The sequence below is a fragment of the Trachinotus anak genome, unplaced genomic scaffold (assembly GCF_046630095.1).
Source record: "Trachinotus anak isolate AG129_WGS33_773 ecotype Australia unplaced genomic scaffold, CSIRO_AGI_Tana_v1 ptg000010l, whole genome shotgun sequence".
Lineage (NCBI taxonomy): Eukaryota > Metazoa > Chordata > Actinopteri > Carangiformes > Carangidae > Trachinotus > Trachinotus anak.
This window is the reverse complement of record NW_027273861.1, coordinates 10,631,282-10,692,229: the sequence shown is the minus strand read 5'-3', so window position 1 is coordinate 10,692,229 and position 60,948 is coordinate 10,631,282. Positions and strand designations below refer to the sequence as shown.

At 44.0% G+C, this 60,948-nt stretch overlaps 1 protein-coding gene across 1 annotated transcript; it reads left to right on the top strand.

Annotated features, from left to right (window-relative positions):
- The first annotated feature begins 2,476 nt into the window (after nucleotides 1-2,476).
- midn (midnolin) lies at nucleotides 2,477-29,408 on the top strand. The gene is made up of 8 exons (XM_071487476.1): nucleotides 2,477-2,771; nucleotides 5,191-5,419; nucleotides 7,172-7,259; nucleotides 7,432-7,494; nucleotides 17,712-18,266; nucleotides 19,545-19,668; nucleotides 19,911-20,234; nucleotides 27,410-29,408. Exons 1-8 carry the CDS (start codon nucleotides 2,696-2,698, stop codon nucleotides 27,670-27,672), a joined length of 1,722 nt encoding a protein of 573 aa, XP_071343577.1. The 5' UTR covers nucleotides 2,477-2,695; the 3' UTR covers nucleotides 27,673-29,408.
- Nucleotides 29,409-60,948: the final 31,540 nt, after the last annotated feature.

Genomic DNA, 60,948 nt, shown 5'->3' with positions numbered 1-60,948 from the left:
ACCCACACACACACACACGCCCACACATGTCCCACACACTCAGTCTCTCACACAACAACTTGCGCGCTGTTGCTCGTGCATCGACACACATGCGCAAACTCGCAGATGGGTACATGCACAATCACACACAGGCTGCTCTGTCCCACCAGATCTGATATCCAACGTGAAATGTTTACGACCCGCCCACACGGCCTTCCTCCCTTGTCAATAAGCTCTTCCCAGAAGTATGTGTGATGCATTATCATGTAGACGGCTGCATATGGGGGGTTGCGCTTGCATCCTCCATCACAGGATTATCCATGTGCATCCTACTGCACCATGCAGCACATGGGGAAAAACATTTGGCTTTTAAGCTGCGTGATGATAAATTTGTGCATTAACACAATTCTTTTGCTTAATCACATTGTGATTTGTCACATTAGCACAGATACAGTGAGGGGACACACTGTACCAGCTACTGGGGATTAAAATAAACGACATACTGAAAGAAGGTCTTAACCCTGAAATACTAAAAAAAAAAACAAAACACATGTCCACTACTTCACTGAAGAATGGAAAAGAGCCAATTTCAAGACAATGTCAAGATCAGAATTACATGCGGTGAGGGTTGCACCTTTGTCACAAAACATATCAGCCTGTCAGCTCAACTACAAGGTCTAATTCAGGCAAACGAGGTCAGAGTGTTCTGCACGACCAGGGCTGTGTTGACAGCTAGACCTGCTGACGAGCACAGCCAAGCCGTTTCACAGCTGAAAGAAGAACTTGACTCTCAAGCGGCCAGAGTGACACACATCAAGGCACATTAGCTTCCTCTGTGTAAGGCCGTCTCGTACACACAGATCCCGTAATGTGCTCCTGCCAGCGCGACAAGCGTCAAAACAGGCTATGGAGCGAGCTAATTCAAAAGCGCAGCATTTGACTCGAACAAAGGGTTGGGTTTCAAGTAGAGGAGGGCGTTTAACCAACTCCTTTCACTTTGTTCCACTGAATCAGCATCTCCCAGAGAGGAATAAAGAGATGAAGACAGATAAAGAGCAAGAGAGGGAGCTGTTGGGGCTAGGCAAAGACAGGCACCTTTGTCTGATTGTGGAGTCTCTGGGAGATAACGCCAATGTTTCTTTTGAACACACACTGCTTTGTCTCTCTCCCTAAAACACACAAACACACACACACACACACTGATTCAGGATGATTCATTTCTCAGACAATGTGATGATATGCTGGTGGGGCACAACGTCCCCTGCACAGCAGGGAGGAGTGTGTCTCTGTAATCAGACAGACAGTCTGTGCTGGTCCTGAGGCTGGAAGGAAGGACAGTTCTTGGCTGGTGAATGTTAGCTGACTTTGGGGCAGAGCTAGGTCTCTTTTTTTGCCTTTGACACATTGCACAACATCTCCCTTGTCCTTCACGTGAACCTTATTTTTGATGATTATCACACATGTGAGCTACATGGACGCAATCAGCGCACAGGCATAGTACAAAAGCCTGCCCTTACCTACAATATGTTTACATTTGGTGTTGGAGAGTACATTTACTCAAGTACTGCAGTTAAGTACAAATTTAGGGTACTTGTACTTGAGTAGGTCTATTTTGTGCAACTGCTTCTGCTCGACTGCACTTCAGAGGAAAAGACTGTACATTTAACACCGCTGCAGTTATTCAACAACTACACTTACTACAGATTTCACAATATGATAAACTTATAAAAACTTTAAAGTATGGGGTATTTTTATAGATTAAACAATACGCTTACATGTTAATGCATAATAATAATATTACTATTACTGCTATCTATAATATAGCGTTATGAAAGTAGCACTTTTACATCATCATACTCTACATTCAACTGGCAAAACACAGTATAAACGTTAACGTATACTTTTACTTGTGTGTTTCATATTGTGATATTTCCACTTTGACTTAAGTATCTTAAATAGGCTACTTCTTCCACTGCCTTTTACTTACATTTTACTTTTTTTTTTTTTTTTTTACTTATTTGACAAATATCCATAAAATTCCCCAACACACGCGTGTCTCCTCAGACTCAGAAGTGAATCGTGCCGGTGAAGTTTTTGTTTATCAGTGTACGTGCTCTCGTATCCAGGCAGCCTGTTTACCTGCTCTGTTGCCCGGTGACATATTTCTCTATGTCGTCAAAGACTGGTAACACCCCTGATATCGCCGAAGCGCTCATTTCATTGACTCTTTGTTAAGGTGGTAGTCCACCGGCGGGTGGTGTTTCGTTTCTATTTAGATATCTGCTTCCATTAAAACCCTCGGAGAGCCGCCGCATTGACACGGTTGGATATCTTTATCTGTGGCCGATTTGCGTAGGCACATTCTTTCCCACCGGCGAGAACGCGTTGAACGGGGAAGCGAGGCCACCTTAAATCACATGCTGACATACCAAGAACACAACTCTCCACCCATCTCCGAGAAGGAGTCTGTAAAGAGGTGTCTCACCTTCCCAGCTACGCGTTTATTATCAGGAAAGACACCGGTGCAGCGACAGCCCTCGGTGGCATCTGTGGACTGAACCGCGGCTCCTCATTGGCGGACCCGGGGTGTCGTGCGTAACGTCGGACGCGCACGGAGATTTTACCGAGGGGGGGGAAAAAAAAAACTCGTGTGGATATTCAGGAGTTTGGATTTATTTTATCTCAGAGTTTTATCACTGTCTGGGTTTTACTTTATATGCCAAAGCTGGGGGAACAGACTGGAACACGACAGACTTCTGCGCGAAGCTTCACGGTTTTCGCCACAATAATCGGTAAGTAGCCTCCACTTTGATCTCACGTCCGAGTAGAAACTCTGTTCTGTATTTTATTTTTATTGCATGTTAACTGGCACGCTCAGTGCCCCTACAGGAATTTGACATAGGCCATATTGCGTTGGTGGGTGAGAAATTGATTGGAGAGAAGGAGTCAATCACGGATCGATAAAAGCATGTTGTCAAGTGATTGGATGAGCCTCCTTCCATGTAAATTCAGTGGGCATGATTAACTTAATAAGGCCAGTATTGACAACAGGAGAATGTCACTGTTAGTGTGAATTATAATTGGTAGCTGACAGTAAGTCGCTGCTGATACCGTCCTCTCAGAAGCACAATAACAACCTCATTAAATGGTACTGGAGTAGTGACGGTCATGCTAAAAGTATAATAAGCTCATTTTATGATGGACCCCAACGCATGAACGAGTGAATTCATATTTTTACTCGCAAAACTGAATCATCTTCCACTGTAAGACACAAGTAAACTATGACTCACTTGCAAGTTTTGATTTTCCCGAGTGGCCAAGTTTCCTCCTTGGCCACTGGGGGGCGACCGAGTATCTGCTTTCAAGTGTTAAAGACCCTGCTTACTTATGTTGGAGGAAAATGTAGGGCTGGACTTTCTGTTGGCTGTAGACGCCTGTATATTCTCAGTCTGTCTCTCTTTGTGTGTAAGCTTCTCCGGTTAGTTTTGTTGGGGGGGGGGGGGGGGTTTGATCATGTCATTTTTTGGTTACCTCAGACTGGAAAACATGAACTTATGCAGCACCAGTTACAGCTGCACCTCCATGCATGTAGGAAACGATCATTCGCCTTCACATACACTGTGTTCTCCATCATACACGGTCACATGTCAGTGCTGCATGGACTGTGAGTTACTCGGTATATGTCTTCCTGAAGAGTATATCCCCTCCGGGGCTGATTTGCATAGGCTACTGTTCGCGATCACTTATTGGTTTGTGTATGTTGCTGAGGTCAGGGGAAAGAGAAATGGCGTCAGCGCTGTTCATGCCATTACAATCCATCTGATAACTTAGACTTACCAGTGCAAAGTGTAACAACTGCGCTTTATATGAAGTCCATAAAACTGCTGCATCCACCGGAGTGCTGCCGATCTGTAGTCTGCTGTGAAGGAAGAGAGCGAAACCTGATCGAAACACTGATACTCTCTTTGATATGGTTAAAAGTTTATTTTCAGTAACAGACGTCAGATCAAAGCTTTCATTAATTACAGTGATTCCTTCCTTTTGAATCACCAATCAAAGATCGTCTATATCTCTTCAGACGTTCTTTTGTAGTTGTGTAGCTTTTAAGGATGGATGCTATTTTGAGCCTGTTGCACACTTCAGAACAAGATGGCCTTCAAATACACAGAATTACAAATTAAAAGATTAACAGTAAGCACGATTGTAATAGGAAGAAGTTAAAAAAAAAAAATCTCAATTTTAATTGGGTCCTTCTCAAACCATCCAGAGACCTCTAAAGCAACCTCGGTCTAGGAACCGCGGCTGAAGGCTACTGTGGTAAGGACACATATTTTGTTCTGTGCTGTAATTTATTATGAATGGCCTAAACTCGCCTGCCCTCCACGTGGGTGTGGATCTCGTCCTCCTATTGGCCGAGAGCAGCAACGTCCTGAAGGAGCTCTCCTGTGATTGGTCGGGCCGCCCCAGGGGCTGTGGGCGTATTTCATCGATGGTGGAAGTGGGATACTTTGTGACAATGTTCATTGTCGATATTTCACCGGAGCTGCCGCGGGTATGAGTGCGCAGCGGAGAGCCGCTCACTACTAGCCGTATGAGGCTTTGCCGTGTAGTTCCTCCTCTAAAGCTTGCAAAAGCTTTCCAAAACAACAAGAGGAATTTATGTTATTTTTTTTTTTTTAATTAGAACTCGCAGGTTTTGTTTTAAAGGTAACCGCTTACGTAAATGACTGTCCGTGGCGTTTTTTTTTTTGTTTGTTTTTTTTTTTTGCTGACTGCATACTTGCGTTGCTGCCTGGCATTTGCACATCTATGTAGCATTTAGGAGGACTCTCGGTGGCACGCTGGAAAGGGCAACGTTAAACAGAGAGATCAAACGAAGAAAAGAAAAAAAAAAAGAGCTTTATGTAGTTTACTTTCCTTGGGGAATATTCTCATGATATCGACCGGAGAGAAGACGGATTGGGTTTTATTCTGACTCTCGGAGAGCGAGAGAAAGGAGGCACCAAGAGCTAGAGCGAGAGAGAGAGAGAGAGAGAGAGAGAGAGAGAGAGAGAGAGAGAGAGACAGAGAGAAAGCTCTCTGAATGCTGCATTTGATTTGCAAGAAGAAGAAGAAGGAGAAGGGACGGTAGCGACGGATCTGCTCCACCATCCTCCTCACCCTGTTCATCCCCGGCTCTGCTCGCCTTGTCTCCCCCTTCTCTGACCACAGGTTACCGGATGGACCAGCATCCCAGCGCCCGGAGCTGCACCAGTCGCGGTGCTTCGTCCTGCGAGGCCGTCCCGACTGAGCCCTCCATGAATCTGTACATCCACTCCACCACCGGCACACGCTTCGAGCTCTCGCTGCCCCTGGAGGAGACCGTGGAGGGACTGAAGAGGAGGCTGTCGCAAAGACTCAAAGTACCGAAAGAGAGACTCGCTCTGCTTCACAAAGAAACGTGAGTAAACCCGAATTGAGCGTGATTGAATTGTGGTTGCTGCGAGTGCTGTAGCCTTTTCTGTGCACGGAAAAGAATCGTAAACATGACTTGATGCTTTTGTCTCACGAAGCCAGCCTGTGTTTGAGACTCGTGGCTACAGTGAGCTGTAATGTCCGGGCTATTCCGCAGTCCAACATGTGAATAAACCCGGTTTAGGTGCGTTCACCCTCCGGCCCTGCACTGTTTTAATCTATACTGTGTATTTATTCGTGCTCCGGGAGCATCAGACACAACCTTGGCTGCTTTGGTCATCAATACATTCAAGGAAACTACTGGCCACGGTATTGGAATTACGCATAGGGGACGCACCGGTCACTGGAACAGTATTGACAAGGCGATCTGCAGACTTACATTGATCCATCCCCCCTTCATTATAAATACCGAAGCCTGACTGCATTGCTAATGCTGTGTGAATCATACGCGTGAAACATTGATGAGTACAGTCACACAAACTTGGTAGCCTGTAATTTATTTACTGTGCTACTGCAAGCATGCGTATGGCTCATCTTGGACTGTATAATGGAAAATGGATATATCCTGTGCTTGGATTGGGATGCAAGTGTTTAGTTACAAGGCAATAGGCAGCATCTTTGGAAGCAACTCCTTAATGGGTTCAGTGAATGTCTGGGTGTGAGGTGTTGGCTGGCCAGTTTTCTGGAGTAAATGCTCCTGTAATAACACATTAGGACAGAGCTGCAGGAGCGGGGGATAGCTAAACCTTTATTAAGCCTTTATTATTTAAACCGAAACCTACAGTATTAGGCGGTTCCCAAATGAATCATGCCCAGGTTAAATGAGCTAACAATAGTGCAGGTGGTGTTATGCAAAATAAAAAAGCAGGGGGAGGGGTGGGGTGGGGGGGCACACTTTAGTGTATGCAAACAGTCAGCATTGTTTTTCAACCCCCATCCCCTCCCACCCATTGTTATCACCAAATAAATCACATCATCCTTTAAAACCTGAAACCCCCTTTTAATCCCCCCCCCCCCTGCTCCTCAAACTGTAGACCCACAGCAAGTAAGTGTGGAGGGCCTTTGTTCAACTGCATAGGGTGAGATTTGGGTCATGCTTGTGCAGCAGGTTGTCCTAAACATTCTCCATGAGACTATCGGAGGTACTACACCTGGACGTGAGTGGTGTCAGTGTGTCGTGACCTGCAAGATAAAAGCTTTTCCTCATTGTGGAACCGATACTCCTGCTCTGCACCTCACATTAAATAGGAAATCTCTGTAAATCTATTATATATCATTTGGCTTAACTTTCTTTGGCCTTGCAGAAACATCTGTCATATTGTTCTGTATTTCAACTGAGAACAATAGATTAGCAATGTCAGTAATAGGTCATTGCTGTAGTGTTTTTCTTTTCTCATAATCATTAAAAGGACTGTGGTTTTGGTTTCACGTTGGAGTTTCTGCTCTTCATTTGTCCAACTCGAAATGCCAAAAGAAAATGCTTACCTCCACTTAGGCAAGTGGCAGTGGTGCCAAATATCCACTGCGAGCAATTGTCAAGCTCCACTATACTCGGAATTGAAATATGACAGCCCAATCAATACTTCTCTTTCATGGAGCTTTTCACCCACGGCTCTTTTCGAAACTAGTTTTGAAGTCTGTCTGCCCCCCCCCCCCCTGGCTCAAGGGTGTTTGTGTGTCTGAAGAGAGAAGATATTGTCAGCACAGTCTAATTATCTTGTTCTCTCTAACCCTGCAGGCGACTAAGTTCAGGCAAACTCCAGGATCTAGGCATCTCTGATGGTAGCAAGTTAACACTTGTACCAACAGTTGAAGCAGGATTAATGGTAAGGCTCACCTGACTGTAATTTCATATATGTTTTGGCTCCTACTATTAATTACTGTTATTAGCATTTTGAATAGATATTTTTGCATAGAAGTTACTTCACATAATAGATGTCTGCTCCCTTTACTCTATTAAAACAAATTATTTGGTGTCCTTTTTTTCTTTCTGTGCAGTCTCAAGCATCAAGACCAGAACAGTCAGTAATGCAAGCCTTGGAGAGCTTAACAGAAACTCAGGTAAGAAACTGTTTCTCTGTGTTGACTCTGAAATAATATGGTCGTAGCAAAGACAGTATCCTACCACGGCTGCAATCTGAACTGAGCTTTGGACCTTTTGTGTGTGTGTTTGCATGGGGGCTATGGGAGGTTGTAGCTTTACAGAGCAACACCCAGCTATAGCAGAGACAGAGAGAGAGATGAGATGAGATGAGCAGGCTGCACAAGCACAAGCCTCTTTGCTTGTCTAATCTCAGCCTCTTAAGCAAGCCAAGCCAAGCTAGACATCCAGCGTGAGCTGTTAGGATATAATAAGCAGCAACACCCTCCTGTATCCTAGTAACATCTGTGATAGTGTTTGTGTGCGTGCATGACCACTGCGGGAAGCCAGAGTGAACACCGCACAAGAAAGGCTTATTTGTGAGATGCTGAGAGGACAAGCACACAACACTTACTTTCACGTTTCTGTTTATACCGTTATCTGTGATCTCTATCCACTCCCTCTGTATTTCATGCTCTAACACACACACACACACACACACACACACACACACACACGTTCACACACGCACAGGCAAGTTTCCAGGAAGTGTGCTGTGGCTACATGGAGATTGAGTGTAGTCTCACTAAGTCATAAACAGAGTGCTGGATCATCAGATGACAACCTTCTCACTGACTATTAGCATAGGGTTCCTGGAAGCCTGGCTTGTATAGACACCCTGACTTACAGTGAAACAGCTCTGTAGGCCTAGTGAAGTACAGTATGCATTTGACTCAGTGTGGCATGACTCACTGAAATGATCAATAGTGAGAGTAAAGCAAAAAAAGGCAAATAGTTCTCCGTGCTGGCCGCAGAGAGAGCGCGAGCGAGAAGACAGGCGATAAGGCTGAATGCACACAGACAACACTGTGACGTATGAAACACTTTGCAGCTGACTGACTGACTCACATCAACTTCCTTTTGTAGCGTTTGGTAACACTGTGATGTACGTAACTGCATCTGCGATGCGCCACTGAATGATGTCAAAACAGTACAAGATGGTGAAATTGGACGCTGACGTAAGCAGCTCAGTGTGTCAGTGATGCAGCAGTTACGTCCAGATGAGTTTGTCCAAAGAACGATTCTCTAAATTTAGTGCAAATTTCTTTTTTATCAGAGGATGTGGGCTGTTCGGAGATAGTGGAGTGTGGTTTGGTATGGCTTCATTCCCTGCTGATAATTTTATGGTGGAAATCCTGGTCTTGTTGTGTGTGTGTGAACTCAGCATGCTTCTTGTAGCACTGACAGCAGATGACTGCATGTGTGTAGGTGGGTGTAAGTGGACGTGTGTGTGTGTGTGTGTGTGTGTGTGTGTGTATATGTCACAGTGATAGTGGGCTGGAAGGAAGCCTTGCCCATCATGTGTTACGCCTTTGCTGGGCAGCCATGAGTGACTGTCATTTTCACCAGAGGCAGATGATAATTCACCCGCCGACCCAGAAGAGCAGATTTCTCACTCTGTCCTCCTCCCCGCATCTCTCTCTGGCCACATAACCCTGTAACTCTCAGGTTCATTATGAGTCACATGCTTACGCTTTTCTTGAGAACATTGTACACTGTACGTTACTGTTGCATGCATATTTATTATGATGTTAATCATAATCCTGCAGTGGGGACAGAACGAAGAAAGGGCACAGCAAGAATGATATCAGGGTAAAAGGTCATAATAAAGGTATAAAGATGCTTTCGTGTGTTTTTCATCCAGAGAAATTGATTCCTCTTTATAATTCATGAAGCAGAAGGGAATGATATAGATTGCGGAGAGATTACGGATCTGAGTAAGATTAGAAAATAGGAACACAAAAGCTTTCCCTCATTTCCTCCCCTCACCCCCCTCAACTCTGGGGCTATCAAAAATCAATCAATGCACTTAGCTCTTAAAAGTGTCTGACACGATAACTGATATGCCCATACACCCAAAAATAGCCTAGGGGGGATGTGGGGTGGCCGTTAGCTGTGGTAGCCTTAGAAGAAGGGGGCATGAACACCTGGACCTCTTATTACTCCTCACCCCGTCGTATATTTTGGTCACGTCAGGTCTGATTTCCAGCCTGGATGTTTTCCCAGGAAGTGTGTGTATTCATGGAAGCCTGGGCTGAGTGTATCACCTTATGTCCTCTCCTCTATCAGAGTCTGCAGCTAGCAGCTAGCTAGCCAACCAGCCAGACGGAACATGACAGCTTCCAGTGGCTGTTTCAGACTTTAGGGGAGCAAGTTAGATGGGAAATATTTTATGGAAATTGAGCCCCAGCAATTATCAAAATGAGATTTTTTTTTTTCCTTTGCGCCGTCTCCCACTTTCCCTCCTTCTCCCTCTCTTGTTTCTGCTTAACAGCTCTCCCAGGGCCCTATAATTTAAATGTGCTGTGGTTTGCAAGTCCAGCTAGCTGCCTCAGTTTGACCGTGATGGCTGGCTTCTTCAGCAAGGACAATCCTGGCTGCCTTAATTCTTCCTCTGGCATCTCACTAGACTTTTTTGCACGACATGTAAGCTGTATTAAGCCACTGCCTCCTGACAGCCCATCAAAATACAGTTGCCTGTGCCACTCTCTTCTCATTCTGTCTGCTAAATAAAGGTTGTGTGTACAGATTACTTATGCAGTCATGCACAGGCACACACACACACACACACACACACATACAAACACACCAGAATTGAAAGGATATATTTAAGAGGATTTCTGATCCTGCTCAGTGAATGAGAAAATGTCTGATCCTAGTAGTAAAATGAATGTATACTTCCAAGACGAGCAGTGAAAGGGAAATGAAAGCAATATTCACTATTTCTGGGCATATGTAGGCAGTGACATCAGCCCCTCATCTATTGATCTTGGTGTTTGACAGAAAGAGAAGGATTATATGTCCCTCTCAGCACACAGGGACTATTTGCTCATTGATGCACATTGATGTTAGAATAAAAGCCAACCAGGCAGGCAGGCTTCACCCTTACCATCCCCCCATTGCCCTTCCCCCACGCAGCCCCCTCTTTGTTCCTATCTTAAAGCATGAGCACCAAACCTGCCCAGCTGACAAACACACAACAATGATCGAGGGTCACTCCTTAAGTTTGGCCCCCCTAACCCCCATGATCCCCTTTCATCTACCATCCATCCATAGGCATCAGCTATACCCAACTGAGTGCAGCTACAGTGGTGCATACCGGTTTCAAAATCAATGCACGGCCCAGCTGGAGCGAGGCTCAGTGGGCTGCAGATTGACAAATTTTGCCTTGAACACTAACACAGATTGCTTTGGTAGGAGGACGTGTGTTGCCATTCCATATGTCCCCGCGGAATACGCTGTTACGTATCTGCTCTACTTTTCTCACTCCTGCCAACAGGCACCTCCTGTCCTCATCCACTCTTCTCCTCCTCCTCCTCCTCCTCCTCCTCTTCTAGAACGACAGACTCGGATATGGCACAGTTTTGTCATTGTGTCTAGAAGCAGACAGATGGAAACTAGTAGGATCTAACAATCTGTGGGGAGTCACCTCTGGGTCACCCTCACCTCATTTCCTCCGCTCTGCCTCCCTCAGGGGGTGGCACAGTGGGCCAGAATAGGTGGAGGAGAAAAAATAAGGAGTGCTTAGCAAGAGTCGTTCTGTAAGATGTCAAGTTGATGTGTGTGCAAGTTCTGGAGGCTGGAGGTAATGGGGAGGATGAGTGCACATGCTAGGGTAACTCACAGATGTAGAAATACTGGCGGGGGGGGGGGGTCTGATGAAATGGAGGAAATCAAGACAAAAGAGTTCGAAGGCTTTGGCTTAGTACTAGAAAAGGCAGATCCTGGAGAATAGTGTGCCTATATGGACAATGATCTGTGTACCTGTGCACATCTGTGTATGACTGCATGTAAAACACCTGAGTGCAGATGGTCAATATGTTTTTTTTTCCAGCTCTGCACCCTGTACACCCCCTTGTCTGGATGCTAGTTAATCAGCAGGATTGGCACTACTGGAAATCATTGATGAGTAATAGCACTGAGGAATTGAAAAATGACTGAGTCAGCCTGTTGGTCAATATGAGAGGATCCTCCCGTTTTTTATAGCATGCAGCTCCCTCTGTCCTTCTCACTGCCATTGAAATGAAGGCTTTTTATATGCATGCAGCTTAAGAGAGGGAGTCCATGTTCTTTAGAATGGTAATTTGCTTTTTTGTTACTTAAATGAAAGCTACAGAAATTAATTTGTTGCTCAATGTGTAAATCAAATTGTTTATGGAATAAAAGACAATGCTGATCTAAAGGCCCATTCAGTCCCTGCTCATGTAAATCCTGGCCTTGAAAATTGCATTATTAAGCTGATCACGCAGTATTTATTTATTTATTTTTTTGCACCTGTGTAATCCCCTTTGTGATGCTTAAAACGCACAGTGGGAGGGGGACGCTGGGATGGGTGGAGGGAATCAAGGTGTGTTGTGGGGCAATCAAGGGAGAGATGGATTTTGCAGGGGATTTCATTGTCCTATTGTGTATATGCATCAGCTTGCATGTATGTGTGTGTGCATGTGCCAACCCCCCCCCCCCCCCTTCAGCGGCCAGGGGAATCTTATTTCTCCATATTTGAGTCATGACCATCCTTGTTTTCCATTCCCTGGCGACACTGAGCTTTTGTGATTCAAGCAGCAGGCGTCGTGACTAGTGGGGCTACCGCGTGGGAGGATGGAGGCCGGGAATATCATGTCTGATGGCCACCACCAAGTCTAATGAAGTCAATTAGGTGTATGCTGCTGTCGAAACAGAGAAGCAGGGTCAAAAGACCCAGGTCATAAACAAAAAAAACGATACTGAAGAAAGAGGAAGTTTTATGAGGGAAGACAGCGCTCTTTGTATCTTCAATGCAGCCATTTCTTGCCATCACACAAACCCCCCTCCTCTCTTGCCCTCTCTCCATTTACCTGTACCCACTTACTTTATCTCAAACAGACGAGATGCTAGTTCCTCAGTCTTCTTTTGCTGGTGTTTTGTATAGCTGCTCGTCGTTCAGCGATGTTCTTCTCCACCAACATAAATAGCATTAATCGGCAGGTATAAAAGGCGTTCAGTGGAGTGAGATCAGTGTAAGCGGCAGTAAGAGCATGGATTTTTTTTTTTTTTTTTGCTGTTGCTTACCTTGAATTAGATTGAACACATGCAGGCTGAAGGTCCAGAGGACTGCATGTGCATGTGAGTTGGGTCAGTGTAGCTGGTCAGTTGTTGGCACAGTTGGCGTGTGAGAAGTGGCTTTAGCAGGAACCTGATCATCCTGAACTTTGCCATTCTGATCTCTCTTTTCACTCAGCCGATCAGATTCAGTGGTGGCCAGCTGGTCCTCCCATGCTCCTTTCAGCCCCCTTTGTTTCTTATCAGGCAGTATTACAGACACCTATCTTTCTAATGGGGCCTTTTGAAAAGCCCCCCGGCTGCTTTTAGGATTTGGGGCATGATCCAAGTCATTGATTTTTTTCCTCCTCTCTTTTGAGAGCCTGTTATTGCATCTTTAGCCGGTGTGTGTCTGCACAGAGACTATCAATAGTGTCCTGGTGCGATCAAAACATCTAGGTCGATGGGCGGGTTAATAAGCAGCTTTTTGAACCGTACGTTTCACCTAGTGGTTCGACAGGTGAGCAGCATTGGAACCGAAACATGGCTGCAGGAGACAGCTTCCTCCTCTCATGGCTTCCCTCTCTCCACCCTTCTGTCCCGCCCTCCAATCCTCTATCCTCTTTTCTCTGGCACAAAGCTGCTCAGTTGTTCATGAATGTCAGCTCAGTGCTGCCTGCACCCTCTATCTTTCCCTCCCTGTCTCTCTCACCCTCCCTCAGTCTCTCAGCCTCTCTCTTCCTCCCTCACTCCTTATCTCCCTCCCTTAGTTCGCTTAGTGTGCAAAGGAAGAACGACTGCAAATGAGTTCCTTGAACCACAGGGACCCCAATAAATAAAACTGTCAGCCAGAGATGTCGAAAGAAAAAAAAAAAAAAAGGAGGAAGGAGCCAGAGGCACACTCTCACTGAATATTTCATCACCCACCACCACCACCACTCTGACACCCTACCCCCATCGCCCGCATCCCCCATCCCCCTTCACCATCTTTGCTCCCTCCCTCTCTCATGCCATCCTCCCCCCTTTTCCTCCATCTTTTCTCCTACCCCTCCTCCCCCTGGCCGCCCCCTTATCATATTCTCCCCCCTCACTGCATAGCAACCGAAGCCTCCTGTCTGTTAAACAAAATACCACCTCCTGGACCCCGACAACTAAAACAAAATGGTTGGTTCGCGCCGGCTGTGGGGTCAGTTGCTAGAGAGGAGTGGCGAACGCCGTTAAGCGCCAGGGCTCTTTATCAGCACCTGTATGTCTCTGAATAGACTCTGTTATGACATCGTGCCCATGCGGTTTTCTGTTGAGTATAATCACCTACGTGTGTTGTTTTCAGCAAACACACACCTTGTTCCTCAGGCATGAGCTCCTCCTCTCTTTGCATACCATCAGAAAGAGAACAATGAAGGGCTGGTTTCTCTCTGTCTGCCTTAACACAACAAAAGTGGGGCCCTCCACTCTCCTTCTCTTGGCGTCTCTCATAACAAACCACCGCGGACAGCCGTAAGTTGGTTTTTGTAAAGGATTGGAATTTGTCAAGTGCGCTCCGAGGAGCAAGGTGGAAAAACTGGAGGAAGAGGAGGAGGGTTGCAGACTTAAAGACAAGCCTAGGAGCTCTCCTTTTGTTTGCCTGTGATGTTCCAGAAAGCTCTATCTGGTGTTTGTCCTGACGTCAGTGGTAGCCAGCCACATTGGCTGTCTTGGCTGTGCTCCTGAGAGCAGACAGGCATGTTTGGACTGGAGCTGAGCTGCTAGCTGAGACCTCTGGGAATCATTTGCTAGCCAGCTCTCCAGCACTAGAGAACCCCTTCCCCCCCCTACACACACATACACGTCCTCTCTAACACACTCCCTCCCCTTGTTTCTCTCACAGTCTCTGTCCGTCTGGAAGAGGCTTGTTGTTACACGATCACTCTCGCCAATCTAGCCTCTGGCAGGCAGGCAGGCCGCACGGTATCACCCTCCGCCTCCTCCCCTCCCTCAGGAAACGGGCCCTATTTCAGGTGTTCCACTCCACAGCTCCCGGCTCGCAGCTACACAAGCTGTTCACTCTCCTTTTCTGGGTTCTCAGGAGCGTCAGGAAAACTAGCATGTCAGTTGAAAAGGATGCAGCTTTTCATTTGGTGGAGCTGAATTCCACACCTGAAGGTTTACTTTGGCTCCTATCGTTTATCTTCTGAGGGAAAAGAAAGTGACCAATCGGATTATAGTAGTTGAGATGTCCCCTGTCATTTTCCCTGCAAATTAGATGTCTGTGTTTATGTGGGTTTGTGGCCTTTTAATTTCTTGCCTAAAGATGAAGTTGTGGTGGGCGGTGTGTGTATGTACGGAGACCCCATATGAGTCACACGCATGGTTACAGAGGAGGAGATCTCCACGCATTTTTAGCTCTCATGTATGTGAGACTAAGCGGGGCCTGTGTGAGCAACCTCCAAATTGACTTTATGAGTCAACGACTGAGACTCTGAGACCAGGAGTGACAAAAATCGACTGGAGGAGGGAAAAGAAGAAAAAAAAAACCCCAAAAAAACAGAAAGCGTGAGGGAGAAAGCTCGCCTCTCGTGCCGGCTAATTTGAAGCCTGCCATGTGGTGTTGGAAGCTCAGTAGGAGTACATGAATTTCATCTCGGTGGTTTTGAATAATCCACACTAGTCATTATAAGGGTAATCAAGCCTCCTCTCTGTTTCTCCTGCTGTCACTCACTGTCGTCCTTTTTCTCTCACTTTCTCTCGCATTTGCTTGCACACACACGCACACACACACACACACACACATGCACTCACAAAAACAGAGAGGCCCTCCCTGTAAATACATGACATTATACTGCATCTGGGATGAACAGAGCTTCAACTGCTCTCAGAATGCACAGTTGAACACACAACATTTAAAGACTGTGCATAATTAACAAATGATTTGCCCTCAAACGACTATGACAATCTGATCACAAGCATTCACTCCAGGCAGACTCTGATGCTTGGTGTGAAGTGTAACCTGTCACGGCTTTACGTTGACACACTCTGGGTATATCTGGGTGTAGGAGAGGAGGGCTGAACTGTACCATAGACAAACAGACACTCGCTTCCTGGGGCTGCCCTTCCCCCTCCCATCCTCTTCCCTCCCTCTAACTAAACACTGAATTGATGGTCTCCCTCGGGGCCTCTGACTTTTGTGTGCGTGTCCGTTGGTGTGTGTGTGTGTTGTGGGTTGGCAAACTGTCGACTCATTCTCTTGACAGCTGTCAGTCACAGGCACAGTCGGCACCTCCTCCCCCTCCTTTTCTCTTTTTTCTCTCTCTCACTCCCCCCACCCTCTTTGGGATCCTGCCTCCCCCCGAAGCCTCAAACAGACACACACACACTCACATCTTGTCTATCAGGTGACCTTTTGTACGTGGAGTTTCCTACAGCAGTCTCACGCAACACCCTGCCCCTGCTCCCCTTCTCGCTTCACACCCTGCCTTGGGCCTGCTGAGTTTATTGTCTTACCACGATGGGGTAATCATGGCGGGTGTGGACTGTATCAACAAGCCATTAGTGACGGAGTTTGCACTCTGAAAAGGCTGAGTTTCTGTTTATCCTGCAGCCGCCTGTATGCTGATTTTTTGCTGTCTTAGCTGTTGATTATTTACATGTTGAAATGCAGCCATCAGATCATCCCAGCCCCCTCGTCCTTTCACCTGCCTCTCTTCTCCCTCCATCCGCATTTCCACACCATGTCAATATCAATGTGCAAAGGTCACCCTGGCAACAGAGAGGCAGCGGTCGATAGAGAAATAAATAAGCAGAAGAAAAGGGAGAGAAGTGATGGAGGGCAGAGCCTGGTGATTCACAGGGTTAACTGCAGGCCACCATCTCAGAAGCACACTCCAAAGGCTGCAGGGTCTGCAGGGAGTGAGGCCTCTGCTCTCTTTTGCTGTCTTTGTATGTATGTCTCTATTACTTGTTTTCTTTGCTTTGTCATTAGTCTTTCTATCCATCTCCCATCCTCTTTGTGCTCTCTCTTCCCCTTGAGTAGCTTCTTGTTGCTCCCTCCGTCTTCCTGTTTCCCCCCCACCCTCCCTCCCTCTCTGTCTCTCCCGGGACTGAAAACACACAGGCAGCTTGGGGTTGCTGAAACCTTTTTGGACAGAGGCGTCACTTTGTATTTGCCAGTGCTGTTTGTTTCTGTTTGCTTCTATTTGGAGAGAACCTGAGACGTCATTACTGCTGAGTCTTCATGGCCCAGAGAAGCTATCTGACCCTTGAATGACTCTCCCATGAAGACACACACACACACACACACACACACACACACGAACCTACACGCATGCGCAGACTTTAGCAGTGAGTGGCAATACACAACAAGAGCGATGCAGGCTTGCAGAAGGGGGACAAGAGAACTTTTGTTGTTTAGTGTGAATCCCCCAGCCAAGTCGTGACAACTCCGCTATCCTGTGCGTATTTGTGTGTCCATCCGGGCCATGGGTGGGTCAGTCGAGGCCTCCACACTTGGCTTCTGTCAGCCATTGCCAGAGCTCCAAAAATGGGCAGCCCTTCCAGATCCGCCTTGGACCCACGGACAATCGGCCATTCTGTGTTTGAGAGGCAGGCGGGGTGTATTTCCTGGACGTGGGACTGATTTTTCAGGCCCCGGGCCAGACAGAAGGGTGGCCTTTGTCTCTGCATTAAATGACACTGCTGACTAAGAACGGACTGAGGGGCAGTGGGAAGCCAGCGAGAGTGGGCTCTATTTGTGTGTGTGTCCTCCAATAGGTCTCCACATCCAGCGCTCCCCAGCAGAAGTAAATAGGCCAGTGTTACGGAATAGTGATTGATTGCATGATGGGCTAATGTGGTGTGTCCGTGTCTATGAGCACTGTTGTGTGTGTTTTAACTGCTGTCTGTGGTGCAGCCTGTTCATACACAAAGGAGGAAGTCAATATTCATGGGGCAGTCTTTCTCTTTTTGGGAGGGTTTGATGCCGACTCGGTTTTCATGCATGATCGCACCAATAAATCATGAATGTTTTTCTTGTTTTGGTGATTTTATCATTTGGCAAAGCCGTGTTGGTGACTTTTTTTTATTATCTTAAAATGGTTTTTATTGATCAAATAACTCAAACTTGTTTAACTTTTTCTGCCTGCAGGTCAGTGACTTCCTGTCCGGCCGCTCCCCCCTCACCCTGGCACTGCGTGTAGGTGATCACATGATGTTCGTCCAGCTCCAGTTGGCGGCGCAGCAGTCCGGCGGTCCCCAGCTCCAGCACAGACACCTCATCACCCGGGGCAACGCAGAGACCGCAATGGGACAGCCCACAGGGCAGCCCCGTGTTCCCCACCCTCACCCGCACTCCCACCACCACCCCCATCATCCACACAGTCACCCCAACCCCCACTTGACCCAGCCGCATACGGTCCCTTCCTCCCCCTCTTCCCCGGGCTCCCCTTCCTTCCCCCTGCCCTCCACGCACCACCAACCGCTCCCTCCCATGTACCACCAGTCGCCCTCCTCCGCTCATTGTAGCCCCCCTACTCCTCCTCCTCAACCACACTCTCCTCGCCCATCCCACATCCCTGGAGGTCTTTTCCGCTCTCCATCTCACCACCATCATCATCATCACCACTACCACCAGCCTTCCTCAGGCCAACCCAGCCACGACATCAGCCAGGCCAGCCCTGTAGCTCCGGTCCTCTGCCCTGAGGTAAGCCTCAAAAATATTTTTAAAAACTATTCACAATAATTTATGTTCTTCATCATCAGTCCTAGCTAACTTTTGCATAAGTAACTGACGTCATCATCTTCCTCATCAGCTCTCTCATGAATGAAAAATGGAAGACATGGGTTGTGACTGTTTGACACGAGTGCAGTGTTCACAGCTAAATCATCCTCAATTAAATTAGATTAGTGGGATATCCCAGCAGCATGGGCGTAGAGGGCGAACCCGTGGTTTAGCTGGGTCTGGAGAAGATTTGCTCATGATGTGTGTGCATGCTTACAAAGTGCACATTGCAGTTAGTCATCACTGGAGTGCAGTCTGTTTCCCAAATACACACAAACAGGCCAACACACACAATAAGAGAGGAGGACACGACATTCATATGACCTCATCCCGCCCAATGAGATGTATGGGGTTAAGGGGGGGGAGATAAAGAGCACGAGAAAAAGAGAGGCAGATTTAATGAATTAGAGCTGGTTATTCATGTGAAGACTGATCATTAACCTCTCTGTTTTCAGTCATTTATCATTAACCTTTACAACCATTTATTTAACTTTGCTTAACTCTACGAACAGCTGCACACACATGCACAAAGACACTTACCCGTCTCCACCAACCAAATGTGCTGTTTATACTTTGCCTATCTCCCTGAGCTCCAGCCTATGGAAAGAGAATAAGAACCAGATGTCAGCGGACTATGTGGGAGGCATGGTTCACAACAAGAAAAACAGAAAGACAGGCCAGTTTAGTAATGAGAAAACGGAAATGGCTATTCCTCATCACGCTTTCACATGGGTGATACACACAAACACAGCGACCTTAGCATGGGTTTCACTTTCAGATGTCAGTTGAGTGATCCAAGTTAAGCTAAGGTGAAATAGCAGTTGGTTGCCATGTTTGGTCCGACCTCAGGTTTGAGGTAAGAAGATATCCTGGGTGTTTTGGGCCATCAATCGGCAGATAGCTCAGGTTTCCTGCTCGCTGTAGTTTCATATAACGTCAGTCTTTACTGCGTGGGTTACTTACATAGAGCAAATAGTAGTTACAACTCCCTCAAGTAAAGGTCACTTACAGAACTCTGGAATGTATCATCATGGCATGTTCTCAACACATCACGGCTCACAACATGTATGAATGTCCTGTGATGTATAACACAGTATGTGATGTGACTGCTCTTCCACACGCAGATGTGCAGATGTTGTGTTCTTCCACGACAGCGTTGTATGCCTTCAAGCCTCACTGTGTGTCAAATCTTTCCTCCAGGCTAACTGCAGCACCAACAGCCCTAACAGTGGCACCAGTCCCTCGCCACGCTCCCGTAAACCTGGCGCCATCATTGAGAGCTTCGTCAACCACGCTCCCGGAGTCTTCTCAGGGACCTTTTCAGGTGAGGGGACATTGAGCTGCCATTAAAATATATTGCTGCTCTAAGCAATAGCCATTCACACAGTGAGAGCCACCTATTTTATGAGAAATTATAAATAAATACATAGAAAATTAAAACACAGGCGAGTCTGCTGTGGGCATTTAAGTCTATGAACTTATAATTTGGACTTTTTGTGCTTTCTAGTAAAAACTAAATGGACATCTGTTGTAATTCTTTTTCATCTTTCTTGTTCCCCCTCTCAGGCACTTTGCACCCTAACTGCCAGGACAGCAATGGGCGTCCCAGGCGAGACATTGGTACCATCCTGCAGATCCTCAATGACCTCCTGAGCGCCACACGCCACTACCAGGGCATGCCCCCCTCCCTCACCCAGCTCCGCTACCAGACCCAGTGTGGTTCGTCCACTTCCCCATCTCCCTCCCCACCTCCCTCGCCCCCAGTCACTGGCATGACGGGCCTCTCTGCCAAAGCTACCTCTGTGCCTGCCGGCAGCCCGAGCAGCCCTCCGCCGACTCTTCATCCGCTGGTGCAGTGCCAGAGCCAGATCCGCATGTGCAAACCCCCTGGTGAGTGACTCTGCTCCACACTCCCTCAGCTCATGCAGGCAGGTCATGAACACAAACACACTCACATACACACATTAAGTCAGTGTGCGTCCCCCGAGGCCCTTGTGAAGCAGATGTTGCGGCAGTTTCCACAGCTTTGGAGAAGTGTGTGTGCCTGCGTGTGTGTGTTTGTGAAATGACTGCAGTCTAGAGCCAGTCATTTTACTGAGCTCTTCTCTTCCATTGCAACCTGCAAAAGAATTCATTGTCATCTTTGTCTTTCTGTTTCTATTCTCATAGCACATCGGGGTTAGCTATCAGTTCTGTTGGGATGATTTTGCATCATTGTCTTGCTGACACACTTATTTTTCATCTTTAAAAATTCTGACAAAGCAGGAATAGAAAAGTCAGATTAAAGAACAAAAAGAGTCCTACATATATCTCTCTTGGGTTTTGAGGCAGAGGAGAAGAGGATGAGATGGGATGGGGCTGGGGGGATGGGGGGCGGTCTCCTTAGTAAATGCAATTCAAGCTTCTTCAGACCTGTTCAGTCAGGCTTCACCAGTCAGGCAGCAGAGTTGGCTTTGTTTTTGTGCACCAAGGATATAGGTTTACCCCTTCAAGCCTGGGCTGGGCTATGTTTAGATTAGATTGGGCTTCGGGTGGTTTAACCTACCTCTTAAAGAAGGGCTGCAGCTGGGGCATGTATGGGCCGAGGCTCGGTGGGGCCGGACAAACCCCCGACATACCAGTGCCCAAGGGCTGGGTCAGGGCAGGTGCTGGAGTTCAGATGATACCATTTAGGGGCTGGGTTGGGGTGTTTTTAAAAACCTCCTTTTCCTTGCAGAGACACAGGATGTTGAGTGTCAGACAGATGTCCACAACTGATAACATTCAGTCAGTGTTGTAAGGTTACACTGGCTGTGCCGAGAGAAACAGCATTGTCCTCTGCTGTCTCCTTATCTCCTGCTGAGGAAATCGAGCCAGTCCTTGGTGAGCTGCTGGTCAGTTTTGTTGAATAGTCTGGCGCAGAGGGTCCTGGAATACAGTGATTAATGTTTAATGTTTTCTTTTGTTTGAAAAAAGCAAGAGCGTACATTTCCATTGTCATAGTCAGGCTTTGTCCGCTGCTTTACGGCCCTCTGTTGCGAGGCGAACAGCGTCTTTTAGCTGCAGCGACTCACCACAGGTTGACCAGGAATGTCCAGTATTCCTCTGCATCAGCCGGGGTGCCCTTACAAGTGCTCAGTGAACAGTTGGAATAACACAGCCTTATTTTCCTAACTCAGGGAACACCTTTCCCTCACTGCCCCCCACCATCACCCTCCCCCGTGCTCTTCTCCCCCACTTGTAATCTCTCTTAGTCTGTACAACCCACGCTGCTGTTTCCCCCCATTTGCTGTCCAAAAACAGCCATGTCTGTAAAATCCATCTCTCTCTCTCTCTCTCTCTCTCTCTCTTTCTCTTTCTCTTTCTCTCTTTCTCTCTAATAACCCCCCCCACCCCCCCGTCTCTTTCCATGTCTGTGTTGTGCATCAGTACATTGTCTGTGTTCATTTGGCCTTTAAATAGATAGTTTTATTCCGAAATGCAGCTCAGAAGAATTTGCTTTGTGAAGTAGAAAGAGGAGGGTGCGGAAGAGGGAGGCCGTTAAAACCACAATACTAAGCCTCCATTCATCATATGGGTGTTTATATCCTGTCCGTCAGTCTAGTAACTGCCCACTCACTAATTAACCAAGAGCAAAGTAAAAAAGAAAAAAGAACGGGTGAAAGAATAGCCTGTCTAATGTCCTTTTCCGACTTTACTGCCCCCGGCCAACTTCCTGCCGACGATGTACACTTCCAGAAAGTGATGTGAATGGGTAACCTGCCCAACCAAGCACAGTTGAGTTCACTGAGACACTGAATGCGCTGGTGTGTTTGTGCGGACGGAGGCTGCGTGCCTATTTGTATCCTGTTCCACATGGTGTCCTAAAGAAGCCGATGACTAAGCGCTCTCAGGCAGTCTTATCAGCCGACACCTGATGGAAGTCTTACTGGACTTAACACCGCGGCTTAACTCTGCTTCACAGAAACCTGCCTTCATTCAGCTACAGGAATAACCTGAGCTCCCCATCTGCCTGAACGTGTGTGTGTGTGTGTATGTGTGTATGTCTGTTTGTGTGCGCACAGTCAAACTCAGGTTGAGACAGCCTCTTGAAAATGTCACATAGCTTGGCTGTCTCCTGAGAGCCTTTACCCTTTCCACTGCAAGTTCATGTGTGAGGGGGAGAAGACAAGCGTAAATAAAAAACATGAATATACACACATGCGTGCACACACACACACACACACACACACACACACACACATACACTCAGTTAAGGCTAGGGTGACTATCTTGGTTTCATGGCTTTGCTGTATAGTTTTGCTGAGTGTAGAGATTTGTCAGCCCAGGACTGCTGTTTGATTTGAACAGGAAGGCTTTGGGATGGCCTGGCAGGCTGATTGTTAGCTAAATTCCTTTACTGAGTAGGGTGGACCTCCCCGGCACCCCCCTCCAGCCCTCTAGCCCCCTGCCCAGCCAAGCCCATTGTGCAGGGGCCAGGGACAGGGGCTACATACAGGGCACCAGGCTGAGCCATTGTCGGGTAGATGAGGGGAGGGCTATGGGATTATAGGGCTGCCTTTTAGTCCCACTCCCACAGCTGCCTTAGTTCAACACAGGCACACAGAGAGGAGCAAAACAGGGGCAAAGTTAGCTCTGAAAGCTTCTCCAGCACCCCCTTCCTCTGCCGCGTCCCTTCCGCATCCCTTCACCCCCTCCTGCCCCCTTTCGATTTGTCAGGTCATGTTAGCTTCGTGCTGGCTGGAACTGGGCAAGCCGAAGGAGGAGGGAGGGTGAGGGAGACAGGGAGAGAGATACAGAGAGAAAGATCCTGCACACTTAACCCCACCGAGCCCTGTGTTTAAGCCCTGACCCGCTTGGCCGAGGCACCGCACATTATCCAGCGGTAGGCCTCACGCCTCTGTCGTCATTAAGCGTGACGCACGAACACTGGTAACTCAACAAATGCCCCAGCGATGCAGCACAGCACAGCGCAGCGCGGAGCTATCTAGCAAAGCCAGTCAAGCACGTCAGGTGCCCTTTCATTGTCGACAAGGAGAGCGAGAGGGCGAGGGAGAGAGAGAGAGAGAGAGAGAATGCAAATGAAGTCTAAAAGTCATTGAGGAGCTTGTGTCCCTGCAGGGCTGTCAATGCCCTTTCACTGGCTGTCAAATGCTCATATTAGCTCTGATTTGATTGGCTGCTTCAGTTTGTGTCTGATAAACTGGTTTATTTATTTTTTTAAGAGTTGGACTGGAGCTTTTTTTTTCTCCGGATAGGTCAGGCCTCCAGCCAGCCAGTTAAAGACATAATTATCACACGTTTCAAGTTCAGTGGTTACTTAGTGGCAAATGTGTAAAATATCATAACACTACAGGGAAATTTTGAACCTGTTCACTTGTTGACAGTGTGAATAAACAAATTATTCGGTGTTATCATGCATAATCTTCCCATACTTCCCATATTTTAAAAACTATACAAGGACATTTAGATTTTTTTGACTCACTGTTATGGTCACAATTTCATATTTTATCATCTGATTTTAAATCCTCCAGTAGTTATTGTCACATATTAATTTTGCCCATATTATTTACACCCAGAATGGAGACAGGGCTTTCAGAAAGGACAGACAGAAATATTGGAGGAAACCAAGCCTGACATTGCTGCAATGTGATTTTCTTTCCTCCTCTTCTTCTTTCTTTCCTTCTCTCTCTCTCTCTCTCTCTCTGTCCACCCCTCCCTCTTTCCCCTGGTTCCCTGGATGCTGAGCAAACACAATGTTCTCTCTGCAAGATCACAAGACTTATCAAGGCAAACAAACAAACAACAGCACTAAGACAACTGCAAATGAAGGCCAATCTTTATACAATCAATAAAGGGAGAAGCTCCTTTAATCTCCCCCTGCGTCCTGCACACTGCAGCCCTCCTCCCCTTTTTCTCTACCTCCATCCTCTGCCTCTCCTCTTCCACCCACTCCTCCCACCCTTCCTCCCCGTGCACTCCCTATCTCAGTCCTTGCTGTGTTGCTGGGCTGGGCTCAAAGGCAAGGAAAACTGACTGACGCATCGATTATTCATAGATCACCCCTTCTTTCTCTCTCTCCCTCTCTCTGTTTTTCTCTGGCTTTCTCTGCAGTGCTCTGTGTATTTACAGGGTCTGTGTCAAAGTCTTCACAGAGGAGAGCTTGGAGATGGAAAAATGTGCTGCTCTGGATTGAGGGCTGGTGTGACTGGCAGGCAGGGGAGTAGTTAGAGGAGAGAGAAGGAAAAAGGAGACTGGCGTTTCCTTCCTCTGTGCCCTTGACCCGTCTTCTGTTTGATATCTTCCACTGCGTTTCTAAGAAAAGAACCATTGTTGCTTAATCATCTGTCTTTTCTGTGTCAAGCAGGGTTGTATATGAGCATGGTTTTTCTCTCTCTCTCATTCATTTCCTATGTCTCTTACCCACCTCTCTCTGGGTCCTCCAAGGTTATTGTGCTCACGTCAAAACCTAGTCTCTGCAGCCAGGCTCTGGGCCAGCCTGTGTGTATCTGACTGTGTGTGTGTGTGTGCACGTGTTTGTGTGTGTGTGTGTTGTGTATATAGTCGGTTCTTCTTAGCCAGCCCTAATAATAGCCCTACTGTCATAAACATAGTCTGGAGATCCCTGCGGCCAGCTGTGTCCGGCCCAGTCGCCCAGGGCTCCGGTAGTGACGCTGATGGATGGCACACACACACACACACACACACACACCAATTTTGGTGTAGCTCCAAGCACATTCCCAGAGCTCTTGCCAAGCCAAAGGCCAAGACCTCCTACAGCACCACCAAACTGCCCTTTATGCTGTGTGTGCATGTGTGTGTGTGTGTGTGTGTGTGTGTGTGTATGCATTTGTTCTTATATAATGCCGAATCGTCGGAAATCGGAAAACAGGCTCACTACTGAGGGACTACACTGATGAAATAAAGGAAGAATTTAAACTGAAACACTCCAAAGACAAATTGCACCAGACCAAACAGATTTTGTATGTAGGCATGTGTTGGCTTCATGCCATTTCATTGTGTACAGCCATATTTCGACACAGCTGAGGGGCGGTTTCGCTTTTGGCTCGTCAGAACAGGGGAATAAGGGGAAGAGGGAGGACTGGAGGGGGAACAAAGCCTTACGGCAGCGTATATGGATGTCACATGGAGCTGAGGCAGTGGAACAATGGCTCTAATGTAGGAGAACCCCCCCTCTGGTATACCCCCTGTTCTCTACAGATGACATGCTGCCCTCACACACAGCACACACAGCATCTGGATGCACACACATACATTTGTATCAGGACAGAGCATATTGGCAGGAAGTGGAAAAACCCCAGTCTGTCTTTGTGGCTGAATGTAATGTGAAGAAGTATTCTTTTCTGGTAACTCTGTGCCAGCGTTCACATCCTTTCTGTTCTCAAAAAGAAGCAGCAAGGCTGCTCAATGGCAGTTTAGTTCTTTAGTATGCACTGCCAGACAGGGGTGAATATTTATAGCGGGAGAAAAGGCTCTGTGCTGCTCGATCCGATAAGCAAATGAGGGAAAGAGGTAAATTAAGCCCACACAGAGTCCGGAATTCATTCCGATGGGGGGAAGAGCAAAGGAGGGCACGATCGATTCGTAAAACTGCCACCTACGGCTGATCCTTTACCCTCCACCCTATTCCTCCGTCCTTTTCTCTATCCCCACTTGCCCCTGGGGGAGGAATTCCTTAACCCACACCACCACCCCCCTCCTCTTCCCTCCTGCTTCCCCTTCTTCACACTGCCCCACCTAGCTGTCTCTGGGGAGGCATGGGGCAAGAGCTAGAGGAGGGAGGAGGAGGAGGAGGGTCCTCTGTGTGTGTGAGCGGTGGAATAGAGTGGGGCGGGGGTTGTTGGGTCAATGAGCTGAGAGTAGGAAGCTACAGCCATAATAAAGAAAAAAAAATAGAAGAAAAAAAACCCAATCTCTCCCTGTCTCCCTCTCTGCTTACAATTTCCATTCGCTTGCATTTTCTATTGAAAGCCAATAGCGTTGTCCTGGGCCCGAGATGGATGGCTGCACTAGAGCTAAGGTTTAATCAATAGGTCTTTTTAATTTGCCATCGATCCACGTTAAAAGCTACTGCGGTTGTTGCTGTGTGTGTGCGTGCATGCACCTGCGAGTGCATGCTTATGTGCAGCAGTGTGTTGTGTGGTGTGTGTGTGTGTGTGTGTATATATACGTACGTGTGCACATTGTGTATGTGTTTTTGTGTGAATACATGATGCACTCGAACGTGGATTTGAGCCTCTGTGTGTGTTTGTGTGTGTTTGTGTGTGTTGGTGTGCACTGTGCTGTGCAGCAGAGGCAGAGATGGCCACTGTGCTTCGGTTTATTGACATTCTAGCCCATTATTTAATTATTTAATTCCCAGACAGATACTAATGGAGCTGGCTAATAGATTGCGGTTGCTCTCCCTTCCTTCCAAGCTCCCGAATATACGTATAAATGGAATTAGGCTTGACTCGGTCACTGGAGGAAAGCATTCACAGTGCGATGCAAGGCCTCTCCCTCGAGACTGGATTCTCCTATAGGCACATCAACAGCTAGAAATGCACTTAGTAGCACACGCAGTCACCGAGGCATGTCATCTGCAATTATATGTGCAGATACCATAGGCAGCTGACAAACAGTGTCGTCTCTGGCCTGTGTTTGTGTGTTTCTGGCCTTGCCATTGGAGCTCAAGGAGATTCAGGTTGAAGAAGGTCTCCCCACTCGGCGATAAGGGGATGAAATAGCACTGAGGGGGCTAATGATGCTCAGTGGGGGAGGTTAAGCACCAGATTGCAGTGTTACATTGTGTGTACGGCGTGTGTGTATGTGTGTGTGTGTGTGTGTCGGAGCCAAGGGAATGATCCTAGCATGTCTTGGCATTATCATCAAGGCTGTGGGGCTTTATCTGCTGCCTGCTCAACACACACACACACACACACACACACACACACACACACACACAAGCATATTGACATCCTTCTCAAACCGGTTAGTGTAAATTGTGTTAACTGTAAGTAAACTAGTCCTCATGAAAAAAGAATCACCTGACTGACCATCTCTCCCCTCCCTTGTCCCTTGCCCAGGTGACCGTGTGCGTCAGACCGAGAACCGTGCAACTCGCTGTAAGGTGGAACGCCTGCAGCTGCTGATGCAGCAGAAGCGTCTGCGCAGGAAGGCTAGGAGGGACCAGCGCGCCCCTTACCAGTGGCTGCCCAACCGCAAGGCCGGACGCAGCAACAGCAACAGCAGCATGTCCAGCGAGGGCTCCCTGGACCTGGACTTTGACGATTCCGTGTGGAAACCCGACGTCAAGGCTGATTTGAAGTCTGAGTTCGTCATGGCCTGAGCCGCCTGATCCCTCATGCTGGGGCATAGATTCAAAGATGTGCAAAGCATCGCTTGGGATTTACTTAAAGATACATTTTGAGGGAGCGGATTGGCAGGAGCTGACACAGAACTGTGCAAAGATGTGTTGTGCTAAGAGGAAATCAAAGTTGTCCTAGTGACTGGCGTCACATGAAAAAAAAAAGGCTCCCTGCAGACTTCAATCCCATTCTGTCCTTCACAGTTGACCTTGTGAAAAACAGCAACAATAGCAACAGAACTTTCTTGTTGTGCTTGGATTTGGACAGGCAACAACCGGACTTAACAGTGTACAAGACTTTTTTAAAGGTGTGATCACAGAGATCATACCTGAACTTGAGCATAGCAGAATTCAGTGGGTGGTGGTGGTGGTGGTATTTTAAGATTTTTTTTTTCTAGTTTTTTTTTTTTAAGCACACTCTGGACAGCAATGAAGAGATCCACACTGGACTTATTAAGAGGACAGGAGCACCAGAGGCCTCAGTGTTTCCTAATCACAATAAAGGCAGAACTGCTGAACTATGGATTATTCCAACGGGCATTCTTATCGATCTCAAAACTCACCAACCAGAGTCCAGTTTTTACCTGTTACGGGGTGGTTAAACTTGTTTTCTTTTTTTCCATTTTGAAACATATTATTATATTTTATAAACAAAAAATATGTAGCATTGTTCACAAAGCATTCAGGTTTTCATAAAAACAGTTCAAAGTAGTTGATTTGCACATTTCCTTGATTTATAACAGCTGGTCAAAATGTGCAAGGAGGAGGCTGGGCCTGAAATAGAATAAAAAATGAATATGGAAGTATTGATATCAACCTCAGTGGCATAGGGTATCGATAGGAATGATTAATGAATAAACAAAATGAATTAATATTAACAGAAAGTGCTTTAGAGGATTTTAAAATCTTTAAAATGTATATGGAAAAAAAAATCTATTTTTATTTCTCTTCCTATCTGCTGTTTTCAAAAAACAGCAGCCCTCTGTGGCTTTAGTCAAGTCCTTGACTACCGACAGATAACATCCATTCAATCATTCATTAGCTCATTCATGAATTATAGTCGTCTAGCCACAACAAATGATACGGAAAGACAATTTTCATCCAGCCCGCCTCATGTCTTACAGACTTGAAGAGACTTGTTGAGGGTTTGTTTTAGTTTGTGTACATAAATGTGACAACTGGCAAAGGTTTATGAGGGTGTGTGTATGTTTGACCTTAGTGTAAATTGCTTTAGATTATCCCATGTTTTTGTCCGAGTTGTCTTTTCCCAATTGACTCCATAGTTTTCTTGAAATCATGAGGATCGGCTGCAGCGAAAGCATGGCTCATAACAGGATAAAACATCAAAGTCTAAGTTGGTTCCCAGTTCTAGGCCCATTTAATATCTACTTTTACCACAAGTCCTCATAACAATGACTTTTTTTTTTTTACTGGCCAAGAGGGAGAAGAGGTAGAATCTGTATCCAGCATCATTATCTAGTGCCTCCACCAGTACATCCATTGACATATCAGGTTAGGCCTTTCACAGTTTTGCTGCTACACTTGGGGACATCAAATGAAAAAAAAAAAAGTGGGAGGGAAAAAGTGACTTTTCTTTGCATGCAGAAGTGTGAAATTACACTGATCTTTTTTCTATTGATGGAAGAAAAAAAAAAAGAAACTGGTGCTGTGAGAATGAAGGTTAACAACATGCATGAATTTGTGAAGAAAATAAACAATGCTGCTTTTGTTGGTTAGGTTTTTGTAACTTTTATTTTTCAATGTTAGAACAACTGTGTCCTGCTAAAGTATTACGACGCAAAACCAAAACAGATGAAGTTAAGTTTGGACTCACGTCTTGCTCGGCACTGAACATTCCTGTTGTGTGACAATGAAGATGATGATGAGCAAAGAGCAACTGACTCTCTCTACTCCCTGAACGCTGGTTTTACCCCCCATGACTCTCAAGGACCCAGACAGCCTACAAACTGATAAGCCACCTCCCCTCCTCCCAGCCTGAAGGCCAACTGAGGCTCATGTGGACGTATTTTCACAGGGAACCAACAGGCCAGCGGATTTACAGTACTGTCCGTCAAACCTGCTCGAGAGAAGCACCTGTCTGGCGTCTGTCTCTTTATCTGTCTTTCTGTCTGTCTGATCGATCGACCACCCTACCACAATTGCACTCCCAGAGATTGCAGTGAGAGATTACCTTTTTGGTGAACCTCATCTTTTTTTTAAGTGGCCTTACCTTTCACTAAAAAAATGAGACACTTGGGGACAATGGGGGCGGGAATGTTTTTTTTTTTTTTTTTTGGTTTTTAAACTTTCTGTGTGTATCGTTGTCGGACTTGTTGTCACCAAGGCGCCATTTTTGTCACTGAGGACACTGGGCATCTGTTGTTTAGTGCTTTTAGCTGGTGGAGTCTCTATTATGTCAAGGCTTCTGTGCCTTAAAAATGTTGCCCTTGCAGTGTCAGTGTCAGATTTAAGCTTGTTTTCATTGGCTGATACACACGACTGTAGTATTCGCTGCCATGAGAGTCGTAGATTTTAGGGGTAAAGCTTGTTTGAGTGAATCAAATACTATTCAAAAAGGTCGGTGTTGTTCCTCAAATACTCTTTGTCCCATTTCTTCATTGTGTTGCCATGCTTGTTGGTCTCCGTTGTCCAAACCTCACATCCCTCTTAACTCAGTCCTCCTACCAACAAGCTGCAAAAAGCTACAAATCTGTGTAACTTATGTTAATCGAGGAAGTTTACACCACAGTACTTAGATGGCAAGAAACAGCCCTAATTCAGAATAAGAAAGGTCCTCTGAGGACTCCAGACTACATGCACTTCCTGTTTCCTTGGATACAACATTATTAAAGGACAGTTTATCCCCTGCCCCTCCCAAATTTTATTTAATTATTTTTTTTGTATATGTATGAACTATACTCTGTGTGTGCCTCACTTCTGTGTGAAACTCAAAAAGATGAAACAAAACAAAAAAGATGACAAAAGCATTACAGAGAGGGTAAAAAACAGTATGTTGGTGGAATTCTGATCACGTCATTTAAGTTGCCTGTTCTTTCTTGTAGCCAACTATTGAAAATAACAGGATTCAAGAATACAATTTACAATGTTCTAGCTCTAGACCGGTGTAGCACATGTGTGACTGTATTAATTTATGAAACCAAAATGGTAACTGTGAATTATGTATTTCTTTGTGCATTTTTTTTAAAAAGCGGGGGAGAAGGTTGTCGGGACATGGCAGCAGCTGATGCCCGAAAAAACTTTGTTTTTTGGTGGAATATAATGGAAACAACAATATGTTTTCGAAAAAGAGAAAAAAATGAAAAAAAAATGAAAAAAAAAAACGAAAAAATATATGAATATATTTTTTTTTCTTAAGCAATACATTTCAGTGTGACTTGTGATAGAACATTTTTCTTTTTTTAGGTAATAAATAAAAAACAAAATGAGTACATCAGGTTGTCTCCACGAGTTTTCATTACTAACCCATTCAATAACATTCAATGAAAGCTGCTGTTCAGTCTTATATTTCATGCGAAAATCTATTTCATGAGGTAATATGATACGAGGAGCATATGAAAAAGTGCCTTGAAAATCCATTGATAAAATATTACCTTACCTTATATCAAGAGCTAATCTAATTGATGATTGGACTGAACCATTTCAGCTGGCTTGGTGCATATAATATATATATAATGTATAATGTAAGATATATCTCTCCCCTCCCTTGCATCCTGTTCAGGTGCAGTTTTCAACCAATTACAAAAGTTTAGACTTTTGGTTAACCTATGAAATGTTGCTGAAAAGGCCCAGAGACCAGGGGTTTCTACGTGTACGTGTGTGTGTGTGGGTGGACGGAGGGAGGTTGAAGGAGGGCAGGCAGTTCAGTGAGAGAGCCAAAAGAAATGTTCTACACATCTGTGAGAGCAGCCCGGCTCAAGATGAGACAGAATGCGAAAGTGGAGTGACAGATTGGAGAGGGAGAAAGAGCCGAGCCTCATGTGAAGCCTGCTTCCTGACACATGTATTTACAGCAAAAGGTGTTTTGAAGCAGCTCTTGTAGCTCCCTGCTCTTGTTTCCAGCGAGAGTGAGAACAGATCTTGACTTGGAGCATCAAGAAATAGCTGAAAGAGGATTGAACATGAAAGGACAAAGCTACTGTATGTCAAAGCATTGCTTAGCCAGTAACACAGCAGACAGACAGAGAAAAGCTGCAACATAGCACAATGAGAGACATCTGCTTCTGTGCTTCAGTTTGAGTTGCTATAGTGATTGTGTACCTGATAATAAGTCAAAAATTATGACTGTTTAAAAATAGAATTGAAATAATTCTTATTTACACAGAGTGGAATATTACATCTCTCAACAAGGTGTAAATGATCAACTTTAGCTACAAACCTTGGATAACTTGTATCTCTGATATTTATCTCACAGTAACTCCAGATTAAAAAGCTGAGTGTTCCATCTGGAGAGACCAGGTGCCTCATGCTGTTTATATTTTCAGCCTGATAATGGCCAAGGACTAGAAATTGTTTCCTTTGGCCTTTTCTTATGCCTGGCCTCTCTTCCTCTTTCTGCAGAGATGATTCTGGTAATGAAAGCCTCCTACTCAGTGGCCTTCTGTAAATAAGCAAACACTCCTCCTCTCTGTCCGTGGCCTGTGGTGAAGGCAGGGCCAGCAAAGTTTGATAAGGGAGAAGGCTGATGAAAAGAGAATATCAATGGGAGCTCATTCATTGATTTGCTCATCGACAGCCAATGGTCATGCATTTCCCTGGAACCACAGGGATAGATACAGGCAAATTCTAAATATGAAGTAAAGTAAGTTATTTTATCAGCTTCCATCCCAGTAAGGTAAACCCAAACGCTCTTCGGTTAATTTAATATCCGTGACTTTGCTATTCAACCTGGTTTATTGTTGGGTAGCAGGCTCTGTCCAAAGCCATCACAATTATTTTTAACACTAAAAGCTTTTATATATATATAGCTATTATTATATTTTAATTTTCCCACATAAAAAGTGACAAAAAAATGGAAAACTTGGCTGGAAGCACATTTACTCTTACTTTCACATTGAGAAATAGAATTGTTCCATTGTCCTGAAGTCTATGAGTTTTTTTAATGGGTTTTTGGTTAGATGGCTGAAATAAGGTCTGTGTTTAACACAAGCTCAAGACATTTTCATGTTTTATCCTAGGTCATAAAATACGTCAGTAAATACCCCAGTCATGATTTTTTTTTTGGTTTTATGTGGCTAAATGGAACTACAGAAATAGTCAGAGATGTTAAACACCACCACGCCAAATATGAAAACCTCTACTCACCAGTCTGCATTTATGGCATTGTTGTATTTATACTTGTGTTTTGGCAAACTATTACTAACTTTGTAAGAGGTTGGCATGCTAAATCAAACTTAAGTTTAGTGGCAGTATAAAGTCAAGCAACCATGGTGTAGTTTGTTTATAGCCTAACATTAGCTTTTTAATTATGGTGATTGAATTTAGCCTTCAAAAATCATAAATGCGGTGTTCATTTGTGACGATTATCCTACTGTATCATAAACTTTTGATTGTCCCAGGGCTTATTTTCTGCAATAATCCAAAGTCCATGTAGAAATCCCATTGGCTTTTTTCCAGGGAACAAGGGTGACGCTAACATCCACGTTAGCCTACAAAAATACGTCATCCCTGCGGCACTCTATTCTATATTAGATGCCTACCACAACATCTGAAAGATTCAGTCACATGACATGTTTGAACCTCAGACAGACCCAGCCTCAAGTTTGTTGAGTTGGGTTTGTTGTGCACCAAAATCAGCGAATAGAGGAAGTATCAGAACGATAAGCTTAGTTATTTGTTTATGTTGTTTGTTAGCTTGTAACTGGCAGTGGCTGACACAGTGTTAGTGGTTATGCTAATGAAAACTCTCACTTACTGTACTGACAAGGTTTCAGTTTTATTTTCTCAATAAGTTGAGGGGGTTGATTCCTTAATTACATGACGTATGAGACCCTGGCTGCCTGAATCTGTTGTTATGTCATTGGTTCACTGGAGTTCCAAGGTGGAAATACACAGTCATCCTGTTGACTGCTTATTTCACTCATTAAAGGTATTGTATTATAAAAAAAAACCAACATAATTTCATCAGAGTGGGTCTTCAATAAGGACAACCTTTTTGACAAGTCTAGTGGTCAGCAGGGCATCCTGTCTCTCAGTTTTTTCTGAATCAGAAATATCAGGCTTTGGATACCCAGACCACACTTGTTAGAAGGATCAGTGTTGTTAATTATTGTTTTTGGTATATTCATGGGATTTACTGACAATAACAAAAATACAGAATACTGAAATCATAATATTTTGTTTGGATGTTTTTATTTGGTTATTTATGTAACTTTTTTTCTTGATTCATGAATTTTGAAAACCTAAAACAAAATATGGAAAAACTGTGCCAAACTTTATAATGCCAGTATGCTCCTTTGATGAGAAGGTTACCTGCTCTGAGACTCACACAAAACAAACCACAAGTGAAAATGTTGACACATATTCACAAAGAATATTGCAGGTGTAACCAACAGACTCATCTTATACTGATTCTGATTCTTCTCTTTTTGACTACTTACTGTTTTCAGCTTTGCTTTTTACTGGATATAACATGAGCATGAAGCGCAGCGGCACACTTCTAAATTCTCAAGGCTTCCAGTCATACTGCAACTATGCAGAGCCTCTTCTGGGAAGTCACTGCCTATTTCTGACTGCATCTGACTGTCAGTCTCAGCCTCCACACTTATCTGCTGCTTTCTGCAAGCTTGCTGTCTGTGGATGTAACTGACTTTAGAGACAAAAAACAACACAGAGAGAGAGACAGAGAGAGAGAGAGAGAGAGAGACAGAGGCAGACAGACAGAAACAGAGAGAGAGACTCAGCTGCCACCGCAAACTGAAACCCTGTGGCTCTGGGATTGAGAGGAGTTCCGCAGAGTTGGGGTTTCACAAGTCGTTGTGTGATCTAAGATAAGACGCGCTCAGCTGTATCCTCCCTTCACTTAAAAGACACATACAGACACACAACACACGCACACACACACACACACACACACACACACACACACACATACAAGTGTAACGGAAAATATTCCAGGATGTCATGCTGCAAGAACGCGGATATCATATACCCCCTTGTCATAATGAAAGTTCATGGTAGATATGTGTACTTACTTGTGCTTGCGTGTGTGTGTATGTATGACCTGCATGTATTGAGAGTATGTTGTGAACGTTGTTTCAAAACCACTGAAAGATGGAGGTATTTTTTTCAAAGAAGTAGAAAAAAATGGATGGATTTACTGTAATTCAAAAAAAGTTTGTCTTTTCTCTGTATATTTGAGAATCACAGTCCCACCGATTGCAGAGACAGATTAGTCTTTAAAGGAACCCTCTGGTTTTTTTTTTTCTCGAGGATTTCAAAGAAATAGTTTGCCATTTTTGGGAAATACCTTTATATGCTTTCTTCTGAGAGTTCATTAGTAGATTCATAGCACTCTCATGGCTGTATGGTAAATGCCACAATGAATCCACAGTTAGGAGACAGACCACTACTGTTCTGTTCACCAATTACTGTTACATTTCATTTGTTTAAACCATACAAAAACTACCTCACACAACCTTTATAGCTGTAAACTTTAAGGCTGAAGATTACTTTTAATTTCCAAATCTTGTTCCTCAAAACCTTCCCTTTCCACTGTTTTAAAATTTGTCTTCATGTATTTTGCTCTCTTTTTTAAATAGATGCTTTTATCATCTTACATTAGGATGACAAACAACCTCTTTTCTCTGATGAAAGCCCCATCTGCACAAGAGAATAATGAAGTGAACACAGTGAAGATGCATTTTCTTCAGGTCATGGCATAAACATCAGAGCTCGGCCTTACAGTCTCTTCCTCTGCAAGACCCAGGGCTGTTCGCACGGTCAGCAGGGACCTTGTTGTCTTTTGTCTGTTCTTGTTTGTTCCCTGCACAGTTGAAAGAGAAGAATGGCTTTCTGTTTGAAACATTACCTGATGGATATTTATGCAGCTGTGAGGCTGTGAAGAGAACCTTTGATATCCACACACACACGCACACACACACACACACACACACACACACAAACACACACACAAACATACAAAACCATACACACAGCTCCTCTGTGAAACCCTCCACAAGCCATCACTGGGCCATTGCCGGACAAGTGAACACACACATGCACATATTACACTCAAATGTGTTCAGCTGTCTATCCCCATCAGTGTGGAGCCCACTTCGGAGCTTGACCCCGTGACCTCCGAGGGGTAGTGCCACAGAGGTCATGGTTAAAATAAACCCTGGAAACTAGGTAAACAGGATGTGTACACCCACCCAGACATATGGCACTCACTAATCAAAAGCCACTGAGCTGAGAGAGAAACAAGTGGAAATCATCTCCATGAAAGCTACAAGCACACAGTGTTGTACTCTAAAATAAATGGATCAAGCTGCTTAGCAACAGAATCAGCTCCTGACGCTCAGATAGAGTTCTTATATCAAATGCGCTCTAATGTATTTTAAGACTGAGACAAATAGTTGTGAGAGGGAATTAGAAATGTCAAAGCATTACGCACAGAGATCAGAGTTCCCTGTGGCCAATCACAGACAACCATGATGCAGTGATAATGAGATGGTTCAAACAGATCTGTTGGTTTCTTATCAGGCATATACTTTCTAATCATGTGGAGAAGATATCAGTATATTTCCAATATTACAATTACGGTGGAGTACACACCCTAGATGTCTTGTGTTTCAAACCATACGCACACCAATCTTGAAAGTTTCTTACCATTCAGTGCAATAAGTTGTCTTACCTGTCAGATTTTTACATATTTTATTGCCTCTTTTCACTTACTGTCAGGTCTTTTTGCATAATGTTGATATATGAGACTTGTGCTGTTCTACTCTTTTCATTATTCTTTGGCCTTTTCTTTTATGTGGTTTTAAATTTTTGTAAAGCCCTTTGTAACCTTGTCAAGAAAAGTGCTGTCTAAATGAAATTATTTTTATCATTATTATTACCTTGTGATGTGCGTGAAAGTTGGCTTAACAATCATACCGAATTGCTGTTTTCTTTCCCTTCACGCATTCAGTCTGACATTGTGTTCATGTTAGCTGATTGCTTATCGGGAAGTGGGGGTATTTTGTTTTGTACTAACCAGTAGCCAGCAATGTATCGCTGTTGCTGACGTCATTGTCAGTGAAAATGAAAGTTGTGGTAGTGGTTGCCACAAGCAGTTAACCTATTGATTTTCACAATGGTCAGAAAAACAACAAAAAGTTTATTGTAAGTGAACCAATGTCAACTTGTACAGCTACATCAATCTTGCTCATGCAGGACTTATTTTCTGTTGCTCTTTTTTTTTTTTTTTACATATAGCTAGCTAGCAACATAGGAAGACTTAATTCTCATTCTTAATCCACTGACTGTTTCTAGAGCCAGGGAAAGTAGCTGGCCACAGCACCAAACTACTTGAATCACTGAAGACACAAGCAGTGATTCATACGTCTGGAAGCTGGAACTTGAAGTTAGATTGCTTTGTCAATATTCATTTTTTTTATTGCAGTGATATCGAGATTCATTTTGGGGTGTAAGTAACTGGATATAATTGCATAGCAGGTTATTCTCACTTTCATAAAAATGTGGATCACTTCATCCTTTGTGATTTCTCAGTGGTGCACTCAAACCTTTTACTTCATAGTTTCCTTTTGTGGCTTTCTCTGTGTGTCGACATCTGCACACTGTGTGTGCGAGGGTTGCTGTTACCTACAGATTTAGCACTTGGGAGGTTTCTGGCAACTGTCATATGTCAAATGCTCTTTTTGTTGGTGTCCTCCACCTGTCTCTCTTTCTTCTGAGAAAAAGATCAGGTACCTTTCAGCAGTTGCTCCGGTGACCTTTAGCAGCTGTGGGGGTGAAACTGGCTGAGCTTCCCTCACCTCATCCTGGTTCTCTCACTCTCTCTGTATCGCTCCCTTTCTCATGTCTAAATACACCAACCTCTTTACAGAGCTGCCATATCACAAATTCACAATCTTTTTTTTTTTTTTTTTAACTTTGCGTGAGAAAGATTGTAGCTTGAATAAGATTAAGGCAACACAGAAAGAAATGCCCTTTACCACAATAACACATTGTCTTCCTTTCACAGCACATGACACAGGAGCATTACACAGCTTATCTCAGCACAAAAGAGCCCTGACGATACAAACATCAACTCAGTCTAATATATAATTATACACTGCAGCCTGGTATGGCAGAAAACAACAACCCGGGGTTGTTAATGCTGAACTGATCTGCACAATTCAGCAGTAACAAAGTACAACCTGGTCTCAGTGTAGAGTCTCCAGAGCCTCACCTACAGTAGATACGCAGGCTTGTTGCCTAATTAGGCCTGTGTCCGAGTTAATTGTGAGAAGTGTACTGTTGCTGCTCCACGCTGACCATGCTTCCTGTACAAATGATGTGATTTCTTGTGCTAAGCACTCAATGAAAAGGGCAGGCCAGCAGTTTGGACGCCCTCCAACAGGTATATGTGGCAGCCAGAGCTGGCAGGGCAGGAGGGCTGAAGGGAGGGGGAGATAGAAGGAGTGAGAGAGCGAAGCAGATAGATGTGCATTTTTGCAGCTTCCTCCCTGCCGTCTACACTCACCTCCATGATCCCTCTTGCCCCACTTATTCAGCCACCCTTCCATCCATCCACCCTTGGCCCGCATTAGTGAGCATGGAACGAGGAGTTATGGAATGGCTTTACAGTGTGCGGAAACAGCTGAGGTCATGGATACAGACAGAGTGCATTGCAGCCTCGTGTGCTGAATGTAAATGAGTTGGCCTTTCTCCAGCCGGGAGCTGAGCTGAGCTGTGCGTGATCTTGTCTGCCCCTTCCTCTGAGATGCCAGGCAGGGCAGGGATCCCGTTAATCAGCCCAAAGTATGTGGGACAGTAGTCAGTGTTTAGAAAGGGACAGAGATCCTTCCCTCCTGAACACAAAACAAGGACACTTTTTGATAGCTATCTCTCAGTCTTCCCCCCCCTTTTTTTTTTGTTGGCTTGGCTTGCAGAGCACGTAGATAGGAAACACCGCTTGTGTGCGTGGGTTTAACATAGTTTCCACTGAGAAAAGGTGAATTGCAAACCTCCTCCAAAGAGAAACAAATGCAACTGCAAGAGGGATGGAAGAAATGGCAAGAGAAGGTGAAGAGCTCTGAAAAAGCTTGTTTGTCGGGGGCGATCTTGTTAGCAACAGAAAAATAAATTGGTCTCATGCTGTGTAGAGCAGTGTAATGCTGTGTAGCTGCAGCATAATTTACATTAAGATCAAATAACAGACTCCAACCTAACCTAAACTGCTTTATATTTTATCCTTTGTTCCACAGTCCCTTGAAATCCCATGTCAAGTATCATACACATTTACATTCCATTTAACTGTAAGTGGAGATAATTGTGTGCAAATGGGTGCAGTTTCATATTGCTGATAGGGAGCATGGCACAGGGCTATGTTTTTGTGTGAACAGTGTGCATGCCTGTGTGCACTGACTGTGTGTGTTTGGATACTGTTAATGGTATCTGTTTGACTTTGGGGGAAGCCCTGTGCCCATTGTTCATAAAACCCCATATATGGAAATGTAAACACAGCGCTTCGTAATTCCTCTGGAGCGTGCACACAAAAATGAATGAACACAGGAAGACCCGCTCTGGCAGGAAGTGGCAGCTGCTGCCATGGTAACAAACTGAAACCTGAGTGAGTGAGAGAGACTCGCCTCTCTCGCTGTCTTGACGTCATTTCTAGTACGCTACAACTAAAAGGCAGCAGCTGCAGAGCACACACGGACAGGCAAACATTAAAAAAAAAAAATACAGGGAACTTTCAAACGCTTACAGAAAAATGACGAGAGACCTGACAAATATTTTGCCATCACTGACCTTTCAAGAAAATCACTGGTCTGGAATATCCCCATATGTTTTCTACTATCAAGGACAATAATGTAAAAGCAGCATTAACAATAATTACAGTATTACCAAACGTGTAACTGATGAATATGCAAATGTTCTCTATGTTAACGCCAAATTTGCAATATGGTTGCAACACATTTTTCATCTCTAGCACTATCACGTTTACAGCTTTGTGGTGTATGTGCAGTTTTGCTGTTTACACAACCACTGGTTTAGTAAATCTGTGCTTCTCAGTTTGGCAGGGAATGCGTGCCGGCAGGACATTACCGAAATGACAGAGAGAAGTGGGAGCAATCAGAGGATTTTGTGAAATTACTTTGTGTGGATTCAGAGGATGAAATACTACTGAACAAAGCAATTACCACTACCAGCTGGAAGGGTGATGAAGATGGTGGAAAAACAGGGAATCAGAGGAGGGCTGCATGCATGCATTAAAGATGTAGCAAAAAAAAAAAAGTCATGCTGTTAGATTTTTAGGTCATGGCTCAAATAGAAGTATGTCAGAGCCCTCGCTGCCTTCAGGGTTTAAACATTTAATTCATTCCTTCTGTGCAGGAAAGTGTTTTTTGAAATTATTTATAGCAGTAACTACCAAGAAAGTCTTTCTTCCGTGAACTAAATATGTTTTGCTTTTATCACTGCCCCATTTAGGTTGAATGGTCATTGTTGCTACATATATGAATCATATTCAATAAAGAAAGTCTACAAAACAGGGAAATATCAAACTAACAAAAACGGCCACCCACTATCCAAGCAGATGATTTGTTGCCAGTCAAAGAGTAAGCTACTCCATCATGGCCTGACTGGTCTTTCCCTCACCTTTCTCCCCCTTGTTGCCTAATTAAAAACTCGACATCCACACAGATGTATCCAACAATCTCTACAACAGTCCCTCTCTCATTAGCCGCAGCCTTATCCTTTGTAATTAGCTGTTGCTTCTTAATGCTGCTGCTGTATGTTAGAATTGAGGTTTAAAGAAAGGTGGGGGTCAGATTTCATTTGCCCCTAAAGGCTAAATCCATAGACAACAAAACTCTTTTAAATAGGCGAACCAGAGGGGATACAAGTGTGTGTATGTGTGTCTTGGTGTGGAGGGTTATAGTGCACAAAGCACATGCAAGAGGATAAGGGGGCTTAGAGGAGGTGTGTCTGCATGCAGATAGGGAAGGATGGGGTAAACCATGCATCCACCACCAGCCACACCGACCCTGTGTCGTGTATGAGATGGGAGGCTCGGCTTCAGGAACACACTCACCTACGGACAAACATCTGCTTTTTTGGCACTGTAACCATCCAGACAGATTTGTCCCCCCCCCCCTCCCCAATTGTCCCTCTTTTTCCTACAGCACTCTGAAAGGCAAGGGACAGGTGCTGGTGCCTCATGGGCTTTAAACTCTGCGGAAATTGTCTTCCACTCATTAGCCCCTTGTGCACCCCCCCCCCCCCCCAAACACACACACACACACACAAAGACTGATGGAAACTGAGGATTGTTATTTTGCGTCTGTCAGTGGTTATGATTTATGATGGTAAATCTCTCAGAAGAGCCATACGTTGAAACATCTGTGTCTGTGGCAGTTTGTAGGATTCTGAGGTGTCAGCAGTTGTGTTGCCAAATTGTGCTTTTGTTGGAATCGTTTTACCCAATCTGTTGGGTCAGTGGTAGTCAAAAGACAGTACTATGCAAGTCTGGAACATTTAAATGTTAAGGTCAGTGAAGCAAATATAAGCGAGAGCCAGGGTTCTAGCGATCCCTGAGGAAATGTCCCCAGTATTAATGTTTGGGATTTAGGGGAGTTTAACAAGGTAAGAAATAGCTGTACAACAGTTGCATACAAATAGCATGTGTGTTTTTTTTAAATAAAGGGTCATATTTGTAGCAGTGTGTTAAATTTTAGACATGTCAATAAGAACACCATGCATACAGATTGACACTATAACTGAACAGTTAAATGAATAAATATAACAAGAAAAAAAAATAAAAACATAATTTACTGATTTTATTTGTGTCAAGCTCTTCTGAGAAGTCAACAAAACAGTTTGACACAAATACAAATACAAATACAAGGACAAGTCAATGTGTCAATAAACATGTCTCCTACATTACAAGCTGCTAATTCCCTTGGCCAACATATGCTTTGCTGATTATTCCGACCAATAACACTGCACAGAGGTGTGGAGAAGAGTGGCATGGATGGATGAGCATACAACTGTTTTGTTTGTTTGTTTGTTTGTTTGTTTGTTTTTTTAATCATTGTAAAAATGTCAATGATTATTTATTTGATAGGTAATAAAAACTGTGTGTGACAAACCCTTGGCTTTTCTAAACCCAGTACTTTGTGTTAGCTTAAATATTACCATAAAAACAGGAGCAGATATTGTAGGAAAAACAAATTAAATATGTTTAAATATGTTGTGCAAACAGAGAATAGTTGGCAGATTTATTCAGTATAAATGTTTCCTCAAAAACAAAACCTAGGCAGAATTATTAGTTTTCCACAAAACAATATACTATTGCAGCTTAGTCATATGTTAATGCATTTTTAGGGGACAGGGTTGAATCTTGTGTTGAGGTAAAATACAGACCTTGTCAGTTTTATTTCTCTATTGATGATGTAGTTTATGTGTCAGGGTTGTCCAGTAACAAAGGACTCATGAGTGACACATCACCAGCCCTCCAGTAGATACCTCTGAGTGTGATCCAATTGTCCATGGTGGGATCAGTGGATCATCCGGGAACCTCCTGCTATGCTTCCCTCCCTCCCCCCTCCCCGAAAACAGTGTGGGGCCTCTGGTACAACAGGGGGGTGATGATCAATAGGGATTTTGTGTGTTTGATTGTCTGTGTGTGTATATGTGCATCTGCGGTGGTCATTTGGTGTCTGTCTCCCAGTCTGTGTGTGTGTGTGTGTGTGTGTGTGTGTGTTTCTGTCTGTGTGTGTTTAAGAGATGTGGGGAGGGGTTGGAGGGGGAGAGGTGTCTTTTAGTTCAGTGCTATGGTTGTGACTGATAGGGTAGCGGGCCCCAGCGTGTGGGGGCCCAGGGGACCGGCTCTGTATTGGCGGACTCTGTAGAGAGGCTTTCTGTTCCCCCATCGATCCCAACATGTCAATTAGACTGACTCAAATAAATGTGCCCTCAGCCTCAGCAGGCCGGCCGTATGCACAGCCTCCCATGTAAACGACACCCACACATCAGCCCTTGTGTCACCGGAGCCGGGGCAATACCAAAGGCCCTTCTGGGTTAGAATTGACCGAGAGCTTTTCCGCTGCACAGATTGTTTTTCGCTTTGACCCCGGCTTCTGCTTTCGAGCAGCCAGACAATGTGTGTGACACTGCAGACATGATAGGTGATTTACCTTCTGTGGCTCACGCTTTCTCTTTGGTTTCTCTGAAAAAGTGAAAACACATGTGCAGTGTGCCCCAACCTTGTTTTTGTTTTGAGAAAAAAAAGATGATTTGCTGAATAACAGCATGAAACCGAGGATGTTTGTCTTGTCAAAAAGACTTTCGATAACCTTTCAGAAAAGTACCCAGAGGTGTTTTGCTGCAAAATTATAGGGAATTCTAATCATGGTGAATGTAAACTACACATTACTGCAAAGGATAAAAGGCTTTTATCAGAGTAGCTGTCATGCTTAATGAAGAAGAGTTGTCATTCATTCATGTACTATTAGTAGTAACATAGTAACAAAATCAATCACATGCGTTTACATTCAAAGCAGAAGTCAGACATTTAGTAATATTATTGTAATCTTATTTGATTTTTAGCAGAGTTACATGAGAAAATTTATGCCATTCTTGTGTCTGCAGTCAGTATCCTATGTAACCCGAGCCAGCCGGCAGTTAGCTTAGCCTAGCATACAGACTGCAAACAGCAGGAAACAGCTAGCCTGGCTTTGTTGAACAGGTAACAAAATCCACTTACCGGTGCCTCTAAAACTCCCGAATTATGGACTAGAAATGAGTTATAACATGTCAAGATCGTTAGTCTGCCAGTAGGTGGATTTTGTTACCATTTGCCAGAGACAGGTTGCTTGCTGTAGCTACATATTTAACAGGCAGATATAAGATTGGTGTCAATCTTCTCATCAAGCCAATAAGTGTGTATAATGTTTTGCTTTAAAAACCAGTTTCAAACACAAGATAAGATCTGCTCAGTTTGAACACACATGCATGAACTCATGCAGACACACATTGACACAAATAGACACTTGAAGGACCTGGATGAGACCATAAAATTGACTGTGTCCAAACAAGCCCACCATTATAGAGACAGATTGGGGGTGAAGCCTCTTGAAGATAATGACAAGGAGAAGTGAGTGACCCCCCTGACTGGAGGTGATAAACGATACTACCTCTGTCTCTTCCCCTCACTCCATCACCCCTCCTGCTCCATATTCACTCCCCTCCATCACCCCTCTAAACCCAACTCTTTACGCCTCCTTCCCCTGAGCAGACACCCCTTTGAGCGGACGCCCCACCCTCCTCCCACCCTCCTCCCACCCCCTGCTCTCTACCCCTCCGTACTGATCAGTGGGATTTACTGTGCACTCGTCCACAGTTCTCAGCCGGTCACACACGCCCTCTGGATCGATTCAGGTCGAATTCAATTTGTAAGATATTATGTATTGATCCATGCGCTCTGTCTTGCCCACCCCCCCAACACACCTTCTGTGAAGCCCTGGCAGGCGCTCATTGACCCACATGCGTGATTCTTTGGATTGTCATCATCACACGAGTGTGGCAGTCTGAGCTAGTATTAGGGTCGGTGGCCTTAGGCCTATAGAGGTGACCCTCCATTACATCTGCTGCCTGAGATTTTCTACACAAAGCCTAATACTGTAAAATAGGAATCAGCCTCTGATGAAGGCGCTGCTTGGGTTGATAAAAAACAACTCCAAATCTGTTGTGACACCTTTGCCAATGCTCTGCAGCCCTCTTGGAAAACAGATTCATTTTGCATCTTTCCTGCAGATTTATTTTGCATGTTATGGAGAAGAGATCACCAGCCCCCCCAGTGCTTCAACTCAAAATCACAGGCTGCCATTTGGCTTAGACAACAGGCTCTAAATCTTTCAGATCAATAGCTGTTCCCTAGTCTCTCCATCAAACCCACAAGTAAATAATTCAAATGAGATAGTTAAGCCCCTTAGAATATAAATTATGGAAAAAAAAATCCTCATTGTGATTTGGACGTGCGATTTACGGGCATAACAGTCACTGCGGTGAACTGGGGGAAACAGGAATCAATGGTTAAATCAGCGCAGGTTAAATCAATGACTGCTTTGACTGGATAAATTGAGATCTGAAAAGCTTTTATGACTTTCCCATTACATTAACATCAAATATTCAAGAGGCTCCAGATCACCTTCCCATTAGGCAGATCGCGGTATTACAGTGTTGTCAAGACAAAATGGCAACCGCACTTTCAACCCAGGGCCTAAACATACACATGTCAGCACAGAAAAAAGCTCAGACCCAGATTCTAGCAAATGTATTATGGTGCACCACAAATGACTGACACGTAAACAGATGAGCGCAGGTCCTGCATGGCTGCCACAGATAAGAGAAATAAGGTCACATGCTAACAGGGGAGAAAGCGCTATGCCAAGGTGAGCAATGGCTATGACATTTCACAAACTAGGCTAATTCCCCAGAAAATTTAGAAAGGGCACGTTGCACATTATTGCATCACGTTGGTGATCATGTTCGAAGCATATCAGAGTCACTCTTTTTCCCTTTGCAGCTCTGTTTTTTTTCCTCCTTTACCCCAGAATGTACTTTGTCAAGGAGACACAACCCGTCACAACAAGCACATACCTAAATCACCACACTTCATGCTTTGCATTCTAAAACAAAGCTTGAAAAGTGGATATCCGCTGAAGTTACCGAATGGAACAAAGCAAAAATCTTTAAAGAACAAATGTGATTTAAATTCTTATCTCTGCCAGACACTGCACAGAAATCCTTTGTCTCAAAAGGAAGACATGAGGGACCCTGTGCACGCACATGTGTACTTAAGTGGCTAGCAATGCATCCATGCGTGTACTGTAAGTGTGTACATGGGCTAAAGAAGGAGAGAGAGAGAGAGACCAAGAGAGAGAGAGAGAGAGACAGAAGCAGTCACGAGAGTCCCTGCGGGGCGAGTGTAGGAGGGCACTGTGGAGTTTCCTCGTCAGCGTGTGGGATTCCCTCTGTTTACCCCTCCACTTCCTGTCCCAGCAAGGAAGCATGAAACACTCTCTGACTCCCCTGGCAGGAAACACGAGCCCGTTCTGCTTTGTGACTCACATCATGACCTTCAGCCAAACCCTCGTCACATGACAGTTTTAGAAGAGCCCATGGGGAAAATTTAAATGCTCTAAGAATACAAACGTGCATGCTGACGGTGTATTTTTATGTCTCTCTCAGTGTACAGTATGTCTTTTGCCAAGGCTCTTTAACAATAGGACATCGCTCTGGGGTAAATGAAGCCACTGCAAAAAATATCACTAACACTTACCTCACATAATCACTTGTTCCTTTAAAAAACACAACCTTCTGAGGTTGAAGATAGTGGTGGCTGTGGGTTTGAAAATGTTTACTGTAATTTTGTCTAAAAACATGTAATTGTGTCATTACAGGATGATATTCAAATTCATTGTGAGTAAGGTTATTATTGACCCCTGTGTTCATCCTAGCCATTGTTTATGACCTTGATGAGGCGAAAATGTTCCTAAACTTCAGTTGGACTCCTTTAGCCCCTGATAACTGGTCAGTCTTGAACGGCTCCACCTCTCTCTGTAAACAGTACAGCAAATCTGAATCTGAACTCTACTCTACTTTGAAAGATGTCTTTGATAGAACACCCTCGGTGAGAGACTGAAGACGGAAGGAACATCTGGACACATGAGGAAATGTGAGTTTTAATCAGCAGTGAGCACAGAAACCTGAACTTAATCTCCTGCTAGCTAGCAAAACATTTCCGCAAGCAATCTAAATTGCATAAAATTGCGAAGAAAAGGTTTACTTGTACCACACTGAACACAGTGATAGCTAGAGCGCTGACTTACTCATAAAGGTTATTGCTGCGGGCAACTCAGACGTATGCAGCTCATTAAGGACCAAACGAAAACATTTCTGTCCAACATCAGCATTTGTAGATTTCTAGGCCTCTGGCAAGCATTAAAACACAATTTCTTACTAATTTCTGTTATTCACTTCAAAAAAATTACTCCTAGGGAGGGGTAATTTGTTGCACTTCTTGTAATATTGCTTCATAGAAATGCGCCCGATTGTGGCAATTTAATGCTCACTTAGCCTTCATTAAGACTGGGTAAGTTGAGCAAATCAAAGCAGTGAAAACAGATCTACCTAAAGTAACTTTTCTGTAATCTGGAGGTAGCCTGCATGGTGCCTAACAAGTTTTGAAGCTGTCAGCCTCATTTTGATATTTGGAGGAGGTTAGCCTGGTACAAAATTATCTCTATCTAAATATTAGATAATCATTTTTGACATTACACATTGTTGCAATAAATGTAAGCGATAAGGTAGATCAATAAGGTTGACCCAGTCCAGCGTATGTAATTCACCACCAATGAAGTAACAAGACTAAGCGCATTCAGTATGCTAATGTTTTCACAGGGAACATTAGCATACATGCATGCTGATGCTAAGCAGGTATAATGCTTATATTGTTAACAATTTTAGTAAGATGCAAAATTTTGCAGATATGAGATCATAAATCAAAGTATTAGACACTGCCATTGCCATCTCTAGATCCATACTGTTGGCATGACTGACAAGCTTTCTTTCAATAGGAGGACTCAATTCTATTTTTGGAAATGGCCTAACCATCAAATTTATTTCCATTTCACCTTCATTCTGCTCACAGTCTTTGGAATCCATTGAAAACAACTCAGCAAAACCTTTGAACTATGTCACAATGTATAAGCACTGACTGAGTGATGACTGGCTGTTGTTTTTCTTGAAGTTGACTGTCTTGGAAGTGTGCTTCCTTCCTTCCTCCCCTTCAGATTTCAGCTCTGTCTGAGTTTGGTGTCATGGGCCAACAGTCAGAGACAGGGCCGGTGGTGAGCCTGGACTACATCAAACACACGCCAGATGCTGCAGCCGGAAGACAGGCAGGAACTGTGAAGCTCTGCTCAACTCTGTCACTGTCTATCATCAAAAAGAAAAAAAAAAAACCCAAAAAAGACCTAGAAGGAGCAGTGCTGCATAGATTGGGGTGTGTGGAGTTGGGGGTGTCGAGCAGGTGGAGGGGGTGTAAACCAACATTCAGCCTGCTTTTTGTCAGCGTGTCCTTCTGTTCAGTCTTATCTGAACTTTATGTTCAAGGGGAAAGAAAATAAGGATATCAGAGTTTATGTCAAGTGGCAAGAGTATCCACGTTCATCTGCTATCCTTGCTCTTGGTGCAGGGCACATTACAAAATAAAGTACAAGCCAAATTTCTGAGGGAAAAGGTTATTTTCAAAGGATGAAGACAGACTTTCCACTTGACCTGTGAATAATCAAAGAGCATAACAATGAAACCAGGTTCTCTCTGTGGTTTCCCCCCTGCAGCTTTTTGACATTTAGCAGAGCTGTCTTTTGACTTAATGACTTGTGAATGAAGGGAGAAGAGAGGCAATGTGTGTGATTGTTGTTGCATTCAGGTGATCTGCACAGCCATGGATCATTTTGTTGCTGATTTCTACATTTAGATCAGACACATGTAGAATAGATTAATGGATTTTGTCCAAAAGTAAGACATTTAAAAAAAATCCAAAAAAACTAGCAAGCAAGAAAAGCAAACCACAGGTAGAGAAATCTTAGGATATGTGCCTTCAAAGTAGGCATTTGAAGAAGAGTCAGTTATTTCTAAAATATTGATTGATGGATTGGAAAATGCATTTGCTCACAAACTGTACAACATTTCAGTCTGACATTTAAACATGTCAGACATGAACGATACCAGACAAGATTTAAACCAAACTAAGCTAAAGCAAGTTGATCCAACATCTGAGAAAACTAGCAGAGACTGGACCAGATCAGGGCTCGTACTCACAAAGCATCTAAGGGCATAAACTAGCGCCTAACTTGCTGATTTGGGAGAAACTTGTAGAAATAATGGGCGTATCAGTCCTAACTTTAGGACTCCTCTTTTTTTTTTTTTTTTGACACAAAGCCACTCAAAAGTAGCACCTAAGTCTGGGAGAAGTTAAATCAAGTCAAATACCAAAGAATCATTAAATGGCTGTCCATTTGTGATAAAATGTAATAGGCTTTTCTGCCCTGTAAGTAGCCGTAGTCCAGGATGTCATACGGCAGTTGAAAGAAACAGGAAGTTATGTGTGGTCCTGGGCTGCATTAGCACGTGGCTGTATATTGCACAAGTGGACAGTATATTCATGTTCACAATGAATGAAACTCAGTTGCAAAGTCTCGACAATATAACGGGGCAAGAACAGGCTGAGCTGAGCTGAACGCAGCTCTGTAGTTATCTTTTGTATTATTTTGAGAAGTGGAGATATTTCGACAGACAAACTAGACTGTGGCAACAAACAAACAGATGCTGTAGGGGTAGAGCAAGCTGTCACCATTTTTTTTAATTGGAGTGAATTTATTGTAAGTTTTACTACTTTTATAGAGAGCAGCTAATCTGTTATTATCTCATTTTTATGTCATAATTAGGCCTGTATTTTTTTTTATTTCTCATAGTTTTTTATTTATCCTTGTTGGTTATTGCAACAAAGCTCATCCATGAGAAATGACATCAGCCATGGCAATGGAGTCTCACTTGTGGCTTAAAAGTTCTTGCTTTTCCCATTGTAAACGGTGGCCTCAGCAGCTTTGTGAGTATGATGTAGAAGAATACTTTTAGTAAGAAACTTTTAGTAGGAAACTTTTAGTGCGATTTAGGAGTACTCTTAGTGGTGAGATAACATGCTTTGTGAATACGGGCCCAGATCAGTCGTCAGATGTCCGTCAGTCTGCACAGATTGTCTCAGCCAGTCTGGGAAGTATTGATCTCTCTGATTGATCTATGGCTCTGTCCATCTGCCTGATCCAGACCTTAATGCCACAGAGTACACAGGAGGAAGAGGTGGGGAGGGTAGGAAAGGATAGCAAAGGGAAGATAAAACAGATAAGAACACAGGACAGGATGGTACAGCAGAAACTGTAAAGCAGAGTAGGAGGGGATAGAGAGAGTCTAGCCAGTCTAGTCTGGACAGCTGGTGTTGATAACTAATCTGCCCATTGCTGGCGCTTTTTGTAAAACATGAAACCCGGCAACCTGATAGCATGAATTAATAAATGAACAATTTCTCCTACAAGAGGGGCCCCCTGTTCCATCGGGGTTTCTTTACACAGACACAATAGATGCTTCGAGGGGCCCACAGGAGTGTTCATTCCCTCGAGTACCAACTACACAGACCACTGGATGACTGAGAACCACTTGATCAAATAATGACACCAAGAGCTGATATCCTCGCTCATGTAGCCGTCAGAGTAATGCACAGTGTGGGATCTGTGAATAGCTTCTGGGAGGGAACTGACTGCCGCTTCTCTGTTTCTTTTCTCGGTTATTTAGAGCAGGCCTAATAAGCAGTGTGGGTGGTGAATGAGGAACCATTAGCTGAATAGCTGAATGAAGCAGCCTCCTCTAGCTTCTTTGCTTTTTACCCACCGGCAATGGGAACACCTGCACAGAGAGACAGGCTCAGTGAGAGGGGGCAGAGGAAAAAGAGGGTCAGGGTTAAGAGGTGCACAGACTTCAGGTCTGGAGAGGGGAGGGGGGTGAGATGAAGAAAGAAAGAAAGAAAGAAAGAAAGAAAGAAAGAAAGAAAGAAAGAAAGACAGAAATTTGCCCTGTGTTTGTCCACAATATATAATGCTACATAATGGGCAACTGGCTGTAGCCTTCAGACAGACAGTAAAGCAAATTTTTGCCTCACATAATTCACACAAAGTTGACCTCTGCAATGACAACGCCCCAAACAGCTGATGTACCAACTGTCCAAAGATTAGTTGTAAGCTAGCTAGCAGTAGACACACCAAACGTGTCTATAGGAGCGTGTCTGTGTGTTTGTGTTCAGCTCGCCTCTGGCTGATCTCAGAACAGAAACTCCAGCTTACAGTCTATGTCATTTTTTTCTCTGCTCTCTCTTTAGACTATACACAAATTCATGAAGCCCTGGGATATTTGCTCAGCATTCTCAGATATTTTCATCTCACATGGATGTGTTTTTTTGTCTGCCCGCCAGCATTGAAACTCAATAATTAACACATTATATCTTGTTTGGTAAACCATACAAAATTTGGTTTTATGGTTGTGTGTTGGACTTTTTCTTGCCCAGATGACAACGCTCTTGTCATTCCCAGATTTCAAGTCAACCAGCACAGACTCCAGGAACACTTGGTTTTTGCATGGATTAAACACATTTTAACGAGTGATCATAAGAGGTGCTGCTAGGCCAGCTGTTTCCTACTGGTTCCAGTCGTTATGCCAAACTAAGCTAACTTGCTAATGGCTTTAGCCTTTAGGTGTATTCGGACAGAAGACAAAGCTATTTTTTATGTAAAACTATTCCTTTAAATGCATATCACTTGTTTGTTCTTGTTTGTTGTGAAAAGAATGACACCAAGGCATTGTGGGAGCTGACTGAGGCTGTCAGAGTACTAATGTATTGCAGGGCAGATGCAGCAAGGAGGAGCTAAGGGGGGGGGGGGTAGTTATAGGCTTGGCTGAGGTAAGTTGGCAGGCAGGGCACAGAGGAAAGGGGAAAGAACAGAGAGAGAAAGAGAGAGAAGAGGAGCAGGCATGCAAGCTATGTGATGATTATCAGAAAACACAGGGGCCGTCTGTTCTCTACCCTGCCCGGGCTCGGAGGCACAGGGCTGGGTCCCTGAGCAGGTGTGCAGGGTGGGGAAACACAGGAAAGGAGGGAGGAGGGGCAGAGAGACAGTTAGGGAAATGGAAACTATAGTGGGAATGAAAAGGAGAAGAAAAGACAAATTAGAGACAGGCAGAGGTGAGTATTGATAAAAAAAAAAAAAAAAAGAGTGAAAGACTCCTGATGACATCATAGCCGCGAGCGATCGTACACCACTAAGATCAGAACAGAGGTCAACACTAGTGGAGGAGAACGGCACGCAGGCTTGCTGGAAGCTATCGTGATCATTAGCGTCTCTCGCATGGCTTAATAAAGAGCACAGACACTGGAAGTCTGTATGCCTTCCAGCATTCGTCTGTATGGTTAGATGCCAATATAGGAACAGCAGTGTATCAGAGGAATCAGAGGGATCAATGGAGAGGAGATGTGAGTGTAACTGGATCATTGTGACCCTCAGCTGACCCTTCATCACCAGGACACACACACACACACATACACACACTATGTCACCTGTCCCCATGCACATGCATACAAGTGACCTCTCACCTCATTGCTTTATTGTCAAACTCATATTTCTTTCGTCTTTTCACATTTTTTTTTCTTCAGTGAGGTTATTGCACTGATGTGCATACATTAGAGGAGGAAGAGAAGTATATGCTTTTATATTTTTAAATTCCAAGCTGTTTGGGTAATTAGTGGAAGCTGGTATTTTAGATCCTCTTGACGAGAATTGCACATTTTTTGGTTTTAATTACTGTCACCAGGACTGCTCTAATTTTGTAGTACACTTGCGCACTCATGGAAGCTAAAAATGTACCTGTGTTAGCACATCTCTGTGCTTTAGCTGCGCTAAAAATATGCCTCTATTGTACTTCTCCTTCTGAGTATGTTCTAAAGCTTTGAAAGGGCAAATAATTGGCTTGTGACTCTGCAGAGCAACATAATTAAGCACAGATAAATCAGCAGAGACCAGCGTAGGCCCTGCCTGTGTACACACACACACACAGCCACTGTTGCCTTGTCAGCTGCTGCTGCTGCTTCTGGTAAAGAGCGCAGGCTGTGGGAGTGCAGGGACATTTCTCGCTAAGGGAAGTGGTGGGTTTTTGTGGTCTCGTTTTAGCCCTGTTGAGAAATGGCCGAATGCTGCTTTCATTTTGAGCCGAGAGGCTAGCAATTACACTGTGCGGGTCACGTGACTGAGATGCATGGCTTTTTACTGCACCACCGAAGCCCTCCAAGGCTGATATGCCAAGAATGAAAAATGAAGAGTCGACCCCTCCTCTCCTCCACCGCTCTGGCCCTCCCCTTGCACACACTCAAATAAACAGACACACACGCACACAGTCAGTATCTTGCCCTCTGAATGGCTTCCAGGCCCATATGTGCATGCAGCTCATCTTTGCATTTATCAGTCTCACAGTATAATGAATACCTTGCGCTAGAATGAATGGATTCGCCAATAACACTCCAAATGTTCTTGGGCTAACATGGCCCCAGTCCGTAATGCTCTTATTGTTCTCTGTTGTATTTGCTCCATTGAAATATAGATCAATATCCAGAGACAATGGATGACCAGCATCATCAGATGAAAACAACAAACTCTCATTTAATTGGTGGAGAGTTGTCATTAATCTACACCAGTGTGTGTGTTTCTTTTGCATGTGTGTGTGCTCCCCATTGTCTGCACGCCCTCTTACTTTGTTTCAAAGTGCTAGATTTCTTTTCTCTCCCTCTCCCACCGACAGGCAGCGCATCTTTTTCTGGTCAAGGAGGACATTGATGAATTGCTGCGAGGCGAGCCGGAGAGGCACAATTAAGATTCCATCAGGATAAAGGTAAAGGTAAATTATTTACATTAACAAGAAGGCTCAGCTCTCCCAAACATTCCTCCGTAAATGGAGGGAAAAAAAAAAAAAGCCCTTACCTCTGGAAGCTGGAGGAGCTGGCTTCTGTAAATTGTTTGTGCTTTTAATTAATGAGCCAGGCAATGTTTGTGTGTGTGTGTATGTGTGGATGTGTGTTGGGTATGTTGGGGTGGGGAGTACTGAGGGGAGGTAAAGAGAAATGATGTGGTGGGAGGTAGAAGAAGGGGTTCGCTCATTAACACCACAGTCCTTGTTTTTTTTTTGTTTGTTTTTTTATCTGTTTGACTTTATTCTTCAGCTTAGGAGCCTTTCTGCTTTACGATCCTCTGTTCTCTCTCAAGATAAAAAGTATAAGTTCACAAATCTTAATCTTTAATTAACAAATAGTTTGGCTGCCTGTGGAAGCAGGAGTATAGCTGGTTTCATAGTTTACATAACAGATTCATCTGTTAAGTAATTCTTTGGGGGGCGGGAGAGAACAAAAAGCCAAACTGCCATATTATCTCCACTAAGATGATATGGCAAACACATTCAGCAGATAGCAACATCATTCATAATTCATTTGGTGTTGTGTTCATTTGGTGTATAAATCTCTGCCTACTGTGGTTGACATGAGAGCGGAGAGAATGAACCACAACAGTAAAGTTGTGGGCCGTAAAACCAAAACAATGAGCTGAAAGATGCTAAACGCTTCACAGAGCTGAGGGGAACTGCAGAGTCTTTATTATTCTTTGTGAATTCAACACTTTGAATAACCCCTTTCACATCTAAACAGTTACATGATCCATTCTTAATAATACAATGTAGCAGCTTTAGGTTAATTTACCAGCTACACTGAGAATGTTAAGAAAAGAGTTATTGTAAGTTTTCCAACTTGTGCAGCCACAAAAATAATAAAACTCTCCACACTTAGGAGAGATAGGGACACAAGAGAGAAATTAATATGGAAGGAATCAGAAACATAAACACATCTGTGCTAAAAAAGAAAAAAAAAAAAAAAAGTCACAGTGGAAAACTATCTGGCTATGAAACACTGATTTTGGACTACAGTTGTTTGACAAGTTTCCAAAACAAACTCTTTCCTCATGTGACATTTAGATAACATTTCTACATTGACAAGCTGCATTACAATTAGGTTTGTTTGGAACATATACATGCAAACATTTATGCGCTTCCTCAAATTTCTAGCGCTGGGCTGTCTCCTTTTGTTTGCATTAGCGAATGCTCAAGTGTTTTTTGGCAGCACGCAGGGTCCCGCTCCCCTGTTTTAAAGCTTACAAAGAAGAAATCGGGAAGGGGACAGCGCATCAAGAAATACAGCTTGATAGCACATGGTAGCTCAATCACCACAGAAAATATGAACAGTCAGTCTCCCTCTCACAACCGTTTGCCTAATGTTGTGGAACAAGCAAATTAAATGTTTTTTTTTTTTTCCTCTGAAACTACAGTGATGACTTAATGAACAGATAAACTACATGCATGCATCTGCATAACAGGACTGAAAAGTAACTAAAAATATTTATGCTCTGTACTTAAGTATAATTTTCAAGTTCTTTACCTTATGGACTATTTCCATTTGAAGCTATTTTATACATCTACTTCCATAGATTTCAAAACGAAATGTTATACTTTTTTACTTGACTTCATTCAGTTACAGCTAGGTATTTTTACACATTAAGATTTTAAATACAACTATATACTCAAATAGTTCTTCCCAACCTTGTAACAGTTCCACCTCAGGGATGTTTCCCTTCTAAATTTCTGCTTTCATATATTTGCTCCAGGCTCAAATAGGTAAAATTATGCAGTATTTCAGACAAATATTAGAAAGTAGAAAAAATAATGTGTTTCCTTTTCAATTCCTCTCCTATTAATCATCTCACAACCTTTCACATTTATCCCATGACCCTCTGGAGTGGGCCAGACTTCCAGTGTTGGAAACCACCTGGTTAAATGACCTTATTTTAAATAACAGATAAAAAGCAACTTGACCAGATACAACAGTAAAATGTTACTTATGCATTAACACATACATTTTACTGATAACAGTTGTATGCTTTTACTCAAGCAAGAACGACTCTTACTTGTAATACAGTATTTTTTATTTTGTAGAACCACTTAAGTAAAGGATGTGACAACATCTTCCACCACTAAGCATTATGTTCTGCAGCAGGTGCAGAGCTTGTCAAGCTTCTTTAATGTCTTTTAGATGTAAACAAACCTTAGTTGGAGTTTTATCCTTCATCACTGACATGTGACGCTGGCAGAAAGATGGCAAATGCCACATGAGTCTTCACAGGCAGAGTCGCCCTTGGCGTGATGGGCTCAATCAAACAACCTGCCTCAGAGTCCTGTGTGTGCAAATGCATTTGCAAGTGCACGTGTGTGTGTGTGTGTGTGTGTGCTTGTATATTTGCACAGCTGTGTATGTTTATACCCACCAATGTACGTGTGTGCCCACGCATGCTCAAAATGAAAGTTTGTGTGTGTGTGAGAAAGAGTGAGAGAGTAAGAGAGCAAGAGAGAGGGAGAGGTTGTATTTGTGTGTGTGAGTGTGTGTGAGAGAACCAGGGAGAGAAAGAGAAAGAGAGAGATAATGTGTGGGTGGGACACATTTTGACAAAGTTCCCCATTTTTCAGAAATAATCACTTGTTCCCGTTACAGAGACAGAGGCGTGTGACTCTGGGGCTGCTGAGAAGGCAAAGCCAGAAAAAAACCTTCTCTCTCTCTCCTTCTGTTTCTGTCTCCCTCTCTCGCTCCTGGAGCATCCGACCCTTGTCCTTGTGGCTGCTAACGAGGGGGTGTGGCTGTCACTGGAGGCGTTGGGGCTAAATTACCATATTAATTAGCTCATCCTTTGACCGACAAACACAGAACTGAAATGTCACCACACTCACACTGGCCATAGGAAACACAATTAGTGGAAGTCATTATTGTTTTAGCAATGCCCTGTGTTTCTCACTCCATTTCCTGCATCCTCCATTCCACCCACACCTCGGCTCCTTCTGCTCTCTCACTCCTGTCTTTGTTGTGTGACCCATACAAGCCTTCCTGCTTGTTTGCACTGCAAAGCTTATATAAAAACTATGTAGTATATGGGGGTCATATATTGGACGCGTTCTTGTCAGCGGTGAACGTGCTGCTCGGCCCATCACACTGAGCTGCAGCAAGACCCAAGAACATCACTGAGGTTTTACTTCCACATACTAATGATGTCACACTGAGTGAAACTGCAGGGATTTCTATTTTGACATCGACATGGTGTGCTGACAGTGGACCAGGCAGTGTGTTTTTGTCGTGACCTCTCCCTGAGCATCCCCGTTCCTCCTTCCTGGTTTTATACAGTACATGCACACACTGGCGTGCCGTATTTCCTACCAAAGCACTAATTATACTTGAATATTATTGCTGTTATTGCTGAATTTTCATAGTTTTCAAGCTGCATGATACTCATACTATAGCTGTTTTTCTAGTAGTGAATTTTGAGTTGATGATAGATACTAGAAAATGACACCAGCCATGGCAACTAGTAACCCTGCAACTACAAGAACAAAGTCTGCACTCAGAAAGACATGTTTAATCTGTTGTAAATGCACAAGAGCATTTCATGAAATGCTTTAACCCTTCCATGCTTCACAGGCATACATCCTTCCTCAGTTACTACAGCAACAACTAGCTAGTTTTAAAACTATCCATTATCTGCATTATATTGTATTTGAGGAATATTTAAGGTTGTGTTCAGACAGAAAGCAAAGTGAATTTTTGCCTTGTGTAATTTCACGCCACTCCAGGCAAATTCATATCTAATTGGGACCTCTCCTTGTTTCAGTGCAATCAGCTATGTAAACAGGTAACTGCAGCATCACAAGCTGTAACAGAACTACCAAAAATAACAGGGCCATGTAGAATATTTACCTTAAGTAGCTACCAGTCCTATGTAGGTTTTTCATTTCAGAGCATGCATGGAGAAATAAGTGTTTCAGATGTAGTACTATTCAAACAGTTTAAAATGAGCGGAAACACCTGAATAAGGTAACCTAACAGAAGCTATTATGTCAGTCAGTCTGATGTTATTACTTATTGAGGTATACTTCATGATTCTGATCAAGTGCTATGTCAACCTTATTCAATTGTATCTCTTTTATCTTAAATGGGTCCTATATTATCAAGCAAATGAAGTTTTCTAAGTTCTTTCAGTTGGCTATGCAACAGTTACACTTAGTGCTTTTTCTCTATAAATATATATATTTTTTAAATGTAGTTTGTGAACTACAGTAGTTTGCACAGTGCAATCTCTCAAAAATGTAGTAAAGGTGATAACTCTGATAACACAATAACTAGTTAACTCTTAGTTATAAGTAGGCTACATCTGAATGATGTGTAGGGTGATCTGATGCCGTCTGTATGCTAGTGAGCCGGCGAGCCAGAATAACTTGCAGCAGACACTGCCATGTGTATGCCATATGTATATTTCTTTTGATCCAGAAATCCGCATCACACTGCAGCACACATGCTCAACACTGTTCCTCTTTTGAATCACCGTTCACGTCTCTGTGTATTCTTAGTGCACGCATCTGATGAATAAGTTAAACCAGGACTGCAAGACTCAGATATCCTCCTGTGTAGACTGACCCTGGACCGCGGCCTTTGTGTTCATGTATGCTCTAAGAATGCTCTCATCATTTTGACATCAAAGATGCTGTCCAGATACCAGTGCCTTCACATGCATGATAGCTGGAGGTAACCTTGGAGCTTCCCATGCAAGCCCGCAGGTCAAGGTACACGTGTTCATGCATTTATACATTTACATTGTGTGATAGACCTAGATAGAAGTAGTTTGTCTCCAGTTCTGTCTTAATCTCTCACAGCCAGACCTCTGTCTCATTAAGGTAATGGATGCGTGGAGTAATTCAAACACAAAAAGGGTGGTTTGAAAAAAAAAGTGGAGACACAGTGCGCTGTCATTATGATTTGAACACATTTAACCACTTGACGGAGAATTTGTTTACACTCGCAGATGCTATTTCCAGAGATGGATGACTTCTATCTCTCCTTGTTGGCTAAGAATTTAAAAAACTTATTACTTTTATTTTTCACCAAGAATTTCTTGAGTTCTCTCTGAGCTTGATGTAATGGAGGTCCAGCTTTGTGGGACTAGTCCTGTCCTGTCTTGTATTGACCCATACTGTATTGTCTTGTCCAGATGCACTGAGGTGAGTGTTGCATATCAGAAAATGTAGCAGGTGAAATAGACTCTTACAATTGCACTGTGCTAAACTTGATCACATTGTAAACTTGCAGGCTATATTCATATACAGTACAATATAATGACTCTTTGCATACCATGTTGCCCCGTCAATAAACTGAACTTTTGTTGCTCTTTTTGCTAACGCCAAGTGGAGAAAACTAGCAAGCTGTGCTGACGTGATAAGTAAATGTGAGGAAACATTTTTGAATTTAAAACCGAGGATGGAAAAAAATCATAACGGATCAGGGTATTTCTTGACTTTGTAAAATGAAACTGTCTTAATGTAACATTAGCTTACTCGCCCACGCTAACGAGGCAGCCGAGGCACCACAGTAGGCTATGTGTGAATGAATTATGTGTTAGTTTTAATTTAAATTGCTCCAACCCAAAGTTTTGAAAAACCGACGGGTACAAAAATACATCCAGGTCAAAACCGAACCAGGATTTGCTGTGTAAACTGTGATGGATGTTGACAGTGGACAGTTAGCTAATCACTTTACTTTTGCCTTTGTTGTCTCTTCCATATAAGTTCGGCTAACCTGGGAGTGAAACCTGCCTAATTTTTGGCTGCTTGCGTTTCACGCCCATTATGACTTTATTTCAGCAATGTTGTGTGTGCTCCCAGATCTCAAAAATGTTATTACTGGGAGTGACAGCTGAATCTATCAAAATAAGACCCAAGTTGTACTAAACAAGAACTACCCTCTCACCTGACTCCTTAGTTTTTTTTCTCCTGTGTGTTTATCCTTGTTAAGTGCAGTGTCCTCAGTTGCTGTGCTATGGATAATCCGGAGCTGCAGATGCGACGTTTCATTGATGAAATTACTGGCATGTTTTATTCATCAGCGTATGTGATCGTATGTATGCAGTCATGTATAATGTCATGTGTTTATGCCAGTTTGTGTGCATGTGCATCGGCTCTCCCGGGGGCCGTCACTTGAGCCCACCAGTGTAAGAAGTGGGTCAGTCCCACTGTGCTGAGCGGTAAGAGTCAAGCAGTGACAGGTCTATGAGAAGCAGAGAGAAGGAGGAGCAGCAAAGGGCCCCTGTGAATCAGAGGCTGTATCTCATGTAGCAGTCGAGGCATCCGCTGGAAACGTACAGCGTGTGTGCAGCATATATGGTGCATGCTGCGTACGTGGGTGGACTGTGCAGCAAGCTAATCAGATGTGTTATTTGTAAGGGGCGAAAGCGAGGCATCTCATGAAATATGTGAGAAATCTGACTTTGACCTTGAGTGTCACTTTCATGCTGCTGCACTTGACGACTTGTCACATGTGGTCTGATTTAGATGTGTTTTGAAGGACGGGCCAGGGGACTGAGGGAGAATGAACCTTTCAAAACAACAGACAGTTGACAATTCATATTGAATCTGTTTCGATTTTTAGATATCCACACGCACACACATTTGTAGGCTAATGTGCTGATTTGCTGCTTTGCAAAATGTTTTTATTTAAGGTTACTGGATACAGAATGATTTCACATAGAATAAATACTAAGCAAATCTGATACCACAGTGCTGTTAAGCCCTGAGTTATGGTTCTTTTGCTTTGTTTGCACAGTGGGGGTGTTACTCTTTTCTTCTCTTCTTTCCTCTCCATCCCTAATAGAAGATGCCGTTAGAAGTCTTCTCCCATGGGAAGAATGCGACAGATCCCACATTGTTCATTGTTGTTTGCCTCTCCTAGAAAAGAAAAACAAAAAAAAAAACTTCACAGTGGTGTGTGCCAGGATGGGGAAAAAAATGGAATTACAAAGATCACATTTTTGTCCTCTGTGATCTGATGTGTTAAGAGAGGGTTTTGGTGTGTGCATGTGCAGGGCAGGGGGATTACATTGTTTGTATGAGTGTTGCATGACAGAGTGCGGGGGGGGGGGGGGGGCAAAAAGTATATGACAAAAAGGGACAGAGAAAGGGAGAACCACAGGGACGAAGGAGGAGGATTCAGTAATGTGAAGCTTGAGGGTTTGAGATGCATAAAGGGAGGAATTGCTCCATGCAGGGAGAGTGGGCTGTTTATTTACTGCAAAGAAGCTGTCTCCCTCCAGGGCTTTCCAGGGGAGCTTGTCCCCATCACTACCTCAGCTCCTGCACCTACCCTCCAGCTAAGCACCCTGGTTAAGCTCCACCCAGCCAGGGAAGACAGCGGAGAGAGAGAAAAAGAGAGACAGAAAGGGACTCTCCTCCCATAGCCCTTGGCCATGTTCTCTCCTGCCTCCGTCTGGAGCTGAAAATGGGGGAAACCACGCAGTG

What these genes read in the sequence shown, in the direction of transcription:
- midn (XM_071487476.1), top strand. Translation starts at nt 2,696, where the DNA reads ATGCCAAAGCTGGGGGAACAGACTGGAACACGACAGACTTCTGCGCGA. An exon ending in CTCCGGTCCTCTGCCCTGAG is followed by an intron (nt 18,267 to 19,544) that starts GTAAGCCTCAAA and finishes TCTTTCCTCCAG; the next exon opens with GCTAACTGCAGCACCAACAG. An exon ending in CTTCTCAGGGACCTTTTCAG is followed by an intron (nt 19,669 to 19,910) that starts GTGAGGGGACAT and finishes TCCCCCTCTCAG; the next exon opens with GCACTTTGCACCCTAACTGC.